At 44.8% G+C, this 59,580-nt stretch overlaps 2 protein-coding genes across 3 annotated transcripts; one reads left to right on the plus strand and one right to left on the minus strand.

Annotated features, from left to right (window-relative positions):
• Nucleotides 1-244: 244 nt before the first annotated feature.
• On the plus strand, nucleotides 245-25,533 carry LGI4 (leucine rich repeat LGI family member 4). 2 transcript variants are annotated; one of them, XM_058196441.1, is made up of 9 exons: nucleotides 260-915; nucleotides 2,944-3,015; nucleotides 8,065-8,136; nucleotides 10,177-10,248; nucleotides 11,391-11,462; nucleotides 12,708-12,877; nucleotides 15,444-15,608; nucleotides 18,288-18,793; nucleotides 22,749-25,533. In XM_058196441.1, the coding sequence occupies exons 1-9, from the start codon at nucleotides 701-703 to the stop codon at nucleotides 23,052-23,054; spliced, it is 1,650 nt and encodes a 549-aa protein (XP_058052424.1). In that variant the 5' UTR covers nucleotides 260-700; the 3' UTR covers nucleotides 23,055-25,533. The 2 variants fall into 2 exon arrangements, with proteins under 2 accessions (XP_058052425.1, XP_058052424.1); XM_058196442.1 differs by lacking the exon at nucleotides 15,444-15,608 and having other exon boundaries at nucleotides 245-915.
• A 255-nt stretch (nucleotides 25,534-25,788) lies between these two features.
• FXYD3 (FXYD domain containing ion transport regulator 3) lies at nucleotides 25,789-59,264 on the minus strand. Its single transcript, XM_058196465.1, has 8 exons — nucleotides 59,116-59,264; nucleotides 35,848-35,908; nucleotides 33,696-33,728; nucleotides 31,271-31,294; nucleotides 30,846-30,920; nucleotides 27,427-27,463; nucleotides 26,621-26,664; nucleotides 25,789-26,501 (listed from the first exon to the last, which is right to left on the minus strand). The coding sequence occupies exons 2-8, from the start codon at nucleotides 35,888-35,890 to the stop codon at nucleotides 26,485-26,487; spliced, it is 273 nt and encodes a 90-aa protein (XP_058052448.1). The 5' UTR covers nucleotides 35,891-35,908; nucleotides 59,116-59,264; the 3' UTR covers nucleotides 25,789-26,484.
• Between the last annotated feature and the right edge of the window lie 316 nt (nucleotides 59,265-59,580).

Genomic DNA, 59,580 nt, shown 5'->3' on the forward strand with positions numbered 1-59,580 from the left:
TCCTCTCCTCTCCTCCTCCTCCCTCTCTCATCTTTTTCCTCCTCTCTTTCTCTCCCTCAGTCCTCTCTCCTCCTCCTCTCTTTCTCTTCTTCCTCTCTCCTTTTCTTCTCCCTCTCTCCTCTCTCCTTCCCTCCCTCTCTCCTCTCTCTCCCTCAGTCCTCTCCCTCCCTCTTCTTCCTCTCTCCCTCTCTCTCTCCTCTTCCTCTCCCTCTCTGCCTGTGCCCTCTCTCTCTCTCTCTCCCTCTTCTTCCTCTCTCTCTCTCCTCTCCCTCTCCTCTCTGCCTCTCCCTCCCTTTCTCTTCTTCCTCTCTCCTCTTCCTCTCGAGCGAGGGAGAGGAGGAGAAGCCCGCAGCCTCCTGGCCGGAGGGGCAGGGCGCGTAGGAAGCGGCGGCGGGCCTCCTCCTCCCCAAGAAGGCTGGGATGGGACCAGGCAGCGGCTCTACCCGGCCGGGAGGTGGCGGCCGTGGCCCAAGCGGCCTCGGAGCCCGGCGCGCCATGGAGGGAGGCGCGGGGAGGGCTCTCGGCTGACGAGCCTCGGACCCCCAGCGGAGGAGGAGAAGCCGGAGAAAGCGGCGCGCGCGCGTCCCCGCTCCGCTTTGCGGTTGCCCCCCCCTCCCTCCCCCGGGCAACGGGGGGGAGGCGGCGCAAAGAGCCAGCGAGGAGCCCTGTCGCTGCGTCCCCGCTCCGCTTGGCTGGCAAGATGGGCTGGAGCCGGAGGATCGGCGGAACCGGAGCTCCGTCCCCGCTGCTGCTATCGGCGGTGCTGCTGCTCCTCCTGGCCAGCCAGCAGCCGAGCGCCGGCCGGAAACCTCCCAAGAGAAGATGCGCTTCGGGCTGCACCTGCACCAAGGACACGGCGCTGTGCGAGGGAGTCAAGGAGATCCCCCGCGATCTGCCCCCGAACCTCATCTCCCTGTAAGCTTTCTCTGGGCCAGGGGAGGGGGGCTTCTTTTAAACCCCCCTCCCTATTTCCTTCCTCCCCATCTACTTTCTTTCTTTCTTTCCTTCCTTCTTTTCTTCCCTCCTTTTTTAAAATCCCCTCCTTCCTTAGGGGGTAGCAAAAGAGCTAGTTGATCTCCCAGGATTATACACATTAAATCTCCTCGGTCCAAGATCTTCCAAGATCAAGGCTTCAATGTTAACGTGGAACCCTCTCCCAAGATTAAACCTTGGGGTGGGGGCGGGCTTCTGAGGAGGAGTAGACACCCCTTCTCCAAAGGAAGACCAGCTGGACTCTCTCTCTCTCCCCCTCCCCTCCCCATCTTCAAAAAACTGTCAGTGAAAGGGGTCGTGGGAACAGGCCAAAGATCTGCCATCCTGGCTTGGCCCAAGTTTTTTTACTTCCAGGCTAGCCCTGCCTGGAGAGTTGAGGGCAACTTTTGTGGGGTCTCTGAGTGGGGAGTAGGGGGTGGGGAGAGGGGGGTTAGAGAGGGCTGGGACATGGAGCTAGCCTGCTTTTCCCTTGGTGGAAGTACCCGTCTCTGGCGCAATGATGGAAACCAGGTTAGCCGAGAGATATGTGGCTGGGAGGAAATGGATTTTAACCAAGAGGACCCACAAACGCATACCAATTTTGCGTGAAGTCGGCTAAAATTCACCAGGCATCCTCTCTCGATTCTTCTTAGAGACTCATCTCCTCTAGGTGAGTCTCTAAGATACCCTAAGGGCTAGTTCTCCCTCTGTTTTCTTCCAGCATGTGTGTGTGTTTTGGGGGGGGATATCCACAGTAACAGGGCAGTTTCCAGCAAATCTTGCATCATGGGACCCCCAAAACAACAACCCTGTGAAAGAAGATAGGCTGAGGAAAAGCAACTGGCCCAGGTTCACCCTGAGTCAGGAAAAAAAACCCCACCAATTTAGATTTTCCCCCATCCGGACCTTAATCGATAGGGCACGCTGGCATCCCAAAATCACGAAAAGATGTCCCCCACTTGACAGGACGGGCAGATCGCTGAAACTGGCAGCTGCAAGCGTTTTCCTCCCGCCGCCACTGCCACCCTGCCCAAATTATTGCAGATCCCCTGAGGAAATTGGATGCCCCCCCCCTTCCCCTGTGAAACTCGGAATATTGCCAGAGAGACACCTCCGTGCACACAAATGCGCCTCAAGCTGTTGCAGGTAAATTCCTCCAGGTAAAGCTGGCTCCAGGAAACTGGTCTTGTGACCCGCAGAAGAGGGTTCAAATGGCAACATCTAGAATTTTGGGTTGCTATCCAAGGAAACTCTTGATGGGAGCTTTCTGGCTAAGCTAGGAGGAATCTAAGTGGTCCTTTCCTTTGGGCCAGGTGATGGTGAAGATGCTTTGTTGCTAAGATCACTTCTCTCTCTCCCCCACCTCCTCTCTCTCTCCCCCCCTCTCTCTCCTCCTCCCTCTCTCCTCTCTCTCCACCTTCCTCCCTTTCTCTCCCCTCCCTCCTCTTCCTCTCTCTGTCTCCCTCCTTCCCTTCTCTCTTTCTCTCTCTCTCCCTTCCTTCTCTCCCCCTCCCTCCTCTCTCTCCCTCCCTCTCTCTCCTCCTCCCTCCCTTTATCCCTCCCTCCCTCTCTCCTCCTCCTCTCTCTCTCTCTCTCCACCTTCCTCCCTTTCTCCCTCCCTCCTCTTCCTCTCTCTGTCTCCTCCTTCCTCTCTCTCTTCTCTCTCTCCCCTCCTTCCTCTCTCCTCCTCCCTCCCCTCTCCTCCTCCTCCCTTTATCCCTCCCTCCCCTCTTCCTCCCTCCCTCCCTCTCCTCCCTCTCCTTCTCCTTTCCTCTCTCTCTCCTTCTCTCACCCCTCCCTCTCTCTCCCTCACTTCCTCTCTCCCCCCCTCCTCTTTCTCTCTCTCTCTTCCCTTCCCTCCCTCTCTCCCCTTTCTCTCTCTCTCTTTCCCTCCCTCCCTCTCTCCCATTCTCTCTCTCCTGTTCCTCTGTCCCACTCCCTCTCTGCTGTTCCCCTCTCTCTCTTTTTCAGGTGTCTTATTCGGTCCGGCTTTACTGAGGTCTTGGAAGGCAGTTTTCAACAGGTGCCGTCTCTCCAGCTGCTGTAAGGATCCTCTCGGTTGTGAGTGTTGTGGCATGCATCAAAACGTGTGTACTTTTAAGCGTTCCTCAGCCCGTGTGCCTGGTACACGAGAACCTGTCTCTGTTTTTGCTATCCAATCTCCCCCTCGCAGGATCTTGCCAAGAAACCTTCTGAACGTGACTCCTTTTGTCCAATGATGTAAATGCCTAATATTTCACCCAAAGGCAAGGATTGTGCCCTTCTTTGGTTCTAGGAGTGTTTGCACCTTTTTCCCCCTTTCCTTTTGTCTTACATCATTCTTTGTGCATCCATCAGTCCACCTTGGAAGGTCTCCCTGTGGACCTGGGGGAGGAAAGGGGACAACTATGCAAAGTGTTTTTTGTTTTTTGTTTACATTTATACCCCGCCCTTCTCCGAAGACTCAGGGCGGCTTACAATGTATAAGGCAATAGTCTCATTCTATTTGTATATTTTTTTTACAAAGTCAACTTATTGCCCCCCCCCAACAATCTGGGTCCTCATTTTACCTACCTTATAAAGGGTGGAAGGCTGAGTCAACCTTGGGCCGGGCTCGAACCTGCAGTAATTGCAGGCTCTGTGTTCACAGCACATGATTCTGCTTACCTGTATATCTGGGGTAGCAGGGACGTGGTGGCTCAGTGGCTAAGATGCTGAGCTTGTCGATCGAAAGGTCGGCAGTTCAGCGGTTCGAATCCCTAGCGCTGCGTAACGGGGTGAGCTCCCGTGACTTGTCCCAGCTTCTGCCAACCTAGCAGTTCAAAAAAAAATGCTAGTAGAAAAATAGGGACCACTTTTAGTGAGCAGCTAACAGCATTCCATGCGCCTTTGGCCTTGAGTCATGCCGGCCACATGACCACAGAGAGGTCTTCGGACAGCGCTGGCTCTTTGGCTTTGAAACAGAGATGAGCACTGCCCCCTAGAGTCGGGAATGACCAGCACATATGTGTGTGCGGAACCTTTACCTTTACTTTATATCTGGGGTCTGCAAGTCTTAGTCTCAGAATCCCCAATCTGACACCTTTCCCTTTAGATCAGAGGTCTCCAACTTTGGTCCCTTTAAGACTTGTGGACTTCAACTCCCAGAGTTCCTCAGCCAATTTAGGCCAAGGTTGGAGACCCATGAAAGTCTATAGCAACCTTGGCAACTTTTAAGACCTGTGGACTTCAATTCCCAGAACTCCCCAGCCAGTCAAGAATAATTCTGGGAGTTGAAGTCCACAAGTCTTAAAGGGACCAAGGTTGGAGACCCTTGCTTTAGATGTATAGGTAGTCCTTGACTTACAACGATTTCTTTAATGACATTTTCAGACATTTCAAAAAAAGTGACGTATGATCATTTTTCATACAACCATTGCAGCATTCCCATCTTCTTGTGATCAAAATTCGGATGCTTGGCCACTGACTCATATTTATGACCGTTTCAGTATTCCAGGGTCATCTGATCCTCTTTTATTACTTTCTGACAAGCCAAGTCAATGGGGAAGCCAGGTTCACTTAACAACCATATTACTAACTTAACCACCACACCGATTCACTTAACAACTGCAGCGGGGAAGGCTGTTAAATTGGGCGAAACTCAGTCAAAGACTACATGCGTCGGTCTGCAGCTTCTTCAGCTATTTAATCATAATCATAATAACAGAGTCGGAAGGGACCTTGGAGGTCTTCTAGTCCAGCCCCCTGCTTAGGCAGGAAGCCCTACACCACTTCAGACAAATGGTTATCCAACATCTTCTTAAAAATTTCCAGTGTTGGAGCATTGGCAACTTCTGCAGGCAAGTTGTTCCACTGATTAATTGTTCTCATTGTCAGGAAATTTCTCCTTAGTTCTAAGTTGCTTCTCTCCTTGAACAGTTTCCACCCATTGCTTCTTGTCCTGCTTTCAGGTGCTTTGGAGAAGAGCTTGACTCCCACTTCTTTAGGGCAACCCCTGAGATATTGGAAGACTGCTATCATGTCTCCCCTAGACCTTCTTTTCATTAAACTAGACATACCCAGTTCCTGCAACCGTTCTTCATATGTCTTAGCCTCCAGTCCCCTAATCATCTTCGTTGCTCTTCTCTGAACTCTCTAGAAAGAGTTCCACATCTTTTTTTACATCGCGGCGACCAAAACTGAATGCAATATTCCAAGTGTGGCCTTACCAAGGCATTATAAAGTGGTATTTAATTTAATCGGCATCCCCTCCCAGCTGCCAGTTCACCACATCTGAATATTGAGCAAGGATGAGATTATTCTTGCTGGAGTTACAAGATTAGGATTAGTCAGCAAATTAATTTTAACTGACGATTAGCAGCACCCAGTGTGTCAGCAGTCAGCAGTTTTGGGCATACCTCTGTCTCTGCAGATCAGTCTACGCGAAGCAAAACAAAACAAAAATACCCGCCAATCCTCCATGTATAATTAGAACCGCACCAATGGCATGTTAGGACAATCACTCCTAAAGGAGCAAAAACAGAGTGTGCACTTTTTCAAAGGCAGTAAGTGCTGCCCATTGCTCACACTGCAGAATGCTTTTACACCCACTGAAAAAAAAAGCAGACTCTTTAGGAAAGGTTCTCTCAACCATGGCTGGCTGGGGAATCCTGGGACTTGAAGTCCACACATGTTAAAAAGTTGCCAAGGTTGGGAAGCCTTGCTTTTTTTTTAATTTATATTTATTTATTCCATCAAGCATGTATTAGATAGCAGATATAAGTATAAACCTGATTATGAATACAGGAAATGGATACGAATCAGTGGTGAAATTCATTTTTTTTTACTACCGGTTCTGTGGGCGTGGCTTGGTGGACATGGCAGGGGAAGGATACTGCAAAAATCTTCATTCCCACCCCACTCCAAGAGAAGGATACTGCAACATCTCCATTCCCACCCCATTCCAAGGGAAGGATACTGCAAAATATCCATTCCCACCCCACTCCAAGAGAAGGATACTGCAACATCTCCATTCCCACCCCATTCCAAGGGAAGGATACTGCAAAATATCCATTCCCACCCCACTCGGGGGCCAGCCAGAGGTGGTATTTGCCAGTTCTCCAAACTACTCAAAATTTCCACTACCAGTTCTCTGAACTGCTCAAAATTTCTGCTACCGGTTCTCCAGAACCTGTCAGAACCTGCTGGATTTCACCCCTGATATGAATAAATGGGGACATTAGGACAGAGACGGTAGGCACGCTGGTGTACTTATGCACGCCCCTTACAGACCTCTTAGGAATGGGGTGAGGTCCACAGTAGGCAGTCTAAGGGTAAAGTTATGGGGATTTGGGGAAGAAATCACAGAGTCAGGTAGTGCATTCCAGGCATTGACCACTCTGTTGCCGAAATCGTATTTCCTGCAATCGAGTTTGGAGTGGTTTACCTTAAATTTGTATCTATTGTGTGCTCTTGTATCGCTGTGGTTGAAGCTGAAGTAGTCACTGACAGGTAGGTTGTTGTAGCAGATAATTTTATGTACTAGGCTTAGGTCGGACCGAAGACGGCAAAGTTCTAAGTTGTCTAAGCCCAAAATTTCAAGTCTGGTGGCATAAGGTATTGTGTTGCGAGCAGAGGAGTGCAGGACTCTTCTCGTGAAGTAACTCTGGATTCATTTGATTGTATTAATGTCCAATATCCAGTGCAGGTTCCAGACAGATGAGCTGTATTCAAGAATTGGCCTGGCAAATCGTTTAGTGACTGTTCAAACATCACTAAATTTTTGTTGGGGGGGGGTCAGTTATGGTCATAAGTCAAGGACTACCTATGTGCTCATCCTATAAAGGAAGATGTTAGCGTATCCGCCTATGAACATGGGCCTGCTTTTGAACTAGTTCAGGGGTCTGCAAACTTGGCTCTTTTAAGACTTGTGGACTTCAACTCCCAGAGTTCCTCAGCCAGCTTTGCTCTGGGAGTTGAAGTCCACAAGTCTTAAAAGAGCCAAGTTTGCAGACCCCTGAATTAGTGAACCATTGTAACTGCTCATTTTAATGGAAAACATGCATGATGAAAAATATGGCTTTTTCCCCATTTGCAACCTAGGAAACAGACATTGGCAAAGCAATAGTGACTAGTTTCTTTTTCTTTTATCAATGAGCTGCCTACTAATCTTGGCTATTTTGGGTCTGGAAGCCTCCTAATCCCATGTGCCTGTTCAGAAGGGACCTGATTTAAAAATACACTTCCGAGAAAGACATTCATTCAAGGCATTCTATGTTTTCCCCCATCATGTGCTCTGAAACTCATCTCTGTGGTTGAAAAAAAAATGGATTATTAAAAAACTCTATATGACCTCTGACTCATTGCTAGACCAAGGGAAATTTCAGGCAGGAAACAATTAGAATCATTTTCTACCATCCGGGTTTCCTGGTCTGCTTTTAACATTTTCAAAATGCTCAAATGAACGCCTGCAAATATTTTTAGCCCAACCAGTTGGTGGTTGATTATAAAGGGGGAACAAGTGGTGGTATTCTGCCGGTTCTAATCGGTTCGGGCGAACCGGTAGCGGCGGCGGCGGGAGATTCCATCCATCCGCCCAGAGGTCATCATGTCCCGTTTTTGACACTCTGCGCATGTGCAGAAGGTCTTGGGCGTGCACGGAGGTGGCATGTGAACGAAGCAAGCGCTCACCTTTGCAAACCAGTAGCAAAGGTAAGTGAATACCACCACTGGGGGGAACGGGATGGGGACAATGTTGATGATTGTGATGGGAAGTTACCTGGCAAACAGGGTCATCTTCACTAAACTGCGATGCAGGTCATCTTGTCCCAGGCTTTCTTACCTGGCCAAGGTTGCTGCTTTCCATAGCACTGAGCCCCCACGGGTCCCTCTAAGACAGGGGTGTCCAAACTTGGCCCTTTAAAGAATGGTGGACTTCAACTCCCAGAATTCCCCAGCCAGCATGAGCTATAAACATGAGCAAGTTGCTTGCTGGGGAATTCTGGGAGTTGAAGTCCACCACTTTTCAAGGGGCCAAGTTTGGACATCCCTGCTCTAAGAAGTGGCTGTTTCTCCTTTGTATTTCTTTCAACTGACCAGCTTGCCTCCTTTCCTCCCAACCTTCTTCCCCCTTAGCTTGATCACTTACAACTCCCTGGAATTGATTGGGGACGATGCTTTTGTGGGACTGATACACCTGGAATATCTGTAAGTATGCAACAGTGTGTGTGGGGGGGGTTGGGAAAAGAGGAGTGAAGACATCAGTGAGGACCAAGATGGGTTGACACCAGCAACTTGCCAAGGCTCGGGATCTCGATCAAGGACAGGATAGCACGGCCCCTTCCCATGTGATGGGACAGCGGCCCTCATTCATTGCTTCCACCAAGGACTTTGGTGAGGGTGCAGGGTCTGGACCAAGGGTCTCCAACCTTGACAACTCTGGGAGTTGAAGTCCACAAGTCTTAAAGTTGTCAAGGTTGGAGACCCCTGATCTGGACAGTTGTATATTGCAGATAAGAGGCAGAGATTACAGTATAGCTCATAAAGAGAGGGGCTCGGAGGATTTAAGAGACTGAGTTATAGCTATGGAACTATATGGAGAAACTGTTGGGAGGGGCTGTCACAGATAAGAGCGGATTGGCTTATTTCTCCACAGTTCCAAAGGGCAGGGCAAGAAGTATAATGTGTGGAAGCCTGTTAAAGAGAAAGTCAACTTAGAAGTTAGGAGAAATTGTTTGTCGGTGAGAACAATTAATCAATGGATCAGCTTGCCTTCCGGAGTTGTGGGTGCTCCAACACTGGAGGTTTTAAAAAATAAGATTGGACAGCCATTGAATCAGGATGGTGTAAGCTCCCTGCCCTGAGCAAGGGGTTGGACTAGTAGACCTCTGAGGTCCCTTCCAGCCAATGATTCTATGTTCTATGAACTCTAGAAGTCTGAAAGAACCCAGCAGGGGAATATATCTACAGTAAAATGTGCAATCAGCTTTTTTTCTCCTTTATTCACTAAACTTTCATTCCAACATCTAGAACAGGGGTCTCCAACCTTGGTCACTTTAAGACTTGTGGACTTCAACTCTCAGAGCAAAGCTGGCTGAGGAACTCTGGGAGTTGAAGTCCACAAGTCTTAAAGTGACCAAGGTTGGAGACCCCTGATCTAGAAGGTTATATGTGGCTGAACCCAGATTTAGAGCCCATTTGCTTTTGTTTCCTTTTCCTTTTCCTTTTTTTCTTTTTGTTTTGCATGTTTCTTTATTTGTCAAATTATGGTGCTGCCTTTCTCCCAGAAGCAAAAGGCAGTGTGTAGCAGTGGTTCTCCCCAGGGGTGAAATTTAAATTTAATTCCCCTACCGGTTCTGTGGGTGTGGCTTGTTGGGGGGAGGTCATGTGACTGGTTGAGGGTGGCCAACTCCTCCTCACTGACCCCTCCCTTCCCAGCCACTCCTTGTCGCAAATGGCAGGAAAATGGGGAGGGGAATATTCCTGCCTACTATCCTTCCCTCCGGTCTGTGCTGAGATTGAGGAACGGATGACAGGCAGGAAAATCCCCTTCCCCATTTTCCTGCCTTTCACAAAAAACAGCTCCATTCCAGCTGCTCCCCCCACCACCACCATCCCCCCTCCCCTTCCCTCCTGGGGACCACTTAAAGGGACAGGCTGCAGCAGCTCCGTTGTGAATGGAGGGAGAAAAGTTAGCATTCTCTCTGCTGCATTTAACATTGAATTCTGTGGCAGAGAGAAGCTGAACTTCTCTCCCTCCATTCACAGCAGAGCTGCTGCAGCCTGTCCCTTTAAGGTAGTCCCCAGGAGGGAGGGAGGGGGATGGGGTGGGGGACCATAAAGGGAGCAGCAGCTCTGTTCTGAATGGAGGGAGAAAAGTTAGCATTCTCTCTGCTGCATTTAACTTTGAATTCTGTGGAATATCGAGTGGCCAGAAGAAGTGAGCGGTGACCGGCTGGGCGTGGGTGGGGCCAAGGAGGGCAATTACTACCGGTTCAGTGAACCAATGCACATAATCCCTAGCGGTTCACCCGAACCGGTCTGAACCGGTAGGACTTCACCCCTGGTTCTCCCCCTTCTGATTTTCTCCTCACAAGAACAGCTCTGTCAGGCAGGCTGAGTTGAGAACGTTTGAGTGGCCATAATCACTCAAGGACTGATGTTAGCTTATCCTTCCTCCGACCTCTTAACCATTGCCCCATCCCATTTTTGCTCCTTTCCTGAGACTTACCGGGACTTCTCTTCCAGGTTCATTGAACAAAACAGACTAGAAGCCATCTCCAAGAATGCCTTCAGAGGCCTGAAGACTCTTCTTCATCTGTGAGTACTTTTGTGGGACAATCTTCCTGGTTCCTCTTTGGACTTCTGGAGTTCTGGCAAAGTTTACCACACAACTTGACTTACTGTTTATTTATTAGTTTTTAAATCCACCCTTTATTTTGGGCAAACTTAAAAGCGACATTCAGGCTTTGAGGATCTCACCTGGCAATTTAGCCTAAGAGGGCAATAAGTTTGCTTGGATGCCTTGATTCTACCAGACCCGCCTTTATTTTTGGTTTTTGGCGCTGTCTGTTGTTTGCTTGCAGGCATTTCATTTCTCAACGAAGTAACATTATCAGCATTAAGGAGGTTAACCTAGTTAGGTAATGAAACATCTTACAAGCAAACAACCAAGCTGGGAGAGATCAGGGACTCCGCAGTTAGAATAGAATAGAATAGAATAGAATTTTTATTGGCCAAGTGTGATTGGACACACAAGGAATTTGTCTTGGTGCATATGCTCTCAGTGTACATAAAAGAAAAGATACGTTCATCAAGGTACAACATTTACAACACAATTGATGGTCAATATATCAATATAAATCATAAGGATTGCCAGCAACAAGTTATAGTCATACAGTCATAAGCGGAAAGAGATTGGTGATGGGAACTATGAGAAGATTAATAGTAGTGCAGATTCAGTAAATAGTTTGACAGTGTTGATGGAATTATTTGTTTAGCAGAGTGATGGCCTTTGGGAAAAAACTGTTCTTGTGTCTAGTTGTTCTGGTGTGCAGTGCTCTATAGCGTCATTTTGAGGGTAGGAGTTGAAACAGTTTATGTCCAGGATGCGAGGAGTCTGTAAATATTTTCACGGCCCTCTTCTTGATTCGTGCAGTATACAGGTCCTCAATGGAAGGCAGGTTGGTAGCAATTATTTTTTCTGCAGTTCTAATTATCCTCTGAAGTCTGTGTTTTTCTTGTTGAGTTGCAGAACCGAACCAGACAGTTATAGAGGTGCAAATGACAGACTCAATAATTCCTCTGTAGAACTGAATCAGCAGCTCCTTGGGCAGTTTGAGTTCAACCCTGAGCTACAAATATTCTCTTCTGTTGGGACTGCTTCCCTTCAACACACAGCATGTTATCAGATCTGCCAACTTTGCTTTAAGGATATTCTTCTTCCTTTCCATTTTTCACAGGAATTTAGCCAACAACAACTTGCAGACCTTACCAAGGCACCTCTTCCGAGGGCTGGATTCGCTGACTTCAGTGTAAGTTGAGTCCAGCAGAAAAAGAAACAAGGGTATGGTTTTGGATAGAAAATGTTGTTTACTCAAGTCTAACCTCCACTCCTAGGCATGAGGACAACCAAAGGACACAGCTCCTTTGCCTTTGCAATCCAAACAGATCAATATCTCACACCAAAGATGGTTGGAGATTATAGGTCAGCTGTCCGCTGGCTTTCAGACGGCTTAGACCAAAGGATCTCCAACCTTGGCAACTTTAAGCCTTGTTGTTGTTGTTAGTTGCAAAGTCATATCCGACACATCACGACTCTCCAGGCCTTCCTGTCCTCTACCATTCCCCGGAGTCCATTTAAGCTCATGCCAACTGCTTCAGTGACTGCATCCAGCCACCTCATTCTCTGTCGTCCCATTCTTCTTTTGCCCTCAATCGTTCCCAGCATGAGGCTCTTCTCCGGTGAGTCTTTCCTTCTCATTAGGTGGCCAAAGTATTTCAGTTTCATCTTCAGGATCTGGCCTTATAATAATAATAATAATATCAGAGTTGGAAGGGACCTTGGAGGTCTTCTAGTCCAACCCCCTGCCCAGGCAGGAAACCCTACACCATTTCAGACAAATGGCTATCCAACATTTTCTTAAAAATTTCCAGTGTTGGAGCATTTACAACTTCTGCAGGCAAGTTGTTCCACTGATTAATTGTTCTAACTTTCAGGAAATTCCTCCTTAGTTCTAAGTTGCTTCTCTCCTTGATTAGTTTCTACCCATTGCTTCTTGTTCTACCCTCAGGTGCTTTGGGGAATAGTTTGACTCCTTCTTCTTTGGGGCAGCCCCTGAGATATTGGAACATTGCTGTCATGTCACCCCTAGTCCTTCTTTTCATTAAACTAGACAACCAGTTCCTGCAACCGTTCTTCATATGTTTTAGCCTCCAGTCCCCTAATCATCTTTGTTGCTCTTCTCTGCACTCTTTCTAGTGTCTCAGCATCTTTTTTGCATCATGGCGACCAAAACTGGATGCAATATTCCAAGTGTGGCCTTAGCAAGGCATTATAAAGTGGTATTAACACTTCATGTGATCTTGATTCTATCCCTCTGTTTATGCAGCCTAGAACTGTGTTGGCGTTTTTGGCAGCTGATGCACACTGCTGGCTCATGAGGCCACTGCCGGCCTTCCTAAAAAGCAGTCAGGGTTGATCTCTCCAATCCAGGAGCGTTTCACCCCTGCACCCTTCCCTCCTGGTGATCACCCACCAACTTTTTTTTTCCCAACAGGGACTTGCGGGGCAATGCTTTCCACTGCGACTGTAAGCTGAAATGGCTGGTGGAGTGGTTGAGCCACACCAGCGCCTTGGTGGAGCCCATCGAGTGCCACTCGCCGGCTGAGCTGAACCGCACCAGCCTCAGCGAACTGCGCCCTGGAGGGTTCAATTGCATCACCACCGGTAGGTCATCCTTTGTCCTTTGGGTTCCCTCCAGCGAGGAAGGACTGCCAGCCCTACCATGAGTCAAAGGCAGAGAGTTGCCTCCGTCAGCAAGTATTGCTATCCAACCAAAGGGTCAGCCAAATGGGTTAGCTCTTTGCTTTGTTTCTCCCTGATGGAGAGAAGAATGGTCTTTGTTGGCTATTTTTTGCTCCTATGTTGCCATTCTGATTATTGAGGGTTTTCTGTCTTGAGTACCAAAAGAAGACCTTGCTGGACATTGGATTCCCTTGCAGGGAAAGTCAAAAGGTTTTATTCAAGTAGCCAAATGTCTTAGATCAGCGGTCACCAACTGGCGGTCCGTGGACCACTGGTGGCCCGCGAGAAAATTTTGGTGGTCCACAGAAAAATGATTTGCATTTTTTATATTGCACTAAATCAGGGGTCCTCAAATTATGGTCCCGATACGTGCAATGAATGTTTGTGTTGCTGCAGAGAGTCTCTCCCTTCGGGGTCTTTTTGTGTGGGTCAGTGGGGGACAGAAATTCCAACTTGGGGTCTGCTTCAGCCTCCTGTGTGGGGCTTTGGGAGAAGGCTGGAGGGAAGTGCTGCTGGTGGCAAAGAACCGGAGGGCCTCATTCCAGTGGGACTGCATCATGGCCTGGAACTGGCTGACCATCTCAGCCTGCTAAGCCTCTAGGCGCTGGTACCTGGCCTTACACTCCCGTAGGTCTTCCCTCTGCTTGGAAAGCCTATGCTTGTGGTCCTCAGTGAGGTGTTTCTGCTGAGCCTCCTTCCCAGTCAGATCCAATTTTTTTTTTATTTGCATTTATATCCCGCCCTTCTCCGAAGACTCAGGGCGGCTTACACTATGTTAGCAATAGTCTTCATCCTATTTGTATATTTATATAGAAAGTCAACTTATTGCCCCCAACAATCTGTGTCCTCATTTTACCTACCTTATAAAGGATGGAAGGCTGAGTCAACCTTGGGCCTGGTGGGACTAGAACCTGCAGTAATTGCAGGCAGCTGTGTTAATAACAGATTGTCTTACCAGTCTGAGCCACAGAGGCCCCTCTGTGAATTTGAACTGAGCCAGCCATTTTGCCAACTCTGTCTCGTGGTGGCTGCTTAGCTCCAGCAACTGCTTCCTGTTGGGGCCCCAAGGAGCCCAGGCAGGCAGGCAAGAGTAGCAGAGTAGAGGCTAGCAAGGCACTCCTCAACATGAGTGATATTGAGTTGGCCACGCCCACCCAGTCACATGAAAACTTTGCCACGCCCACCCAACTGGTCATTAGGCAGATCATATTAGATTTTAAATTATGAATTTAGTGGTCTCTGAGGTCCAAAAGGTTGGTGACCCCTGTTCTGGAGAGGACTTATTCTCCCAGGAGGAGGGGCTGGGAGAGGTCTCTGCAAGGACTATTCATCACAATGTTTATATACAACATTTATTTCTGGAGGTCTTATTCCCTTGAATGCTGGGTGCTGAAGGTTGATAGTGGACCATAGCTTAATTGCTTTCATGACCTATCAGTGAGCATCTCGCAGACATTTGGTTTTCAATGTTGGAAGCAATATTCTGGATTAGATGGATTCTTGGATCTGCAATGGACAACTTTTGTTAGTCTGAAAGCTGGATTTGACTTTTGGGAAGCATGCTGGGGGATGCAATTCCAAGAATTGGGAAGAGCCAGGACGAAACCTACATTTGGCTCCTTGTTGCAGTAAAAATTGCCATCCAGTAGCAGCTTCAGGGACAGACTTGAAGGCACAGACCAATTTTGCCAGGTGATGCAAGGAACGCAGTGTCGTGTCCCACTCCTCCTCTGATGGCCGGGTCTGGAAAGTCTGTATCAAGCGTGGCCACAAAGCCGCTGCAGCTTTGCCAAAGTCCTGTCAGAGTTCTCAGGGCAGGCAGGAATCAGATGAGACTTTGCCTGACTCAAAGAATGCCAGAAAGCAGATCCTTTATATAGGCCATGGGGTGTGGCTCCATGACTCAGCACTTATCCAGGCCTGCCCCTCCCTTCCTTTTGCTGACGTCGCCTCTCCATTCTCCGGAAGCCTGGAGCTGTCCACCCTCCAGCTGCCGGCAATTCTAGCTCGTGACTGGCTTCATGCTCATCATGCTCACACGCTGTGGGGGGGGGGGGAGGTTTATTTGCTCAGTTTGTCCGGGCATGGTGCCAGGATTGGGGGCTGGAGGCATGCCAGGCCATTCGTCTTCATTATCAGTCTCTGGCTGAGATAGCAGGAGATGACAGGGGCCCGGCTGCGGAGAGGGGGGCGGGCGAGGCACAACAGCAGGCTTGCAAATTCTTCTCCCTTGCTCTGGGTTGACCCAGCAGGATTCATCATGGTGGCTCGGCCACAAGGCATAGCAAGATAAATCATAACGAGGCAAATAACAATGCCCTGCGTGGAACCCTTTAAACACAGCATCAGCCCTTGCAGAAATGCATGTATTAATTAACTGCATTCCAGGCTGCCAACCGAGTTTCCCACTTCTGAATAGTTGAAGGCCACCAGGGTTGCGAGATTCCACCCTCTGGTCGAATGCTAATTTCCACCTTCCTCTCCACAGAATTTGTTCTCTTTGACACTTTGCCAGAGCAGTCTCTTTCAATAGAAACGTTCGTCTACCACGATGAAGAGAATTTGGTGGTTGCGCAGCCCTTTACCGGACGCTGCAACTTCATGGAGTGGGACCACGTGAGTGGGAGATTTCGCAGCTATGCCACGATCAATGGTAAGAAACCCAGAAACACAACAACAACAACAACTATCACTTCTCTCCCACCGGCATTACTAGGCGGAGGCATTGCCTTCGTTGTTCAGAAAGATACAGTGTGGAACGTTCAACAGCACCAAGCTACACCCCATAATAAATAAGGAGCTACTTTCTCTGCCTTTTTTATCCCTATCAACTTTCTCTGTAGTTTGTAGGTCTTTAAGTTATGGTCTGTATTTAACGCCAGTCCTCTCCTTGACACACATACAGACCCCTGAGATTTGCTGCACTATTGTAAGAGAAGAGCAGGCAGAGCTGGAGGGCAGAGTTAAGTGTGTCATAAGATTAGAGTCCTTGCATTCCCACTAGTACTCCAAGCTCAGCCCATCCTGAATTCTGTTGACCTTTATCTGACACCAATTTAGCGGTAAACTTTAGTTAACCAGATTGTTGTGTATAGGCTTGAATAAATATTCTATGCCTAGGGTCCCCCCTCCCCAGGCCATGGACTGGCACTGGTCTAAGGCATGCCAGCAACTGGTCCACACAAACAAGCAAAGCCCAATCTGTGGGATGCAGAAAACATGCAAAACCACACCCCCTCCGGTTTACAGAAAAACCTCTCTCCGTAAAACCAGCCCCTGGTGCCCGAAAGGTTGGGGGCCACTCTTCTATGCTACATGCTGATTCTTTGCAGCCGTCAACTATTTCCATTTGATAGAAAATTAAGGGCATAAGTTCCCACTGAGATTTGGGCAGGAATGTTCTTACTGCACCAACTCAGAAAGTCTCAAACTACCCAAAGAGCTAATGATCCAGTTCTACAGAGGAATTATTGAGTCATTTGCTCCTCTATAACTGTCATCTGCACCTCTATAACTGTCTGGTTTGGTTCTGCAACCCAACAAGACAGACACAGACTTCAGAGGATCATTAGAACTGTAGAAAAAAACAGCTGCTACCAACCTGCCTTCCACTGAGGACCTGTATACTGCACGAGTCAAAAAGAGAGCTGTGCAAATATTTACAGACCCCTCACATCCTGGACATAAACTGTTTCAACTTCTACCTTCAAAAAGACATTATAGGGCACTGCACACCAGAACCACTAGACACAAGGACAGTTTTTCCCCGAATGCCATCACTCTGCTAAACAACTAATTCCCACGACACTGTCAAATAATTTACTAAGACTGTATTACTATTATTCTTGTCTTCCTTCCTAGTATCTATCTTTTCCCACTTATTACTATAACCATGTTGCTTGTATCTTTCAATTATATTGTTTTTGTTCATTTCCTAGTACGATTTGATAGCTTATTAGTAACCTTGACTATCACGAAGTGTTGTATCTTTTTATTCTTGATGAATGTATTTTATTCCCCTTATGTACTCTGAGAGCATATGCACCTAAGGCAAATTCCTTGTGTGTCCAATCACACTTGGCCAATAAACAATTCTATTCTATTCTTAAAAAAAATAACAGCACGCTATTAAAAGAGCTTTTATCATACCACAAAAATCAATAAATTGTCTTTAAACTGTGTGGGGTAGGAGGAAACAAGATACCAAGAACTGTTTACTTGGATGGCATGACATTCTGGTCTCATCTTCTACATCCTTGCCGGCCCCAAAATATTGAGAGGAACAGTACAGATCCCAATGGGGATGTCATCATTAAGACAATGAATCTTGACTTGATTTGAACATTGGGCGCTATCTAACAAAATGAAATTCAACAGTGAAAAAAGTAGGGTTCTACATTTAGGCAAAAAAAAAAAATGCACAGGTACCGTATATGTGGTACCTTGCTCAATAGTAGTAACTGTGAGAGGGATCTTGGAGTCCTGGTGAACAACCATTTAGATAGGAGCCAGCAGTGTGCAGCAGCTGCCAAAAAAGCCAACACAGTTCTGGGCTGCATAAACAGCGGGATAGAATCAAGATCACGTGAAGTGTTAGTGCCACTTTATAATACCTTGGTAAGGCCACATTTGGAATACTGCATTCAGTTTTGGTCACCGCGATGTAAAAAAGATGCTGAGACTCTAGAAAGAGTGCAGAGAAGAGCAACAAAGATGATTAGGGGACTGGAGGCTACAACATATGAAGAACGGTTGCAGGAACTGGGTATGTCTAGTTTAATGAAAAGAAGGACTAGGGGAGACATGATAGCAGTCTTCCAATATCTCAGGGGTTGCCACAAAGAAGAGGGAGTCAAGCTGTTCTCCAAAGCACCTGAGAGCAGGACAAGAAGCAATGGGTGGAAACTAATCAAGGAGAGAAGCAACTTAGAACTAAGGAGAAATTTCCTGACAGTGAGAACAATTAATCAGTGGAACAACTTGCCTCCAGAAGTTGTAAATGCTCCAACACTGGACATTTTTAAGAAAATGTTGGATAACCATTTGTCTGAAGTGGTGTAGAGTTTCCTGCCTCGGCAGGGGGGTTGGATTAGAAGACCTCCAAGGTCCCTTCCAACTCGTTGTTGTTGTTGTTGTTTTATTTACACAAAACGACAGTATATACAGCAAACGAGATAACTATGCTTGATTTCGTATCACAGTTCACTAGTTGAACACTTATTGTTGTTGTTGTTGTTGTTGTTGTTGTTGTTATTATTATTTAACTTGGTAATTCTAACGTAAGAAGGCTTCCAGCATCACAGTTTAGCGACTTCTCTTTTTTCCTTCTCAGGTTCTTCCACCGTGGTCTGCAAACCCTTGGTGATTGAGGGCGAACTCTTCGTAGTTGTAGCTCAGCTCTTCAGAGGGTCCCACATCTACAAGCGACACGAAACTACAGGACAGTTCCTGCACACCCAGGTCATTGAGAGCTCGCGCATCCGCAAGCCCAATGACATCGAGGTCTTCCGAATGGAGGGTGATTGGTATTTCATCATGGCTGACAGTTCCAAGGCCGGTTCGACCACCTTGTACCGCTGGAACGGACACGGCTTCTATTCCCACCAGTCCTTGCATTCTTGGTATCGGGACACCGATGCTGAATTTCTGGAGATTGCAGGCAAGCCCCACCTCATCTTGGCCAGCAGCTCTCAGCGCCCGGTCGTCTATCAGTGGAACAAGCAGCAATTCGTGCGCCGGACGGACATTCCAGATATGGATGATGTCTACGCTGTCAAGCATTTCAAGGTCAAAGACGACGTGTACATTTGTTTGACGCGGTTCCTCGGAGATTCCAAGGTGAGATGGGAGGTTGGGGTGGTTGGTTGTGTTCTGACCCAGGCCGAAGTAGTCGAAGTAGTCCGTGGAAAAACAAACTTTATTCGAAAAGCTGGGAATGACTTCATTCCCTGCGTTGTTCAACTAAAAGTAAAACAAATGCCCCCCAACACAAATTCCTCAGTTATCTCACAAACCTTAGTCCAATTAGGCAAACTGGCAAATGTCCAGAAGCCACAAAAACAAAGATGTATACGAAGCAGAAGATGAAGCAGAAGATGCAGCTACAACGTTGTTTTCTGGCAAAGCTGAAACGCCGTTGCTGGTTTGTTTTAAGCCTTATGGGAGGGGCCAATCATCTCTTGGCCCTACTCCCAAGTTGACCTCTCTGCTTGAGCTGCTCTTTCCTTCTGGCTCCTCCTTCTCATGCGTGCATTAGGAACAGGCTCCTCCTGTTCCTCTGGCTCATTACTATCAGTGTCTGGAGTCCACACCTTACTCCCTGATGGCCCTGGCCTCACCTCAGCCTCATCGCTGTCCAACTCCGTTGCCAGCTCATAGGCTGCTGATGGACCACAACAGGTTGGTTGGTACTGTACCTGCTTCACTGCAGTCACACATTTCACCAAACCACACCAATGTGGTTTGTCTACAACCTCCAGAAATGTGGCTATTTGGCCTAGGGTGTTGGGGAATCCAACCACTGTGGCTTGCAGAACAGAGGTTGTAAGTGAGCATATGTGGGCCTTAGGATCTGGTGGCATTTTCAAGTTTGAACATAGCCTGTAGGGGAATATATTTGTGCCTGGTGAAAACTTGTATCTGCTGCCAGTCAAAAACATGTCTCAGTGAGAAGCACAAGTTATTATAGTTGATGACCTGAAAGCTGGACAGATCGAGACGTGACCTCCAGATATATTGAATGACAGCTTTCTTAATTCTTATCCAGCATTAGGAAAGCCTACCAAGTGGTGAGGTGGCCTAGAAATGGAGCTCTCGCCTCAGGAGGCTGTGAGTTTGATCCTAGGTAGAGGCAGATATTTTTCTCTATGGGGATACTGTGAATATATCCGCTGAACAAAACTCCACATTGGCAACAGGAAGGGCATCCGGCCATTAAAACACTCTGCTAGCTCCAGTCAGTTGCCCAGACTCCACCCCGCAAGGGATTATGGCGTCATTAAATGAAGATGATGATGATGATGATGATGATTAGGAAAGCCTACAGTAGTTGAAACTACTTAACATATAGCACCATCTGCTCAAGACACCAATACTGCAATCCCATCTTCTTGATAGGAAATTGTGAGTAAAAAACTGGGCAGCCCTTAATTAACCCATCAATCTGGATTCCTGCACTTACACAGTCTTACTCAAATGTATATTTTGTAGTGTTTGGTATGGCAAAGCAGAACCTTATCTGAACTGCTGCTGGGAGTACTTTTTTGGGTGGCCATTATATCACACTACCGTTTGTACTGGAAGCACATAAGCAGACGAAGCAATAATAATAATAATTATTATTATTTATTTGATTTTTATACCGCCCTTCTCCCGAAGGACTCAGGGCGGTGTACAGGCAAAAATAAAACAGATAATACAATATACAATTTAAAAAGCAGATTAAAAAACTTATTTTAAAATTAGCCTGATAGGTTAAAATATACTAGACTAAAAAACCCCATTTAAAATTAATTAATAAAAATTTGAAATTTAAAATTAATAAAATTCAATTCAACCCAGCCCCGCGCGAATGAAAAGATGTGTCTTCAGTTCGCGACGGAAAGTCCGAAGGTCAGGTATTTGGCGTAAACCTGGGGGAAGCTCGTTCCAGAGTGTGGGAGCCCCCACAGAGAAGGCCCTTCCCCTGGGGGCCGCCAGCCGGCATTGTTTGGCGGATGGCACCCTGAGAAGTCCCTCTCTGTGAGAGCGTACGGGTCGGTGGGAGGCATGTGGTAACAGCAGGCGGTCCTGTAAGTACCCAGGCCCTAAGCCATGGAGCGCTTTAAAGGTCATAACCAACACTTTAAAGTGCACTCGAAAGGCCACAGGTAGCCAGTGCAGTCTGCGCAGGAGCGGTGTTACGTGGGAGCTACGCGTAGCTCCCTCTATCACCCGCGCAGCTGCATTCTGGACTAGCTGAAGCCTCCGAGTGCACTTCAAGGGGAGTGCAGTAATAAATTGTACAAACAATAAATGGCACATACATACGTACAGGACAGTCCAAAGAATAAGCTGACATTAGTGTGGCTGCTGTTGTGTACCAGTTTAGTTTTATCCTAGCAAGAAGATGGATGCAGGTTACTACGCTTGGTGCTTTCTCTTTAAGTTCAAAGCAACCATTATCTATTCTGGATTCATTTAAGAGACAAAGTTGAGTCAGATACTTCCTTCCCATTCTCAGATTGGATGATTGGAAGAGTTAGGTTCTTTAACCCAATTTCACCTGTGCTCTCTTTGCTGACTTTAGACTAGAACAGGGTCTCCAACCTTGGTCCCTTTAAGACTTGTGGACTTCAACTCCCAGAGTTCCTGCTGGCTGAGGGACTGACTGAGCTTTGCTGGCTGAGGGACTCTGGGAGTTGGAAGTCCACAAGTCTTAAAGGGACCAAGGTTGGAGACCCCTGGACTAGAAGGCCTCCAGTTAGAAATTCTGGGACTTTAATGAGTTCCTACATTAAGTACATTTCAGTCTATGCCTCAGGGGTGAAATGCTCCCAGTTCGGACCTGATCACGCGATCTGGTAGCAATGGGGGCGGGTAGTTTGGAGAACCAGTAGCAAAAATCCTTGCCCCCACCACCGCCCATGCCTCGCTGTTCCTCTTCTCTGTCCCTGAAGCTCTCGGTGGTGATATAGCTGCAAACGGCCTTAAATGACTGCCGCCGTGCTTCAAAGCTGATCAGCGCTGTAGGTGGCTAGTAGACTGGTGCCTCTATTTTTAAAGAAGGTAGACCGGTGCCTCCCCAAAAAAGGCAATTGGTAGACCGGTGCCTCTATTCTTCAAGAAGGTAGACTGGTGCGCTCCCAAGTTTTGTATACTTTATTATTTTTATTATTTATTATTATTGGCCATGCCCATTCAGTCACCTGACCAGCAAGCCACGCCCAACAATTAAGCCACGCCCACAGAACCAGAAGGGAAAATTTTTAGATTTCACCCCTGCTATACCTTAATGGTTCCTGCAATCCCAGGAGAAGAGAAAATGCCAAGACATATGGTTCAATCTTGGCTTGATCAAATCTAATTTACTGGGCCAAGATAAATCGGTTTCTCTTTTCCAATGTGTCATCGGTTATGAATCAGATAGATTGCTCATTGAGAAATAAATGAACTCCTTCCTCTTGGTTGACTCCTGGTTGTTGTTTTTTATTTACATTTATATCCCGCCCTTCTCCGAAGACTCAGGGCGGCTTACAGTGTATAAGGCAATAGTCTCATTCTATTTGTATATTTACAAAGTCAACTTATTGCCCCCCCAACAATCTGGGTCCTCATTTTACCTACCTTATAAAGGATGAAAGGCTGAGTCAACCTCGGGCCGGGCTTGAACCTGCAGTAATTGCAGGCTACTGTGTTCTAATAACAGGCTTCTAACAGCCTGAGCTATTACGGCCCTTGGTTTATTTCCCATTGTCCTTGCATTTGGACATTAGGTTCCTTTCCCCCATAATAACACTCACATAATAACAGTCCCCCATAACAGCAACACCTCTGCGCATGTGCAGAGCCTTCCACACATGCACAGAGTGTCAAAAACAGGATGTGATGACATCCGGGTGGGTGGTCGGAGCCTCCCGTAGCCGCCGCTACCAGTTTGCCCCAACCGGATAGTACTAGCCGAATACCACCACTGACTCTCATCTTTGTAAGACTTGCTGCGGTCTTAGTGGCAGCAAGCCCTACTCTGGGCTACACCCTTTGACTGCAACGATCTTCAAGCAGTTGCATTTGATTCCTGTTCTGCTCTCCACAGGTGATGCACTGGGATGGGTCCATGTTTCGAGATGTCCAGCAGATGCCTTCTCGCGGCTCCATGGTCTTCCAACCGCTGAGCATCGCCGGCTATCGCTACGCCTTCCTTGGCAACGACTACTCCTTCAGCAAAGTTTACCGCTATGACCCCGTCACTGGCCTCTTCCAGCACTTCCAGGAGCTCAACACCCAGGCGCCGCGTTCCTTTGCCCACCTCAACGTTGACAAGCAAGACTTCCTGATTGCCTCCAGCTTCAAGGGCAAGACACACATTTACCGTCACCTCATCATTGATCTGAGTGCCTGAGCCCAGCAACAGTGGGGCTGGGGTGGGGGCAGCCGGGGGGTGGGGCATTGATTGAGGGTAGGAGGCAGCTACCGCAGGGAGAAGCAACCCAGGAGAAGACCCCGTTGGCTCCTGGGGAGGTGCAGTACCAGAGGCATCCACTAGGGGGACAGCATTTGGAAGCAGATGCTGTTGAGGGTGCCCGTCTCCAATGGCAGAAGACAACAGCTGGCCAGCAGGTGGGAGCTAGGCGACTTAAGAGCCATAATCAATCACTAGCAAACGCAACTTGAGTGGCAGCAGAAGTCAGCAGGTTTTTCTTTTTCTTTTGACCTGCCGAATGATGATAAACTGATGCTGCCATTGCCGGAACAGCAGTTCTCTCAGCCACCTCTTCCTAGGTGGCTCAGTGGCTAAAGACACTGAGCTTGTCGACCGGAAAGGTCGGCGGTTCGAATCCCTAATACAGGCCTCCTGCGTGAGCAGAGGGTTGGACTAGATGACTTCCGAGGTCCCTTCCAACTCTGTTACTGTTACTCAGAAACCCTTCACCGACAAGGCACTTCGTTTGATAGGGAGGTCAATCCTATCCAGAATTGCTCAGAATTTCCATTCTTTTTTTTCCCCCATTTCATTTCCTAACAAGGACGAGGTCGATTCAGTTGGAGTTTCTTCTTCCCCTTTTAATGAATTCCTGAAAAGGTTTTTTTTTTTTTTATTTTGCTTGTTTTGCCTGCTTGCTTGTATGGCTCTGTTTTCTGTTGAAAACATTTTATTTTTTTTAAATTGTGCAATCCTGCATCAGATAACTGTAACCTATGCGTGCCTGTCCAAAAAAAGCAAACACCCAACTTACGGCTGAGTTCACACAATGCGGACAGAGCCATTTAAAATGGAGTTGATGGCTTGGGATTCAGTTTTGGGGAGGGGGAATCATAATCTATTGTAGAAACCAGGCCATGATGTTATCATATGTGGGGGTGGGATTTGGCTATCCCAAATCATGGGCCCCAAAACATTGTGTGAATACAGCCAAAGAATCTTGGAACCCCTTTAAATGTCTTCTGATATAAGCTTTGTATGTTATACTTGAGCCACGGTGGTGCAGTGGTTAGAGTGCAGTACTGCAGGCTGCTTCTGCCGGCTGCCGGCTGCTGGCTGCCTGCAATTTGGCAGTTTGAATCTCACCAGGCTCAAGGTTGACTCAGCCTTCCATCCTTCCGAGGTGGGTAAAATGAGGACCCAGATTGTTGGGGCAATAGGTTGACTCTGTAAACTGTTTAGAGAGGGCTGTAAAAGCACTGTAAAGCAGCGGTGAAATCTGGCCAGATCTATCCGGCTCGCACGAACCGGTAGGGCTGCTGGCGGGAGGCTCCGCCCACCCACTGGGACATCATTACGTCCCATTTTTCACCCTCTGCGCATGCGCAGAATTCTCTGTGCATGCTCAGAAGAGGTAGCGAAGGTAAGTGCATTTCACTGCTGCTGTAAATGGGTATATAAGTCTAAGTGCTATTGCCACTTCCCTAGGAGTAAGTCCCGTCGAACTTAACTGGAATTACCAGCCCAGGCCATACATACTGGTCTGCCACCCACTCAGTCCTACTGGAAGCCTGCCTCAACTTTTCCTTGAGATAGGCTGCATTTTCCGATGAACATTTTCCTGCGTTCAACAGAAGTTTTTTTCCAAAGGAGATCTGCATCAAGTAACGTTACAGTCACCTGCTGGTAGCTCCCAGCATGTTTTAATGGCCGTTTTCTATTTCCCAATTTAAGGATGTATAAACATATCACCATGTTCGCCATCAAACTACGTCAGGGAGAGACACAACCGAAGCACAAGCTTAGCGTTAAGCACACAAGGGGGTCCCAGGAAATCTCGATCAACTGGAGGAGGACTTGGGAGGGAGGGGGGAAGAGAACAAAGTAACTTAAGAGGCGCATGGACTCATCGACAGAACGGGGAAGATGGGAGCCATTCTGGACAGAACTGTTGACTGAACCAGAGGTGGACTTGCAAGAAACACAGTCCGGCATTTATATTTCAACCCCGTAAATCAGGGGTCTCAACCTTGGCAACTTTAAGCCTGGTGGACTTCAATTCCCAGAATTCCCCAGCCAGCTTTTGCTGGCTGGGGAATTCTGGGAGTTGAAGTCCGCCAGGCTTAAAGTTGCCAAGGTTGGAGACCCCTGCCGTAAATAGCCATTGTGTTATTCAGTCATCAAATCCCCTTCTAGGAGTGGAATTACTCTATTGTATACCTTCCTCTTGGTGGACTGGGAGAGAGACACAGCTCAGGCGGAAAATACACCACGCGTGGTTTTCTTCAGAAGGACATGTGGATTTCTTCTACGGGCTTCCCTTCACGATGCGGCATCCCACATACAATACAATTGTAAATAAAAATCAATATATTTGTTTGTGGGCTGGTGAATGTTTGGGCTTGTCGCCACTTTCCAGAAGCTCAAGGAAGCTACTCGGAGCCAAAGGGTGTGGGGGGTGGGAGATCGATTCCCCGGGCTTGAAAACAACAATCAACCCCACAATCCTTTCCCACTTTGCAACGGTCGTGAAGCACTGAAACGCCGAGTCGACAAAGGTAACGTAGCTATTGGACGTTTTATGTAAAACTACCGTTTCTTGAACTAGGATTTATTGAATAAGCCACCATTTGACACGGTTCGCCCAGAAGGGTAATCGAGAAAGGGAGCGAGGCATATTCTCAGTGGTTACAGAACAAAGCACAGGCAGTCCTTGACTTATAACCATTCGTTTAGTGACCTTTTGAAAGTTACAAGACTGTTGCAGCATCCCCATGGTCGTATGATCTACATTTGGGCATTTGGCAACTGGAATGTATTTATGATGAATGCAATGTCCTGGGATCACGTGATCCACCCTTTGTAACCTTCCCAGCTGGGTTCCAACAAGCAAAATCAATGGAGGGAGGGGAGGAGCCAAAGTCACTTAGTGACTATATCATTCACGTAACAACTGCAGTAATCTGCTTAAAAGCTGCGGCAAAAAAATGTCATAAAATGGGACGAATCTCACTTAACAACTGTCGTGCTTAACTACGGTCTCAGTTGTGGCCATAAGTTGAGGACTAACAGAACAAGTCAGCATAGGTAGATTTTGATTCTGATTTTCTGCATAGTACCACCCAGGTCTTGCTTAGTTAATAAATCCGAGTTAAGCCAACCACTTCGCACAAATTTGATCTCTACTCGTTCTGGTGGCCAAGCAATTCTATTGCAGTGTAAAGTTGTTCATACATTGGGGGCATTGTTTTTTTTATTTGTTTTTTTTACCCGGCGGTGAGATTTTATTTCACAAAACAAAAATGCAAGAAGAAAAGGCAACAAAACAAGTCGGTGGCTTATCGGTCAGGCGGAGAGCCGTTTCACGGAGAATGGTCAGGGCTGGTGGTATCATGAGGAGGGGCTCTGTTCAGCACTCACTGGCTCCTAGAAGGCACGGGTGAGAAAACCAAATAACAAGGCACATTTTAGGTAAGAGAAATGGCGTGGTTTGCCCCTCACCCCACATTAAAATTTGACGCAGAATCCTCCGCAGGTTCTCTTACCTGCAAGGGGTTGTTTTGGTGCCCCACCAACGTTGAGGTGCGTGCTAGGTGGGAGAGGAAAAGAATTGAGGTTAAGGAATAAGCTGGAGCCAAGATTTGCTGCCTCAACTCCTCAGGGATGGGCTTCAAAAATTTTACAAGTGGTTCTCTGCTCGGTCGGTGGGTGGCTATAGTGGGCATGGCCAAGTCAGCCTCCTGCACCATGGTGGTGGGGGGCGTTTTTGCCCTCCCTGGGCTCCAGAGGCTTTCCTTGAGCCTCCAGGAGGGCGAAAACAGCCTCCCCAGGCTCTGGAGGCTGGAAATGGCCTTCCTGAACTTCCGCTAGGCCCGTTTTTCACCCTCCCCAAGCCTCCATGCACACCCTGTACTTACCTGCATCCAAACCAGGTGGGGACTCCTGGGAGGGGCAGGGCGGGGTGGGACTGCCAGCCAGGAGTGGGATTTGGGGGTTCTCCGAACTGCACAGCATCTTAGCTAGAGGTTCTTGCAAACCCTCAGCAGTCCACCCCCGTCGCTCCCCCTTCTCATTTTTGGAAAGGAGATTCAGCGTCGCTCTTGTCCCAAACAAGGAGCGTGAAGCCCAAATGTGCTTACCTCCAAGGGAGCTTAAAACCCTGTGCCTTTCAACCTTGCAACTTGTAAGAAGTGTGGACTTCCAACTCCCAGAATTCCCTGCTGGCTGGGGAATTCTGGGAGTTGAGTCCCAATGTCTTAAAAGTTGCAAGGTTGGGAAGCGCTGCCTTAACAGGAGTCCACCCGCTTCCGTCTTAACGTGCCCCACCACTGTTTTAGAAAAGATCTCTTACCTGCTTTTCTTTTTGGGCTTGCATTTGCACTTTCCACCTGGTGGGGAGGGGGAGGGATGAGAAGGACAGCAGTTAAAACAAGAAAAGGATGGGGCAAAATCACCCAGGACAACTGACATATTTCAGCCAGTATAGATAATGCAAAACAGCCAGCTTCAGTTGCTGCCTCTTCCTAGACGGAACAGGACGTTTCGGCTCGAACCCTTTGCCTTGCCTGTTTCGCTTTAAAGATTTTCGCCTCTGCGTTATTAGCCACAAACTTTTCTCCTCGGCTGGCCCTCCCCCACTCTTTCGCCCCAGTAAAATCGGCCACAGCCAATCCCTCCCAGTCCCTTTGCCGCAGCCCATTCATCGAGTTGGGCTTTTGCCGCCGTCCCCCCCCCCCCCGGACAATTCACAGCCAGCCAATCGGTGCAGGAGGGTTTGATCCAAAAAGACCTAGACCCTTCCTAGAACGGCTAGAAAACATCTAGTAGGAAGCAGGGGAACCACTGTGTTACAATACTCTATGGGTTAGATCAGCGTTTCCCAACCGTGGCAACTTTAAAGGAAGTGGACTTCAACTCCCAGTATTCCCCAGCCAGAATTCTGGGGGTTGGAAGTCCACATATCTTAAAATGGTGTAAGGTTGGGAAACACTGGGCTAGATAGACCTGGGCTCTATTCCGGAAGACAGTGAGGTTCTGCTGCAACTCTTAAAATGCACTTTGCATATGGAAGATATTGGCCAGATTCCCATCCTATGTTAAACCATAATTCAAATCAGACCAAGTTTATTACAGTCAAGGACCAGGACAAATTAAAAACACTCAAGAAATATCCAGTTAAAAATTCTAAAATAAACTAACAAATAACAGATAAACTCTATATTAAAATCACAAGTTGGCATCCAATCGGTCAGTTAAACATGGCCTAACTATACTGTAATACCAATCTGTAAAACTGCAAGGCCCAGGGTCATTAAAATACTAAAAGAAAGAGTAGTAACGTAGCAAAAAGAGTAGTAATGTAAAAGGGTTTGCTACGTTAGTTGCATTCAATACAGTGGTGGGTTGCCCCCGGTTCGGACCGGTTCAGAAGAACCGGTAGTAAAACCGGCGGGAGGCTCTGCCCACCGACTCAGACATCATCAGGAAGTTTCTGCGCATGTGCAGAAGTGTGCACATGCGCACGGTCCCATTGCAAACTGGTAGTAAAGGTAAGTAGAACCCACCCCTGGTTCAATAGCTATTGTGGATTAGCTAAACCATCATTGTATTCCACCGTGGCTGAGACAAAGCCAAGAGATCTGCATCATGGCATGCGGAAGAGTGTGAACCCAACTGTAGGGAATCGGAGCCATAAGGGATTGCTGAACATCCAATAACCCAAACTAGGTATGTCTCATGAATCCTGGGAATTGTCCAAATCACTCGCGTGTCATGGACTCCCCCATCTCTGCTCTGAAAAATCAGGGTGAACTGGAGAAACCAAATCAGATTAAAGAAGGTAGAAGGAGTAAAGTCATTGTACCAACTGCAAGTAATCTTCTAATCACCAGGGCCTCTGGTGGCTCAGACTGGTAAGATTAACAGCAGCTGCTTGCAATTACTGCAGGTTCAAGCCCCACCAGGCCCAAGGTTGACTCAGCCTTCCATCCTTTATAAGGTAGGTAAAATGAGGACCCAGATTGTTGAGGGGGCAATGAGTTGACTTTGTAAATATACAAATAGAATGAGACTATTGCCTTACACACTGTAAGCCGCCCTGAGTCTTCGGAGAAGGGCGGGATATAAATGTAAATAATAATAATAATAATAATAATAAAAATAAGGACCCAGATTGTTGGGGGCAATAAAAGTTGACTTTGTATATAATATACAAATGGATGAAGACTATTGCTTAACACAGTGTAAGCCGCCCTGAGTCTTCGGAGAAGGGCGGGATATAAATGCAAATTTAAAAAAAATTACCTCCACAACTGAGCCCCAAATTTCTGTTGATAAGCAAGACGGTTGTTAAGTGACTTTCGCCCCATTTGGCAAACTTTCCTGACACACTTTTAGGAAGTGAATCCCTGCCGTTCTCAAGTGAGTAACGTGGTTGTTAAGGGAATCTGACTTCCCCGTTGACTTGGCTTGTCAGAAGGGTCCCAAAAGGTGATCACGTGACGGTGGGACATGGCAACCGTCATAAATATGAGTCAGATGCCAAGTCCCTGAATTTGGATCACGTGACCTTAGGGAAGCTGCAACGGTCGTAAGTGTGAAAAACGGTCAAAAGTCACTTTTTTCAGCACCGTTGTAACTTTGAACGGTCACTAAATGAACATGTAAGTCGAGGACTACCTGTAGTAGTTCTTAGCTTCCGGTGATTCCTCTTTTGAAGGAGGAGGCTATGTAGTTCACCCGGCTAGTCACAATCACCTTCGTGTAATTTCCTACTCCACAATGGTGAGAGGGGACATTGCGTTTAAACAAAAATTAGCCCTTGACCTCAGGAAGCTAAAAGTCTTGGGGTGGCTGTGGTTCATTCTTGGTGTTTGGGGTCGGTTTAAATCTATTTAAAGTATTTGCATCCTACCCAGCAGCCTGAAAGGCTTACAGATCAAATTACTTTTAAAAATAGCAGACCTCTATTTGGTTTGACAACTATAAATAGAGAGAGGAAGAGGGAGGGAGAGGGGGAGAGGAGAGGGAGGGAGGAGAGGGGGGAAGAGAAAGGGAGGGAGAGAGAGAAAGGGGGAGAGGAGAAGGAGAGGGAAGAGGAGAAGGAGGGAGAGAGGGAGGGAGGGAGAGAAAGGGGGAGAGAAGGAGGGGGAGAGAGGGAGGGAGAGGAGGAGGGAGAGAGAAGGAGGGAGAGAAAAGTGAGAGGAGAAGGAGAATGGGAGAGAGGAGGAAGAGAAGGAGAGAGAAAGGGGAAGGAGGGAGAGGAAGGGGAGAGAAGGAGAGGGGGAGAGAGAGAGAGGGAGAAAGGGAGAGAGGGGGAAGAGAAAGGGAGGGAGGGAGAGAAAGAGAGAGGAGAGGGAAGGAGGGGGAGAGAGAAATGGAGGGAGAGAAAGGTGGAGAGGAGAAGGAGAGGGTGGAGAGAGGGAGAAAGGGAGGGAGGGAGGGAGGGAAAGGAGAGAGAGCGAGCGCAAAGGAAAAACAGAAACACTAAACACCTACAATAATCATTTCATTAGGAAGGAATGAAAGGGTGGGAGGACATGAATGCTTCCTCTCAAGGATCATCATAAAATACTTCCGACACTTCAACTGAGAATGGGCATTTATTTAGCCCAGGGAAGAATCTGATCCTAAACATACATTGTAAAACAACGCCAACCCCTGAAAAGTCTTTCTTGTGAACAGCCAGACCGAAAGGACTCTACGCAGGCAGCACTATTTCCCCATCTCCCAGAATTTGCTCTCTTTCCCCTCATTGTTGTTGCCACTTACTCAGGAGGATAACAATTCCCAGGAAACACAGAATGCCTGCAAAAACCAAACCACTCACACGGAGCGACTTCCAATCTAGAAGAGAGAAAAAGAGACTATTGAAAGGTGTTTAGATTAGCAGCAAAGTCCGTCTTGCTCATATTCAATAGTGCCCACTTCCCTAGAAAAAATGAGTGGTGAGGACATGAGCTGAAGAATTCCAGCTGGCTAAGAAAAAAGACTGTGTTTAGGGACCATTTTTGCAGAAAGGAAAATAAATAAATAACATACTTGAAGGAGATGCATACAAAATAGGCCACACGAGTGTATGGATGGAGGAAACAGGCTATTATGGGGTACAATCTTTTCCCCATATTTTTTCCCTCCTTTTTATACATTCACACACACACACTATTAAAACATTGCCAAGAATGAGATATACTTACCATAATAAAAGGGGCTGTTTTTATCTGAATAAAGGAAAAGAAAGATAGTTAACATTTTGTCACGACAAAAAACCCCTTTTTATTAAGCTACTGTGAATTCCTCTCTTTCACATCCAGCAAAGTCTTTCAAGGGAGAATTTACAGTCAGAGACCTTATCTGGCTTGGGGAGCTGCCAGGCTGACATCTTCTAAACTTGGCAAAGAGTCTCGGAGAGTCACAAACCAATTAGGCGAACTAATTGTCTCCTGCAAACTCCACTCCCCTTTCGCTCCTCTTTTATTCCCTCTGGGAGGGGGCATTCATCATCCACCTGTGGCCTTACTCCCAAGTCGACCCTTGTTCTTTAGCTGTTCCCTTCGTCTAGCAACTCTGTGCTTGCGCACACTGGGAACAGGCTCCAGCTGTTCGTCTGCCTCACTGATGTCTGACTCCAAAGGAAGCTGACAACTGTCAGACGGCCCTGGCCCCCTCTCTGTCTCCGACACAGAGCCCTCATCAGAGCCTTCCTCAGACTCCAGGAATGGCCCATGTTCCTCTCCAATCTCCTCACTGTTCAAATCTGCCTAACCCTACCCCCTCCCCTGCTGTGGTGCAGGAGACCAACTAGGCCACGCCCACCACAGCCATGCCCACCCAGAGAACCCCTTGCTAAAATTTTTGAAGCCCACCCCTGCTAGCATCCATCTAGAAATTCTACTAAAGCTGAGCAGAGACATCTATAGCCTACTTCAGAGATCTTCAAAGTGGTCATTATTGACACCCTACCCCATCTAACTGTCAACGGGATATCCAAGGGGTTGTTATCATTATTTATAGTGCTATGAATTAAAGTAGTACAGCATTTATTAAATTATTTCCATATAACATATAACATATGTTATATATAACATATATATTATATATAACATATATATTATATAATATATATATATATATTATATGTTATATATATAATATATATATATATAATATATAACATATAATATATATTATTATATATTATATATATATAACATTTATATTTTATATATATATATATATATATATATATATATATATATAGTTATATATAACATATAATATATATATATATATATATATATATATATATATATATATATATATATATATATATATATATATATATATATATATATATATATGTTTTCTGAGGTTTTCACGGTGTTTGTATATAGGTCTTTGGTTGTTGGGTTTCTCCGTGTAAAATTGGAAGTGTCTTGGCGGCGTTTGACGAAGTCTCATTCGTCATCTTCAGCTTCGTGCTTCGTGCTTCTGGAAGCCTGAAGATGACGAATGAGACTTCATCAAACGCCGCCAAGACACTTCTAATTTTACACGGAGAAAACCCGAACAACCAAAGACCTATATATATATATATATATATAGGTCTTTGGTTGTTGGGTTTCTCCGTGTAAAATTGGAAGTGTCTTGGCGGCGTTTGACGAAGTCTCATTCGTCATCTTCAGCTTCGTGCTTCGTGCTTCTGGAAGCCTGAAGATGACGAATGAGACTTCGTCGAAATGTCGCCAAGACACTTCTAATTTTACACGGGAAAAAACCCGAACAACCAAAGACCTACATACAAACACCTGTGAAAACCTCAGAAAACATATATATATATGTGTGTGTGTGTGTGTGTGTGTTATATATAACATATAGCATTTATTAAATTATTTCCATATAATGATGCTATAGAGCACTTCACAACAGAACAACTAGACACAAGAACAGCTTTTTCCCGAAGGCCATCACTCTGCTAAACAAATAATTCCCTCAACACTGTCAAACTATTTACTAAATCTGCACTACTATTAATCTTCTCATCGTTCCCATCACCAATCTCTTTCCATTTATGACTGTATGACTGTAACTTTGTAGCTGGCAATCCTTATGGTTTATATTGATATATTGACCATCAATTGTGTTGTAAATGTTGTACCTTGATGAACGTATCTTTTCTTTTATGTACACTGAGAGCATATGCACCAAGACAAATTCCTTGTGTGTCCAATCACACTTGGCCAATAAATTCTATTCTATTCTATTCTATTCTTAGGGGTTGACGAATCAAGAAGGCATCAATGAGATGAAGAGTTTGGTCTAGTTTTTCATGATGAGCCACGGTGGCTCAGTGGTTAAGAGTGCAGTACTGCAGGCTACTTCTGCTGACTGCAATTTGGCAGTTCAAATCTCACCAGGCTCAAGACTGACTCAGCCTTCCATCCTTTCGAGGTGGATAAAATGAGGACCCAAATTGTTGGGGGCAATATGCTGACTCTGTAAACCACTTAGAGAAGGCTGTAAAGCACTATGAAGCGGTATATAAGTCTAAGTACTATTTCGAAGAGGTCTCCTGCCCTGTTTATAGGAAGCCACAAAACTTCAGCCTATGAAGTTACTCACCTTCAGGGTCATTTGCCTTCAGAACAGGGAACCCTGCAAACATGAGATGAAAAAAATGTATTATCGAGCGATGAGAAAAACACAGCCCTTAATTTCTGCCTCCCAATTCTAAAGACGCTATTGAGCAGAGAAGGTATCATGCGAATGTAATAGAGAAGAGACCATCCCTTTCTCTACATCTCTTCTGCACTACATCATTCACCGGCTAGGCGATGGCACTCATTGGCTCATAAAACATTCCGTCAAAACCAGTGGTTTAATTAATTAATTTATTTTTATTTATTTAATCACGTTTGTATATCTCCCGAAGGACTCAGGGCAGTTTACAGCCTAATAAAAACATACATATGAATACAAAATAAAACACCAATTTAAAAAACTTATTAAATAAGGCCGAATATTAAAAATTGCAATAAAAATAATAAAACCCCATTAAAACCAAATTAAAATTTAAAATTCTAGTCCAGTCCTGCGCAAATAAATAGATGTGTCTTAAGCTCGCGGCGAAAGGTTCGAAGGTTGGAAAGTTGACGAAGACCTGGGGGAAGTTCGTTCCAGAGGGTGGGAGCCCCCACAGAAAAGGCTCTCCCTCTGGGTGTCGCCAGTCAGCACTGCCTGGCTGATGGCACCCTAAGGAGTCCCTCCCTGTGAGAGCGCATGGGTCGGTGGGAGGCAATCAGTGGCAGCAGACGGTCCCATAGATAGCCCGGCCCTATGCCATGGAGCGCTTTGAAGATAGTTACCAAAACCTTGAAGCGCACCCGAAAGGCCACAGGTAGCCAGTGCAGTCTGCGCAGGAGAGGTGTCACATGGGAGCCACGAGGGGCTCCCTCTATCATGATAATAATGATGATATGCGGCCCTAGTTCAAACACGCTGCCCAATTTTCTCCAGACTCCAGCTCCCTCAAATCATGTCCCAAGGCAGGGGTCTGCAAACTTGGCTCCTTTAAGACTTGTGGACTTCAACTCCCAGAGTTCCTCAGCCAGCTTTTGCTTTTGCAAAAGCAAAAGCTGGCTGAGGAACTCTGGGAGTTGAAGTCCACAAGTCTTAAAAGAGCCAAGTTTGCAGACCCCTGTCCCAAAGGATCAATCTCACGAAGGACTATGCCTGTGTTCTCATGATTGGCTTAGCCGCAGGAAATAATAATAATAATAATAATAATAATAATAATAATAATAATAATAATAATAATAATAATAATAATAATAATAATAATAATAATAATAATATCAGGGTTGGAAGGGACCTAGGAGGTCTTCTAGTCCAACCCCCTGCCCAGGCAGGAAACCCTACACCATTTCAGACAAATGGCTATCCAACATTTTCTTAAAAATTTCCAGTGTTGGAGCATTTACAACTTCTGCAGGCAAGTTGTTCCACTGATTAATTGTTCTCACTGTCAGGAAATTTCTCCTTAGTTCTAAGTTGCTTCTCTCCTTGATTAGTTTCCACCCATTGCTTCTTGTTCTACCCTCAGGTGCTTTGGAGAATAGTTTGACTCCCTCTTCTTTGTGGCAACCCCTGAGATATTGGAAGACTGCTAAACATTCTAACTTTCTGGAAAAACGGATGGTAAATATCAGTTTTCAAATCCAAGTTTCTACAAATCTACCATGGTAGTTGGATCTTGTCTGGGGAAAGGCAGAGAAGGATCTGAAAAGGTGATGTGGGGATACTTGTTATCTCTTTCCAATGGCAAGTATACCGCTTATAACTTAGGAAAACTGGTTGCTGAAAGTTGTTCCTTGCTTTGTGTAACCAGGGCTGTGAGACCACCAAACCGTTGGGAGAAAAAGAATTAGGGATAAAATTTGGACATTAGCCTGCCCCAAGGTGAAAGGAGCGATCTCTGTGATCACAGATTTATAACAAAAAGGTCAGAAGGACCGGCAGAACCTGGAGGCGGAATTAAAAAGGGATCTGCCTGGAAACCTTACATAGCCACAAGCAAACGAAGTCCAACCCGCCATAAATTCCTCTGAACGTTTATCTAATTCCAAGCAAGTGCCAATTGTTAGCTGGGAAGACTCTCTGTCCCAAGGCAATTGATCAGTTTAATTGGGTGGACCTGACTTTTTGCGCCTGACAGATTCCCAAGAATATTCTAGTCTAAATCTAGAAGAAGAAGAAGAATGGCAAGAACATTTACCAATCAACAGACAAAGGAGGATATTCATGGTGATGGATTTCATCTTGGTATAGAATGAGATCTAGGGGGAAAAAGGAAAAAAGAATCGTCAATTTAGATTTTTTTAAATTAGCCAATTCCATGTTCTTAGCTAATCTAATTAAATAAGATTATATTTTTTATATCTATCTATCTATCTATCTATCTATCTATCTATCTATCTATCTATCTGGGATTCAAATAATTTAACAACCGGTTCTCTGCCCTAATGATTTCTTCCAACAACCGGTTCACCAAACTGCTCAGAAAGTTAACAACCGGTTCTCCCGAAGTGGTGCGAACTGGCTGAATCCCACCACTGGATCTATCTCTATCTAACTATCTATCTATCTCTATCTATCTATCTATCTATCTATCTATCTATCTATCTATCTATCTATCATCTATCTCTATCTAACTATCTATCTATTTCTATCATCTATCTATCTATCTATCCATCCATCCATCCATCCATCTATCCATCCATCCATCCATCCATCCATCCATCCATCCATCCATCCGTCCTGCAGTATTGTTCATTGTTAATACATTTAAATAAATGGAAAACTGTAATCAAGGGTCTAAATATTTGCCTATCTATCTATCTATCTATCTATCTATCTATCTATCTATCTATCTATCTATCTATCTATCTATCATCCATCCATCCATCCATCCATCCATCCTGCAGTATTGTTCATTGTTAATACATTTAAATAAATGGAAAACTGTAATCAAGGGTCTAAATATTTGCCCTTTTTATATCTCCTGAGATCCTTTCTTCTTTCTGACTAAAGAAAGACGTTCCCTTTTGATTCATCTTAGACCCAGGTCCGGCCAATGAATGACGTTCAAGATCGGCCATAACACAACTTTATTTCCACCACATTTCAAAGTAGTAAATTCCAAAATTGAATTATGTCTTTTTGTCTCTCTTGATTCTTCAAAGATTTCATCGCCCGCTCTTCTGTGTTTTGGGAGGTTGGAAACATTTTCTCCTTGCTCATCTTATTCTCATGCATAATTCAAGACTTTAGGGCTATGCCCTAAATTTGGACAAAATTGTGACAGAGGACAAAATGGGCAGGTTTCGTGCTTGCACCCCAGGCACTCAATACCAGAAGCAAAACTCTTAGGCAGAATCAGGGATGTGGAATTTCTGATCTTGCATCTAGAACTGGACTATAACTGCCCACATCCCTCATTCTAAGAGAACGCTCATGGTTGGGTTATCATCAGCTACCATTCAAAGGTCACTTTTTCATTATTCTTGCACAGACCATCTTATCTAACCTGATGCCTCCATAAGATTACATCTTCCTTGTTGTCAAGCTGGTTTGGCAAACTGCCACGGTAATCAAGAAGAATGGGAATTGTAGTCCAGCATGTTTGAAGAATATCAGATCGGGAAAGCCTCAGCCAGATATTGCAAAATAGTCTTTTATAACTGTCTGGGGTTACAAAACATTTTTCCAAAGAAGACTCAGCTGCTAATTCTGTTTTAAAGCTGAGAAAATGGAAATTGGAGAAGCTGACAATAATTAGCTCCCCAATGCAAAGCTATAATTAAAACAAAATATTTTTAAAAAATTAGTACACCAGCTTAAAATCCCACCAAATAGCCCAAGCAGCATTTCATAACATTTCTGAAAAGAATTCTTTTAACATACCGGGGAGGGGGGGAGAAGTAATGTATTATTTTGTATTTATTAAACGTATTTGTTAAATTTATATGCCGCCCATCTCACTAATAAAGTGTTGCTTAGCCGAATGCACAATGCACAACTTAATACAGAATAACAGTTTCTGACAGTGCATTCAGTCATATCTTGATTTAATATTAAACCTTTAAAGGTAAAGGTAAAGGTTCCCCTTGCACAAATGTGCTAGTCGTTCCCGACTCTAGGGGGCAGTGCTCATCTCTGTTTCTAAGCCGAGGAGCCAGTGCTGTCCAAAGACGTCTCCGTAGTCATGTGGCCGGCAGGACTCAATGCCAAAGGTGCACGGAACGCTGTTATCTTCCCACCAAAGGTGGTCCCTATTTTTCTACTTGCATTTTTTACATGCTTTTGAACTGCTAGGTTGGCAGAAGCTGAGACAAGTAACGGGAGCTCACCCCATTATACGGCAGCACTAGGGATTCGAACCACTGAGCTGCCGATCTTCCAATCAACAAGCTCAGTGTCTTAGCCACTGAGCCACCGTGTCCCTCAAACTAAACCCTTAAGCCATCATTAATACATTTAGCATTATTAATACATTAATAAATTTATGTATTAATACATTAATACATAAATTGTAACCACTGTTTACAATTTACAACGGCTGGATTCATACACCACCATATACTGGCTTAGGTTCATGCTGTAAATCTCACCTGAGGTGCTTCCAGATTGTCCTTTCCTAATAATATCGGAATTCTGCTACTAATTCACTTTTTTTTTTCCCTGTCCCTAAATAAATGTATTGTGATGAAGTCGCAGGTAAGAATCATCGGAGGGTTGCAGAGGGGAATACAATATTTTTGGAACCCCCTCTAAAATAAAAACCACATAGCAAGCAGGATTTTTTTTCACGCACGCGAAACCCTTATCGAGAAATAGCCTTGAAAATGCATTTCGATGAAACAGGTGCCACTGTTGTGACAATCTCAGAAGGACTCAAATGCAGAGGTGACGATCAGAAGGTTTGGGAAGATAAATATGGGAGAAACTATCAAGGAAGGACAAAAACAGAATCAAGTCACCGTACATCGCTATGTATGCCTGCATCCAAGTAGAATCCATAACTACCTGACAAAGGTGGCACAAAGGCAGAATATTCTAAACGGAACGAATGCTTCGTCGGTGTTCTAATCCTTCAGGGTGCCCATAGGGACCAAATGTTAACAGTCCAGTGAACAGAAGACATTTTTGAATGATGAATTGCTTTGGAACCACCCAAGCACTACTTGGGTTGACTACTCCAGATGTCTGGTCTTCTATTCCCAGAATTCCCCAGATATGACCATGTCAGCTTGGGAATTCTGGGAACTCGTTTGATGCATCAGCTGGGTCTTTTGAAGTTTATCTTGTTGGAAGAAACCTCCATCTGGGTTCAATTCCAAGTTGGGGGGGAAAAAGACACTGGATTCATGGAAGTTGCTTGGAAAGAAGGTTTATTGATGAACAGGGTCACATGGCTTGAGATCCTGGGCAGAAAAAGGGCCAGAGATGCTGAGAGCGCCTGGGTTTTATGCCCTCTGTGGGGCTTTGAATTTGAGCTTGTGTTCTGATTGGTTGTCAAACTCCCATGGGGCCATGCAGGGGTAACTTTGTAGGTTGTCTTTTGAGACCCAGGCCTGGTTGACTCTTGCTGGGTGATGATGTAATGAAAGGGCTTTGAGCAATTCCTACTATGGCTCTGCCTGAAGGCGGTAGATCTTAGTTATGTAGAATAGACTGGCCAAGGCCTTAATGGCTCATTGACAAAAGGGGGGGGGCTGAGTTTCTGCCTCCCTTTTAGGGGAAATATTCTGCCCTTTTTAATATTTTCTAAAATATCTCATTTTCTTAGGAGACGGATGGGTGTTAACTTCCTACAATCATGTAATCCATTTATTCCTAATTTAACAACTGCAGTAATTCACTTAACAAATGTAGCAAGAAAAATGGTAAAACAGGGGAAAACTCACTTAACAAATGTCTCGCTTAGTAACATAAATGGTGGGCTCAACTGCGGCCATATGTTGAGGACCACCTGTACTATAACCAGCATTGAAAACTGGATCGTACCTTCATGCAAGATTTAGGATGGAGAGCCAAGCTGCAAAGAATGTTGGAAGGGCTGAAAAGAAACCCTCTGAAGGGTGTTTTTTATTAAATAAATAATATTTTATATTGAAATGGCTGACTGCAAAGGTTTAATCAAAGCTAAATTACTGAAAATAAAGAGCAGGTAGGAATTGTTGAGAATCAATAAAGGCAAACATGACAAAATGCCAAATGAAATCGGCTAAGAACCAGTTTCTTTGTAGTGGACACTTTTTGCTAAATACCAAGCACAGTGGGTTGCATAAGAACCCAAGAGTATAATCCACTCCCTGCAGTTAAAGGAGCAGTTACAACTTGCTGAAAAGTAATACAGTTCACTGATGTAGGAAGCAAAACGACTCGTTGGTTCCAAAGAAAATGTCTTGGCCCGTAATAACTCTCAAGAACAATTCTGGGTCAAAAGCTGGAGAAAACAGAAGAACCAAGACAACTCCTTTTGGCGGTCCCCGAAACAGATTATCAAATTTATGATGCAAAAAATCCTGATGCCCACTAGATGCCAACAAAGCTAAGAGATTTCGGTACCTCTCTGCTTCAGAGGTGAGTTTCAGCAGGTCCTGACCAGTTCTGGAGAACCGGTAGCAGAAATTTTGAGTAGTTCGGAGAACCAATAGTAAATATTCCGACTGGCCCCGCCCCCATCTATTCTCTGCCTCCCGAGTCCCAGCGGATCGGGAGGAAATGGGGATTTTGCAGTATCCTTCCCCTGGAGTGGGGTGGGAGTGGAGATTTTACAGTATCCTTCCCCTGCCATGCCCGTCAAGCCACGCCCACCAAGCCACACCCACAGAACTTGTATTAAAAAATTTTGAAACCCACCACTGCTCTGCCTGCATACCTGGCTGGTGCTCTGCTACTTTTGTACAGCCCAGATCTGCAGCCTTTTACAGAGTCTTCTCCAAATAGAAAGTGTAAAAATGGACTTCACGCTGCTTAAAAACAATGAGGGAAAATCTGTGGAAAGAGGAAAAGCTGCCCATACAAGCATCTGTGACACGGGCCTTTCCTCTTTACATTCTTGTATCCTTTTCTAGAGCAGTGTTTCTCAACCACCGGGCAGCTTGAAGATGAGTGGATTTCAAATCCTTGAATTCCCCTGCAAGGAAAAAATTCCCCAGCCAACCCCGGCTGGAGAAACACTGCTTCTGAATCAGAATCCATTCAACAGATCTATAAGAATTTAATTCTCAGTATTTGCACAGCACTGGAAAAATGAAGAAAGACCTACAGAAGTAGATTTAATTTAAAAAAATACTAGACTGTGCAGAAATGGACAGATTGACATTAAAGGTACAATAGAATAGAATAGAATTTTTACTGGCCAAGTGTGATTGGACACACAAGGAATTTATATTGTATTGTATTATATTTATATTATATTGAATATTATATTGATATATTGACCATCAATTGTGTTGTAAATGTTGTACCTTGATGAACGTATCTTTTCTTTTATGTACACTGAGAGCATATGCACCAAGACAAATTCCCTGTGTGTCCAATCACACTTGGCCAATAAAATTCTATTCTATTCTATTCTATTTGTCTTGGTGCATATGCTCTCAGTGTATATAAAAGAAAAGATATGTTCATCAACAATTCTAAGGTACAACACTTAATGATAGTCATAGGATACAAATAAGCAATCAGGAAACAATCAATATCAATATAAATCGTAAGGATACAAGCAACGAAGTTACAGTCCTACAGTCATAAGTGGAAGGAGATGGGTGATGGGACTGATGAGAAGATTAATAGTAGTGCAGATTTAGTAAATAGTTTGACAGTGTTGATGGAATTATTTGTTTAGCAGAGTGATAGCCTTCAGGGAAAAAGCTGTTCTCGTGTCTAGTTGTTCTGGTGTGCAGTGCTCTGTAGCGTCGTTTTGAGGGTAGGAGTTGAAACAGTTTATGTCCAGGATGTGAGGGGTCTGTAGATATTTTCACAAGAAAAAGAAGTTACAGAATATTTTCAAAGATGGGACTTGTTTTATGAATGGTTGGATAATAGAGATAGAAATTAGGAACTGGAAAAGTACCATTATGCAAGTAAATTGATCCAGACAATACGCCATTCACAAAGCACTTATGTATTGTTGGAGGGAAATGTCCATCTGGGTTCAATGCCAAGTGGGGAGAAAGAGACTGGAAACATGAGGCTGATTGGAAAGATGGTTTAATGGTGAAGCAGAACAGTAAGAGTTAACAGTAACAGAGTTGATGGGATCATGGAGATCATCTAGTCCAACCCTCCTGCTCAGCCAAACTGCCCACCTTTCTGACACTGAAGCCACCTAGACAGGCTTGAGCCACATAGTCAGAACCACCAAGCATGTGTGATTCTGGGTAGCTGACTACCTGGTTTGATGAGCGCATGGATTTTTATACAGTTTGTTCTACACCTTTTTGTAAATTAGAGGCTTGTTTTGTGTATTTTGTTATTTGATTTTAATTAGTTTGTCTTGGCAATCAGTTGGGGTTTTTAATCTTGTTTAACAAATGTAATTAATCCTAGAAGGGATGCTGGCTTCCTTGGGGTTTTAATCCTGTCTTAAATGGATTGCCAAATCTGCATTTCTAAAAGTTGGTCCCTTAGTTTCTACTTGGAGCAGAGAACTGAGGCTCTTAAGTTTCTCTCTTTAGAAACATGTTTCTCCTTCAGGAAAGATATAATATTCTGCCTTTTTAATATTTCCTAAAACATTTCATTCTTCTAAGAAGAGTGGGGGGCTAATTTTCTTCAGTATGTAAAGAGAACATGTATAAACAAACTTTTTTTTTAAAAAAAAGAACTTAATTCTCAGCTGGAATTCTCACACTGGGGACAGGATGCTGGCTGAGTGGATTTCAACTCCTTGACTTCTCCAGCCAGTATTCTGGGTGTTGGAAGTCTACAGACTTTCAAGTTTCCTAGCTTGAAAACCACTGGTTTGGAACAGGGGTCTCCAACCTTGACAACTTTAAGACTTGTGGACTTCAACTCCCAGAGTTCCTCTTTGCTTTGCTGGCTGCGGAACTCTGGGAGTTGAAGTCCACAAGTCTTAAAGTTGCCAAGGTTGGAGACCCCTGCTTCAGAAGATCAGAGTCCACTTCAAGAGGTACATAAGAACTTAATTCTCAGGTGGGAGAAGAGCCCCTCATGAAGAAAGAGAGGAGAACAACATAGGGTAGATGATGGCCTCTGAAGTAGTAGGGTGGTATGTGAGGGGAGAGATTACAAGTAGTCTTCAACTTGTTGTTGTTGTTAGTTGAGAAGTCGTGTCTGACCCATCGTCACCCCATGGACAACGTTCCTCCAGGCCTTCCTTTCCTCTACCATCCCCTGGAATCCATTTAAGCTCACACCGACTGCTTCAGTGACGCCATCCAGCCACCTCATTCTCTGTCATCCCCTTCTTTTCCCCTCAATCGTTTCCAGCATTAGGCTCTTCTCCAGGGAGTCTTTCCTTCTCATTAGGTGGCAAAGTATTTGAGTTTCATCTTCAGGATCTGGCCTTCTAAAGAGCAGTCAGGGTTGATCTCCTCTAGGACTGACCGGTTGAATCACCTTGCAGTCCAAGGGACTCGCAGGAGTCTTCTCCAGCACCAGAGTTCAAAGGCCTCAATTCTTTGGCACTAAGCCTTTCTTATGGTCCAACTTCCACAGCCATACATGGCAACTGGGAACACCTTGACTTCAACTTACCTAGTTCATTTAGTGACTGTTCAAAGTTCAGTTAAACATGGGACTTGTTTTATCAATGGTTGGATAACAGAGGTAGAAATTAGGAACTGGAAAAGGCCCTGAAAATAGGGATTTATGACCGTTTTTCACACTTACGACCATTGCAGCATCCCCATGGTCAGGTGATCAGAATTCAGACTCTTGGCATCTGATTCATATTTATGACGGTTGCAGTGCCCCGGGATCATGTGATCCCCTTTTGCAGCCTTCTGACACGGAAAGTCAACTGGGAAGCCTGATCCCCTTAACAGCCGTGTTTCTAACTTAACAATTGCAGTAATTCACTGAACAAATGTAGCAAGACAGGCCGTAAAAATGGGAGAAAAACCAGACTTAACAAACGTCTCGCTTAGCAACAGAAATTTGGAGCTGAATTGTGGTCGTAACTCAAGGACTACCTGTGTTATCATCAGCATTGAAAACTGGAGCGGAGGCCTTCATGCAAGATTTGGGATAAAGAGCAATGCTGCAAAGAATGTTGGAGCCTATTGTGGGTTTTGCGTCCAAAGCCACCGGGTGCCAAAGCAATAATCTGATTGGCAAAACAGAGAACAATGATCTCCTTGGAAAACTCTGGTTTCTAGCTCATTATGACAGCGTTATTGTGAAAGAAAAACAAGTCACAACAAGCTCAGGAAGCCTCTTTGGTTCTAAGCCAGCCAGCTCTGATTATGGCAGTTTTAAAATCCCAAAAGCTAAGGCATTTTTTTAAAATGTCCCGCAAATCAAGAGAGGCCAAGTGCCAAGTTTAAAAAGAGATTGTGGAACTACTAAAAAGTTGTGTTATGAAACTGTGTTACCACTTACGGCAATAATTATCATTACAGACAGTTTAAAAAAAAAAGACAAAAACCGGGATAACAATGTTAATCATGGATTTTAGAATAAAGTGGAAGGATTTACAGCCACCCAGAAAATAGGTTAATTCAATAAGCAGTGAATTCAGTCTCTCTGTGCCTTATGCATATCTCCTAAAAGTAGCTTTTAGTAGTTTTTAGTAGCCTAAAAACTAATTAGCTTTTCTTTCATAAATCGTTTCTGAGAAACACAGGTTCAAATCTCCGCCAGAAACCACTTGTGTATGCTGAACAGGTATGAGTATTATATTTAACTATGGTTTACTTATGCCTGGTTTGTTGACAAAAGCAATACCGGCTACGTTGGAACAACACTCCAAGTTAAAAACCATGAGCTACAAATCGGCAGATACTCATCACATACCGAATCAAACAAAATCAACACATATTATAGGTCAATGAAATGACGTTATTGTGGCTTGTCCTGCAAACGGTAGTTACTACAAGCTATGATTTAGCCAAACCATTGCCTGCCGCCTCTGAAGCTCACCTTTCCACCATATAGCCTTGATTTGTAAGAAAGGAATTGAGGGAAGCTCCTTCAACTAAGTCAGGGGTGTCAAATTCGATTTCATGGAGGGCCGCATCAGGGTTGTGTTTGAGCTTGGGGGCCAGGGTGGGCGGGGCCAGCTCAACCTCACTCATGTCGGGGGCGCCTGTGGTGGCCTGAGCTCTCTGCCACCGAAACTTGACCCCCAAAGTTCCATTTTCACCTGCAACCGCCTCCTGCAACCCTCTGCCAGGGAAAACAGAGCTCGGGAAGGACGCCCACGGCCCTTGCGAGCTCCATTTTCACTGACAGAGGCACCGCAGGTCCATCCTTCGCTGTTTCCAGGGCGGCTCCGCGGGCCACATCTAAACACCCCATGGGCTGGATCCAGCCCCCGAGCCTTGAGATTGACACCCCTGAACCAGGGGTGAAATCCAGCAGGCTCCAACAGGTTTTGAAGAAAATTTTGAGTAGTTCGAAGAACCGGCAGATACTACCTCTGGCTGGCCCCAAAGTGGGGTGGGAATGGAGATTTTGCAGTATCCTTCCCCTGGAGTGGGGAGAGAATGGGGATTTTGCAGTATCCTTCCTCTGCCACGCCCAACAAGCCATGCCCACAGAACTGGTAGGGAAAAGTTTTGAATTTCATCCCTGCCCTGAACTAAGTGAAACCACTGAGCAGTAGGTACACAACATCTGGACGTGTTCCAAATGTCCATGAGTCACAACTAATGCAACTGTCAGCAGCTGTGTGACTTGTAGTCCAAACCTCCAGGTAGTGCTGGATTTTCAACCGTTCGTTTGGTGATTTGTCCAAAGTTACAACAGTGCTGGGGAAAGCGACTGAAGACCAATCCTCACACTTACAATCATCATAGCACCTCAACAGATGATTCACAATCTAGAGGGTTGACAACAGTTATGACAGTTGCAGTCACATGATCGCCGTTAGTGACCTTCCCAGTCAACGTCTGATAAGCCGAGTCAGTGGGGAAGCCTTCAGGAAACATCACAATTCGCAGTCGTGTAATGTCTTCCTTAATGACCGATGCGAAAGGGGGGATAAAATTGGGCACGGTCATGTGATGCCTCACTTAACAACCACATCGCTTAACAGCCAATTTCACAGTCTCATTTCTGGTCGTAAGTCTAGGACGCTCTGTACAGAAAGCACAGACTCATTATCCCTGTTGCATAGGGTCTCATTTACAGCTTTCTTCCAATCTCGCAAAAGGAATCAGAGATGGTATTTTCAAGTTCATCATCATTTAATGACCCCATAATCCCTTGAGGTGGGGGAGAGTCTGGGCAACTGAATGGAGCTAGCAGAGCATTTAATGGCCGGATGCCCTTCCTGTCGCCAATGCAGAGTTTATTTCAGCAGATATATTCTCCTTGTGCCCAGAGAGAAAAATATCTGCCTCTACCTAGGATCGAACTCACAGCCTCCTGATTGTGAGACGAGAGCATGGTGTTTTCAAGTTGCTGCAAGCAAAATGAGCAATCAGCATCTCAGTTTGTGTACTAGACCCGCCCGGTTGCAAAGCTCACACCAGGAAATGAAATAACCTAAAAGCAGACTGCCACTTCGATAAGCGCATGCAATGTGTAACCCTTGCAGAGAATAAAAATAGCTTTAAAAGGCCCTGGCCTTTAAAATGAGAATTACTGGAAAGTGTCAATAGAGAAGTTATTGTATTATTTATCCACAGCCTTAAGTGTTGTATCAACATAAGGTTGGATCCTTATGAGAAAGCAACTTTTTTTATTCCAAGGGATTATTTCCTAGAAGTTTCACATCCCTCCGTAGCTGGAAGCCTCCTGTCTCAGAACAATGCTGATTGTTTCTAAAATCAGTCAGTACAGGTAGCCCTTGACTTACAACGGTTCCTTTAGTGACCGTTCAAAGTTACAGCGAACAAAGTGACTTACGACCGAAGTCCTTGTTTAACGACAGCAACTGATGCAACAGGGATTGCTGAAATTGCCATGATCATGTGACATCATGTTTTACAATTACATTGCTTAGTGATGGATCCCTCGGTCTCAATTACCATTTAAGCTGAAGACTAGCTGTAAAATATTAAAAGAGTGTCAGTTTATTCAGCTTTTATCACCCAGAATTAAAATATAGCATTAAAAGCCACTGCAGGTTGCGTCGAAGTACTTGCCATCCAATAAAAGTTTGTCTTAATACTTTACTTAACATTGTATTGTGAACTAATACAGTATGTGCACGTTTCTGAAGACAAAGCAAATTTCAAGAATGATTAAAATGCCAAAGTAGAAAGGAGGTGGACAAGAAAAACCCGAAAAAAAAGCTTTCAATTCCTTTTTGAGTTTTTAAAATACTTCTTGCCTGTTCTCTTCCTTCCAGCTCGATTTAACCATTAAAAAGGCTGGAGGAGGTGAAAATACAGTGATAACTTTTGTGCCACTTCAAGATATTATCTTCCTGGGGCTTTTGCGCAACAGCCATTGAAACAGCTTTTTCCACCCCTGAGAAAGAAGTTTTGCCCAAAGGAAATTTTTTTCAAATTTTACAGAACATGAGATCAAAAGATACATCATTTGCATATGGTAGCAAGGTATCCTGGCTGGGGAATTCTGGGAGTTGAAGTCCACAGGTCTTCAAGACCTCACCAAGGTTGTGTTGGAAGAAATATCCATCTGGGTTCAGTTCCAAGTGGGGACAAAGACACTGGAAACATGGAGGCTGCTTGGAAAGATGGTTTAATGGTGGTCAGGATCACATGGCTTGAGTTCCTGAACAGAAAAGGGCCGAGATCCTGTGTGCTCCCTGGTTTTATGCTTTTTCTGAGCTCTGACCTTTCTGGGGCACAGGAAGAGTATCCTGATTGGTTGTCAGACTCCCAGGGGGTGGGAGTCTTAGCTAGCCTTGCTGGCTGTCTCTCAAGCTTGCTTGAGCCTTGCCATGTGGTGAGTTTCAGTTGTATTGTGTTGCAAATCATGGGGGGATTGAGTGAGCTTGGTTGAAGCCTTAATTGCCCATTGACAAAGGTGGGGAGAATGAGTGAGCTTAGCTGAGGCTTTTAATGGCCCATTGACAAAGGTGGGGGGGAGTCAGGAAGTTGCAGGGAGCTCCTTTGTCTTTAAAATATGTTTCTCCATTTCTCATCCAGGAAGGTATAATATTCTGCTTTTTAAAATATTTCCTAGAATATTTCATTCTTCTAGGAGGGGGGTGGGTGCTAAATTCCTACAATCCCTACTTTTTTTTTTTTTTCAAAACGTGAGTTTTGAAACATGCTCTTGGCAAAAATTAAAATTGATCAAATCAGTGGGTGCTTTTAATTTTCCTGATGCAAAGGAAGCCATTGATAGAGACAACAGAAAAAAAGATTCCTTCAGTGGCTCCCAAAAGCTTTCAACCATGAAGGTCTAGCAGCCAGGGGAAAAGTTCTGGTAAGAATTTTACAGTATCCAATTTTCTATGCCAATTAATTTCAGCTGTTAGATATCACTTTCTGAGAGCTTCCAGTCAGGTCAAGCAAGCACACATCCCAAAATTTTCACAGCCATGGTTTTCCTTTAAATTACAGGCTGCTCATTTCCAAGGGTTGGTTACTGAACCTGCCCTAGCTCTTATTTTAGTCTATCCAAGATTTTTTTTTTTTCCAGTCCAAATTGAGGTTAATCAGTGTGCAATCCAGGCTTTTTCCTTTCTTCTTTTTAAAAAAAAAATTACACACAATGAGCCCTGGGACTTCTACTCATGAGACCACCAGTGCAACATATCTTGCTTTACTGGGCAACTGGGCAGCATCATTTGTGAGTCATAGTCAGGGCTTGGGTTTTGATATCACTTTTCTGCTATCTCTTCAAGAGAGGAATTGCCTGAGGGGATGCCTCCCCATGGAATTAGCAGGAGATCTGACTCCTTGGGCTTTTAGTGCCACAGAGCAAAATCAACCTAAAAGTCTTGTGTGGAGGTAAGTGAAGGAATAGACTAATTCTGAATGGTGTGTCTCTCTGTGTGTGCCTGTGTATGCAGCTACTTTACAATACAGGCAATACAAACATTTTGGACATATTTCCTCCCACCAGACAAAAATCTAACGTGTTCAGAACTTGCTGTGGTAGCCACTCAAATACAATCCTTACATGAGTACTTTAGACTGATTACAATGTAAATGAGACAAGACAGAAAACCTTACAATGAATTTCCACCCTTCCCCATAGTCTTTCCAGTTGTCTTCTGGGAATTGAAAAGAGTCTTTTAGTCTTTACTTATACATCTCAGGGTCCTTTCTTTCATATCTTTTGGGTGGCATGCTTGTTGGTCAGTCAGGTTTGGAAAGGTCTGCTCCAATCTGGTTGCTGTGATGACTTTCAGTGGGGGCTGGATTCAAACTCAATTCCTGGCTCCAACAAATGGAAGGTCTCCTCTGGGGGCAGCATCTGGAACCATGTGCTCTGCTTCCAGTTGCAGAGTCATCTTTTCAGGGCTGAAAGATATTAGAACAGAATCTCCTCCCCACTTTTGTGGGTAATCTTCTCAGGAAAGGCATTGTAACAGGATTAAAAAAGGAGGGGGGTAGATATCTTGCAGGCAGAGTTTGAAAAGAAACAACACATCAGTATTGCAGTTACTAAAAGATAATGCAGTTTCAACAAAATGGAGACACAACTGATGAAAAAGGAAAAAAACTTCACATACTTCAGGAAGAGGATGAACAGGTAAAATCATTTAAACACACAGTAAATGCAAGACTGAATTTTTTTTTTCTCTTGTAAGTGAACTTAAAACATTTCCTCATAAACTTATCTTGTAAGTGAACTTAAAATGTTTCCTTATAAACTTGAGTTGTTACTTTAAGATAGAGAGGAGAAAAACAGAAATAGGATGAAAAGTCCTTTTACTATTTTGTTGGCCGGACAAAGACAGGAAAAGGCTCTTCCTTTTTTTCTCTCTCTCTTCCCATTTTCATTGTTTCAACCTTTTCTTTTTCCCTAACAATTTAAAATTCTTGTCTCTAGAGATCAGATACATTTTACAGTTACAATTACCTCAAGGGCCCACAAAGACAGACATACACACATAAAAAACAAGGAGGACAAAGAGAAAAACAAAACTCTGAGATTTACACATACACTGATCATTCCCGCCATAAATCTCAGTTAAATTAGGGAAGGCACAAATCTTAACAGACAGACCACGTGGTTCCATAGAAGACAGAGAAAGAGACAAACAAACAAACAAACAAAACAAAAACCCAAACATTCCTATTTATATATTTCCCTTTTCTTTTAAGTACCTTTATTTAGCCAAATTTGTTTCCTATTCTCATCTTTATTACACAATTTCCTCAATTTCTTTTCCGCATACCAGGTAAAACTGGCAGCCTGGGCACCCAGGCCCCAGCAGGTTTTCCAGGGGATTTCCCTCCACCCTCGAGCTACTGCTTCCCATGTTTCCCTCTCTGATGTGAGGTTTTATTTTTCACTTTGGCTTAGCCGGGTGGATCCTCCTACAGTTTTCAGAAAAAAAAGGTTCTGGGAAGGACTTCGACTCCCTTCTGTCGAAGTATGAGCACCTTCCTGTTAAGGGAGCTTCCGTTTTGGATCAAAAAAGGTGATCCCAGAGGACCTACTGCCCTGCCAGTAGGTACGAGCACCTCTTCAACACTGCTTCCTGCTTCCTTTTTAGCATACCAGGCAGTACTGGCAGCCTCCGGGCATCCAGGGCCCCAAGCAGATTTCCTGCTTCCTTTTTTTTCTCCTTTTCTCCTTTTTTACTCTCTTAATTGCTTCATTCACACTTACTTTCCTCTCGCTCGGCTTCCGTTCCCAATAAACACAAAGTTCCACGTTTGGCTTCCCCCCCTTGCTTTCTCTATCCTACCGGTCACGGCTCGGTGGAGCTAGCAGTAGGCAGAGGTGCGGCTAGAGGTTGCTCAAAGAGGTGGAATCAGACTGTTTCCTCAGGTGGAATCCCACACACACACTTCTTCCTTCCCTAACAGAAGGTCCTGTGCTCTGGCAAAACCCCCATGCTCTCCAGACTTTTGGTCTTTCTGCGGTTAGGAAATGCACAGAGGATGCAAGATCCAGCTGTGATTGGGAGCAGGGCTCTCTCATTCACACACATGCAGGCATACACATATTTCCCATGCTTTTCCATGCTTAAAATTAAAATTTAGAGGTACTCACCTTCTTTCCAAGCAGTCTTTGAGCTCAAACTCAAAAACCCCTTTAAAACCTAGTTCCAAATGGCCAAGGTCCAGGAAAACTTACCCACAGACTCAATGGGTCTGCTGCTAGCAAGGGAGGCTTACCTGGGCCAGGTCCATTGGTTAGGTTAGCTTGGAGTCCCATCTGGGTCGCCAATTGTTGGAAGAAATATCCATCTGGGTTCAGTTCCAAGTGGGGACAAAGACACTGGAAACATGGAGGCTGCTTGGAAAGATGGTTTAATGGTGGTCAGGATCACATGGCTTGAGTTCCTGAACAGAAAAGGGCTGAGATCCTGTGTGCTCCCTGGTTTTATGCTTTTTCTGAGCTTTGACCTTTCTGGGGCACAGGAAGAGTATCCTGATTGGTTGTCAGACTCCCAGGGGGTGGGAGTCTTAGCTAGCCTTGCTGGCTGTCTCTCAAGCTTGCTTGAGCCATGCCATGTGGTGAGTTTCAGTTGTATTGTGTTGCAAATCATGGGGGGATTGAGTGAGCTTGGTTGAAGCCTTAATTGCCCATTGACAAAGGTGGGGAGAATGAGTGAGCTTAGCTGAGGCTTTTAATGGCCCATTGACAAAGGTGGGGGGGGGAGTCAGGAAGTTGCAGGGAGCTCCTTTGTCTTTAAAATATGTTTCTCCATTTCTCATCCAGGAAGGTATAATATTCTGCTTTTTAAAATATTTCCTAGAATATTTCATTCTTCTAGGAGGGGGGTAGGTGCTAAATTCCTACAGTTGGACACCCCTGGCTAATCTTCTTACGTAGGACAGTATTAAAAGAATGGAAAAACGAAGAATACTGTGAGATCCGAGCCTCCTGTCTCTCTCTCTAACAATTGTTGGAAGAAATCGCCATCTGGGCTCAGTTCCAAGTGGGGAGAAAGACACCGGAAACATGGTGGCTGTTTGGAAAGGTGGTTTTTAATGGTGGACAGGATCACATGCTTTGAAGATCTTGGAAAAAAAGGGAAGAGATGCTGAAAGTGCCTGGGTTTTATGCCCTCTCTGGGCTTTTGAATCTGAGCTTATATTCTTTTTTTTTCTTTTTTTTTTTTAATTTTAATTTTTTTTTTAAAACAGACAAACATATGTAGGAATTTAGCACCCACCCCCCTCCTAGAAGAATGAAATATTTTAGAAAATATTTAAAAAGGCAGAATATATTTCCCTGGATGAGAAATGGAGAAACATGTTTTAAAGACAAAGCAGCTTCCTGACTCCCCCCACCTTTGTCAATGGGTCAGAGGTAGAAACTCATTCTCCCCACTTTTGTCAATGGGCCATCATCATCTGCAACATAATAGGACCCATCTAGCAACAGAAACTCACCACATGGCACCTGGGAAGATTACATCAGCCAGCAAGGCTAGCTAAGACTTCCACCCCCTGGGAGTCTGACAGCCAATCAGGATACTCTTCCTGTGCCCCAGAAAGTTCAAAACTCAGAAAAAGCATAAAGCCAGGGAGCGCACAGGATCTTGCCCCTTTTCTGTTCAGGAACTCAAGCCATGTGATCCTGACCACCATTAAACCATCTTTCCAAGCAGCCTCCATGTTTCCAGTGTCTTTGTCCCCACTTGGAACTGAACCCAGATGGATATTTCTTCCAACACATAAAAGCATCTTCAATCCAATTACAGTGTATCAGTGGGGTACAATATCTTGTACAATTTCAACATAAAAATATCTTTCGTTTCTAATCTTCCATTAACTCCATCTTCCATCTCTCCAAATATCTTACTCAATTAGTCTTTTGGTTAACCAATGGCTATAACATTTCATTCTCTCATTTCATATAAGTTTCCCCAAGTTGATATTTCATCTAATAACATCATTTATTCCATCATCCTAAATCAATTTAATAATAATAATAATAATAATAATAATAATAATAATAATAATAATAATAATAATAATAATAATAATATTTTAATTTGTATATTAATTTGTATATTTAATGAATCTGAGCTTATATTCTGATTGGTTGTCAGACTCCCATAGGGCCATACAGGGGTAACTTTGTAGGTTGTGTTTTTGAGTCTCAAGATTGGTTGAGCCTTGCTGGGTGATGATCATAGGTGGGATCAGCAGGTTCTGACCAGTTCTGGAGAACTTGTAGCGAAAATTTTGAATAGTTCGAAGAACCGGTAGTAAAAATTCTGATTGGCCCCGCCCCCATCTATTCTCTGCCTCCCGAGTCCCAGCTGATAGGGAGGAAATGGGGATTTTGCAGTAACCTTCCCCTGGAGTGGGGTGGGAATGGAGATTTTACAATATCCTTCCCCTGCCATGCCCACCAAGCCATGTCCACAAGCCTTGCCATGCCACACCCACCAAGCCACACCCACAGAACCAGGTAGTAAACAATTTTGAAACCCACCACTGGTGATGATGTAATGAAAGGGCTTTGGGCAATTTCTACTATGGCTCTGCCTGGAGGAAGTAGATCTTTGTTATGTAGAATAGACTGGCCCAGGCCTTAATGGCCCATTAACAAAGGTGGAGGAGGCTGAGTTTCTGCCTCCCATTTAGGGGAAATATTCTGCCCTTTTAATATCTCCTAAAATATCTCCTTTTTCTAGGAGAGGGGTAGGTGCTAACTTCCTACAATCACTTAGCAGTAATTCATTTAACAAACGTAGCGAGAAGGTGGTAAAACGGGGCAAAACTCACTTAACAAATGTCTTGCTTAGCAACATAAATTGTGGGCTGAATTGTGGTCGTACGTTGAGGACCACCTGTATTATAATCAGCATTGAAAGCTGGAAATTAAGGAAAGGGAAGAGTCAGAATACTACAAAGTGTGGAATAAATTATATGATTGGTTGGAAAAAAGAAATCAAAATAATAAATTGGAATGTTAACCTAATTAAGTTAAAATTAGGAAGTGTAAACCACTGAATTGTGTTAACCGGATAAGGACAGATTGGTAAATAGATACCAATGTAAGCATAAGCATGTAGAAGATCGAATGAATAAGAACAGAGAATATATATTTATGTCGATACGGCAAGCTGTAAAATAACATATGATGTAATGTGATGTCTGTTATGTGTTTTTAATGTGCTTTTGTTTTTTGTTGTATTTTTCTTTTTTTTTGTTTTTAAAAGTTAAAAGTTTAATAAAAATTATTTTTTACAAAGAAAAAAGAAAACTGGGGGAGCAGTGTGTGCTTAACTTCCTACATCATGTTCTTAACAAATAATGGCTACCAACCAAAAATAATGGCTACCAACCTGCCTTCCATTGAGGACCTGTATACTGCACGAATCAAGAAGAGGGCCGTGAAAATATTTACAGACCCCTCGCATCCTGGACATAAACTGTTTCAATTCCTACCCTCAAAACGACACTATAGAGCACTGCACACCAGAACAACTAGACACAAGAACAGTTTTTTCCCGAAGGCCATCACTCTGCTAAACAAATAATTCCATCAACACTGTCAAACTATTTACTGAATCTGCACTACTATTAATCTTCTCATAGTTCCCATCACCAATCTCTTTCCATTGATGACTGTATGACTATAACTTGTTGCTGGCAATCCTTATGATTTATATTGATTTATTGACCATCATTTGTGTTGTAAATGTTGTACCTTGATGAACGTATCTTTTCTTTTATGTACACTGAGAGCATATGCACCAAGACAAATTCCTTGTGTGTCCAATCACACTTGGCCAATAAAAAATTCTATTCTATTCTAATTCTATTCTAAGTCCCTCTGTCTTCCCTCCCTTGTGTCAATCTCTGATTTTCTGATCTGGTTCCTTTCTACTTTCTTTCCCCCTGCCGGCCCCACCCCCCCGCCCCGCCCCACTCCTAAGGGAAACATCGTCTCCCAAAGACAAAGATAAGAGGGGGAAAAACCACACCCCATGTCATCAGATAAAACTTTGTCCAGGACAAAAGTCCAGCTTCCTTTCTGCAGAATGGCAGGATCAATCTCTGAATGCAAGCAAGGAGAGAATAATCCGTTTTATTACCTGACGGCCATTAAATCTGCGGGCAGAAAAACACCTTTGTATTTCATCCTGACTGGGAGTTACTCCCTTTTCTTTTCTTCCCCCCCCCCACTTCCCTGCTCAGGCGAGACTGAAAATTTGCTGCAGCTCCACCAACAATAGCTAGAGGTGATGCAATTGTTTGACAAAAGGGTTCCGGGTTTCCTGATATGGATGCAAAACGGGTGACCTTGTTTTTCAAGTCGCCACGCTGACTTTGGGAGGCCAAAGTTTCCAAGGAGAGGTAGTCCTCGGCTTATGGCCACGACGGAGCTCCGAATTTTCCCCTTCCTCAGCAAGGCAGTGGTTAAATGAGATTTGCCCCCATTTTACGACCCTTTTTTTCCCCACCGTTGTGAAGGGATTCGCTGATGTTGTTAAGCGAATCAGGTGGTCGTGAATTGAAGTCTGGCTTTGCTTGTTCAGAGGCCAGCTGGGAAAGTTAGAAAAGCTACGCAATGGTTTGCAGTCAAAAGATTGTTGGAAGAAATATCCATCTGGGTTCAGTTCCAAGTGGGGACAAAGACACAGGAAACATGGAGACTGCTTGGAAAGATGGTTTAATGGTGGCCAGGATCACATGGCTTGAGATCCTGAACAGAAAAGGGATGAGATCCTGTGTGCTCCCTGGCTTTATGCTTTTTCTGAGCTTTGAACTTTCTGGGGCACAGGAAGAGTATCCTGATTGGCTGTCAGACTCCCAGGGGGTGGAAGTCTTAGCTAGCCTTGCTGGCTGATGTAATCTTCCCAGGTGCCATGTGGTGAGTTTCAGTTGCTAGATGGGTTCTATTATGATGCAGATGATGGCCCATTGACAAAGGTGGGGGGTGGCAGGAAGTTGCAGGGAGCTGCTTTGTCTTTAAAACATGTTTCTCCATTTCTCATCCAGGGAAATATATTCTGCCTTTTTAAATATTTTCTAAAATATTTCATTCTTCTAGGAGGGGGGTGGGTGCTAAATTCCTACAAGATCATTGTGATTCTCAAGGCAGGATCATGTCATAAAGACGTGCCAGTTGCCAAGGGCCTGATTTCTATCACATGACCAAAAGTGTGAAAACCGCTCCTAAGCCACTTTTCAGTGCCGTTGTAAGCTTGGACGGTCACTAATTGAAAGGTTGTAAGTCAAAAGACCACCTATAAAAGGAAAGCTATTCCACCCGAAAGTATATATGTCTGTTTGACAGATTCCAAATTTCCAAATCCATTAAAATAGACCTCATCCTCAACCGTGGACTCCTGTATTTCTTGAAGATGTATTGCAATGTTTACACCTACAATTTTTTAGAGGGCTTTTTGAAGAAGCTTTTGAAACCAATCGGGTCAAATCAGTGACTGCCCATATTCCAGGTAAGAATAGAATAGAATAGAATAGAATAGAATAGAATAGAATAGAATAGAATAGAATAGAATAGAATAGAATAGAATAGAATAGAATAGAATAGAATAGAATTTTATTGGCCAAGTGTGATTGGACACACAAGGAATTTGTCTTGGTGCATATGCTCTCAGTGTACATAAAAGAAAAGATACGTTCATCAAGGTACAACATTTACAACACAATTGATGGTCAATATATCAATATAAATCATAAGGACTGCCAGCAACAAGTTATAGTCATACAGTCATAAGTGGAAAGAGATTGGTGATGGGAACTATGAAACGATTAATAGTAGTGCAGATTCAGTAAATAGAAAGTAAGTAATAAAGCAAAAGTGAATTAGATTGTCTTATCTAATTGCTTTGGGCTTTGCTCGTACAGTTTCAACTCTCTTCCAACCCCTTCCTCCCCTGGCTGAACACAAAGGCCTCCCCCTCCCCAAGAAAACTGGATCCCCTATCAGTATGGAGACCCCAGGAATCAGTCAACAAGTGGTCCTGTTAACACAAGGGGCCTCAACCTCCGGTTTGTGGATTGGCATCGGTCTGCGGCATGCCAGCAACCGGGCCACGCAACCGGGCTATTTTTTTCACCATTGAATTTCATTTTGTTAATTGAGTAAAGTCTATTTAGTATATGGATGAGGGACCACTAAAAACCCTGTTGCTGTTGGCTAGACTGGGAAGCTGAAAAATAACCCCAGAAGACAATGCCAAATCAATTCTATACCCTAGAAAATAATGTCCTCATGGACGTCAACCAGTATATAGAACATAATGCAGAATACTAAGGGTGGAAAGGACCTTGGAGATCTTCTAGTCCAGCCCCCTGCCAAGCAGGAGACCCTGGCCTGTACCATTCCAGACAAATGGTTGTCCAATCTTTTCTTAAAACCTCCAATGATGGAGCTCCCACAACTTCTGAAGGCAAGCTGTTCCACTGATTCTCACTGTCTTCCTCCTTAGTTCTAGGTTGCTTCTCTCCTTGATAAGTTTCCATCTAGGACTTCTTGTCCTGCCCTCAGATTATTTGGAAGATACATTGACCCTCTCTCAGTCGAATTTGCTGGGGTCCCTTCAAATGTTATATGAGCACCGATCATGCCTATTTCTAATGTAATACCTCTCATTATGCAGGTTATCCTTAGGCCAAATATATGTCTTCCTGCAAACAAAGTTTGGATACCTCTCCAGAAATTCATCGCTAAATTCATAGCTAGAGGAAGTATTGAGGGCGTTGCTTTGAACTGCTGGTGCAAAAGGGGGATCAAAATCGAAAAGTTAACCATTAATATCAAGCTGACTTCAGACTGCCTATCTCACACTTCCAATTTTCATGAGACCCCAGTAGATTTTTGGACAGTGATGGTTTCCTTGGTGGCCCCTAAATAAGTTGGACTACAGTTAAGCTTATTACATGGTGGCTCAGTGGCTACAATGCTGAGCTTGTCGATCAAAAGGTCAGCAGTTCAGCGGTTCGAATCCCTAGTGCCATGTAATGGGGTGAGCTCCCATTACTTGTCCCAGCTGCTGCCAACCTAGCATTTCGAAAGCATATAAAAAATGCAAGTAGAAAAATAGGGACCGCCTTTGGTGGGAAGGTAACAGCGTTCCATAAGCCTTTGGCGTTGAGTCATGCCAGCCACATGACCACAGAGATGTCTTCGGACAGCTCTGGCTCTTCGGCTTTGAAACAGAGATGAGCACCGCCCCCTAAAGTCGGGAACGGAGGGGAACCTTTACCTTTACAGTTCACAGTGCAGTCCACACAAGTTACCTTGAGAAAGGTAATTCTGTCTCAAAGGCACTAACAGCCTTAAGTATCCCATACATTAATCCCTCATACTTGGCTTTTCCCATTGACATCAACTCAATGGCTGGATTGACACATCCCACGAAGACATGGCTTGTTAAAGCCCCATTTTAATTGCATACAAGACAATGGGCTCGTCCCATGCCTTGTACACTAAGCATAAACAAGCCACAATATGGTCTAATCAGACTGAATCCGAGATGGGAAGCCCCCAGGAAGCCCCCCAACCAGCTAGCTTGGTGTTTCCTGCAAGTCCATCTTTTCACTCATAAAATGCAAAAATAAAAAATATGCACTCCGCTAAAATCTGATCCGGGGAAAGCTCCCATTTCTAGGCATGGCCTCTAAATAAAGCAAACCCATTTTCTGCACGAACCTTTACTGGAAAAAAATGCAGAGCTGGGACTCCCCAATTCTACCCAGGCGCGTCTAAGCGAGTTTGGAGAACCACAAGAGTGCCACTACTAACGATGCGTGTGCGTGTTGTGTTGGTTTTCATGCCCGCCATAATTACCGAAGTGCCACCCGAGGCGTCTAGTGTGTGTTTTTGTTTTGCAAGGGAGGGCCCGGATTTTTTATTTTTTTAAAAAAAATGACGATTCAAGCCGCTGTCCGCTGCCGCCGGGAAATTTACAGAAGTTGCGAAGAAAGCTATTTTTCCCCCCCACAGGTTGGAAGAGGTCCAGATCAGTCCGTGGTGGGGAGCCCCGCTTCGCCCGGCCCTCCGGTGCCAGCCAAAGGCATCGCGGGGCAGAGGCGCTTCTGCCCTTTTCCGAGCCTGGTTCGAAATCAAAGCGCAACGAAAGAGGGCGAAGCCAAGGCGGAGGTCCCTTGTCTCTCCCAGCCCAGAACGAGGCCAGCCCGCAGGGAAACGAGCTCTGCTTCTCCCCCACCTTCGGTCGCCCAGAAAAGACCCCTCCCCAGCGGAAAACGGGCCCGATCCAGTCCCCCTCTCTCGACCCCCTTCCACTTACCCCAGCCGGGAGAACTCGGGATAAGCAACTTGGCAGCCCCAAAAAAAACGACCCGGAAAGCCAGCGGAGGACGGGGGCAGCCCCTCCTGTCGGCCTGGCTAAGTAGAACCTAGGGCAGACCACACCCAAACCTGCGCGGACAGGTATACACGGAGGAACAGGTTTTGCTGCCGGCGGGGACGCCGAAGCGGCCGGGCCTCCCTGTTTTAGGGAGGGCGGGAAGGAAGGAAGGAAGGAAGGAAGGAAGGAAGGAAGGAAAAGGGGCTCCTGCTTCGTTAGAGAGAAAGGAGAATGGAGGGAGGATTTTGCTTAGAGCACCCCATCTTCAAAAAACTGCTCCCCTTCCTCCACCTGGCACTCTCAGAAGGGCACAGATGACATTTCCCATCATTCTTGGGCAGTATTGCTGTGGATTATGGGAGAGGCAACCGGGGAAGACGTCGCCCAGAGCACCCCATCTTCAAA

This window comes from Ahaetulla prasina, chromosome 10, assembly GCF_028640845.1.
Source record: "Ahaetulla prasina isolate Xishuangbanna chromosome 10, ASM2864084v1, whole genome shotgun sequence".
NCBI lineage: Eukaryota > Metazoa > Chordata > Lepidosauria > Squamata > Colubridae > Ahaetulla > Ahaetulla prasina.

Excerpts from the sequence above, each read along its gene's own strand:
- LGI4 (XM_058196441.1), top strand. The coding sequence starts at position 701 with ATGGGCTGGAGCCGGAGGATCGGCGGAACCGGAGCTCCGTCCCCGCTG. Across the intron at positions 10,249-11,390 it reads CTGAAGACTCTTCTTCATCT|GAATTTAGCCAACAACAACT; the intron begins GTGAGTACTTTT and ends CATTTTTCACAG. Across the intron at positions 18,794-22,748 it reads GGTTCCTCGGAGATTCCAAG|GTGATGCACTGGGATGGGTC; the intron begins GTGAGATGGGAG and ends TGCTCTCCACAG.
- FXYD3 (XM_058196465.1), bottom strand. The coding sequence starts at position 35,890 with ATGAAATCCATCACCATGAATATCCTCCTTTGTCTGTTGATTG. Across the intron at positions 33,729-35,847 it reads CCTCCTTTGTCTGTTGATTG|GGTTCCCTGTTCTGAAGGCA; the intron begins GTAAATGTTCTT and ends TCATGTTTGCAG. Across the intron at positions 30,921-31,270 it reads AAACAGCCCCTTTTATTATG|ATTGGAAGTCGCTCCGTGTG; the intron begins GTAAGTATATCT and ends TCTCTCTTCTAG.